General features: G+C 40.0%; 1 protein-coding gene across 1 annotated transcript; it reads left to right on the forward strand.

Moving 5' to 3' along the window:
• The first annotated feature begins 31,984 nt into the window (after positions 1-31,984).
• LOC128737071 (pupal cuticle protein 20-like) lies at positions 31,985-42,866 on the forward strand. Its single transcript, XM_053831624.1, has 4 exons — positions 31,985-32,150; positions 32,237-32,682; positions 41,905-42,117; positions 42,179-42,866. Exons 1-4 carry the CDS (start codon positions 32,136-32,138, stop codon positions 42,501-42,503), a joined length of 999 nt encoding a protein of 332 aa, XP_053687599.1. The 5' UTR covers positions 31,985-32,135; the 3' UTR covers positions 42,504-42,866.
• The last annotated feature ends 29,223 nt before the right edge of the window (positions 42,867-72,089 follow it).

A 72,089-nucleotide genomic window follows, 5' to 3' on the forward strand; every position in this document is an offset into this window, starting at 1 on the left:
TCGCTAAATCCTTGAAGGTGAGCAAAGCACCGGGGCTAGACGGAATCCCGAATATGGCCATTAAAGGGCTATTCTAGAGGCTTCCGAATTATTCGGGGCAGTAATGAGTGACAGAACCTGGTCCTATTGCCGAAGGCGGGAATACCTCCGGGTGTCCCCTCGTCATGTAAGCCGATCTGTTTGCTCGATACTGCCAGCAAGGTGCTGGAGAGAATTATCCCTAACAGACTCGTGCAGTACACTGAGGGTACAAACGGTCTGCCAAGGAACCAATTCGGCTTCCGAAAAGGCAAATCTACGGTGAATGTCATCTTCTCTGTCACTAAGACAGCCGCGCAAGAGGACAGGTATCCGCTATTGCGCAGTTGTCACGCTCGACGTGAGAAATGCTTTTAATAGCGCTAGCTGGGACTCCATAGCCAACTCGCTTCGGAACGTCCAACTGCCGGTGTCGCTGTACAGGATTCTGGAAAATTATTTCCAGAATCGTGTGCTATGCTACAACACGGAGGAGGATCAGAAGTGCTTTTCAATCACCGCAGTGATTCCGCAAGGTTCCATACTGGGCCCGGTCTTGTGGAACGTCATGTATGACGAGGTGTTGAAGCTAAGTTCGACTTTGCGGACGACATCACCTTGGAAGTGTACGGTGAAGCTATCAGAGAGAGTTGAGTTGGCGGCTTCCCACTCTATAAGCATTGTTGAAGATTGGATGCAATCCAGGAAACTGGACCTAGCGCATCATAAAACGGAGGTTATCGTGGTGAACAACCGCAAGTCGGTGCAGCAAGCAAATATCAGCGTCGGGACCGCACTATTTCATCAACGCGGCCCTTAAAACTCCTGAGAGTCATAGTCGACGAGAAGCTCAAGTTCGGGAGCCACATCGACTATGCATGCAAGAAGGCTTGCACAGCTATTTCGGCATTGTCTCGAATGATGGCTAATAGCTCTGCGGTATATGGCAGCAAGCGCAGGCTATTAGCCAACGTGGTCCAGTCCATACTCAGGTATGGCGGGCCGGTATGGTCATCAGCATTAAGAACCAAAAGCTCCCTAGGTAAGCTGGAAAGTACCTGTCGTCTCATATGCCCAAGAGTGGCGAGTACGTATCGCTCAGTTTCATATGACGCAATCTGCGTCTTAGCGGGTATGATGCCTATTGGCATCATCATCAGTGAGGACGTAGAGTGCTTCAACCAACGTGGAACTAGAGGCATACGGAGTACCACAAGATCGGCTTCGATGACCACATGGCAGCGGGCATGGTCTAATTCCACAAAAGGCCGGTGGACACATCGACTTATCCCAGACTATCCGGGTGGGTCCATAAGCACCACGGCGAAGTCAACTTTCACCTGACACAGATTCTGTCAGGGCATGGTTGTTTTAGACAGTACCTGCACAAGCTTAGGCATTCGGAGTCCCGCGCATTCCCGAATGCGTGAATGTTGCGGAAACTGCAGAACATGCTTTCTTCATATGCCCTCGTTTCGCGGGCGCGAGAAGCAACATGATGGCAGTCAGCAGACAGGACACTACTCCCGGTAACTTAGTCCAAAGGAAGTGTTCCAGCTCGGACGTCTGGGGAGCGATCAATGTGGCTGCTACCCAGATTGTACTTGAGCTACAAAACCGCTGGAGAGCCGATCAACGGCGAATAAACAGTCCAACTACCATAGTCCATTAGTTATCTAAGTGAGTGCGTTAAGCACAATAGGCCCTCCCTGAAGCAATACCGATAAGGAGGTGCCGGGGAGAATTGAGGCTGGAGACTCGAGTAGGGTTGGAGTCGGTCTGGATCCTCACGCCACATTAGGGAGGTCGGGATTAGGGATGGAAAACATATCGATACTTATCGATAATATCAATATTTCCTAGCTGTCGAAAATGTCGATAAAATTTTCGGATTAACGATAATTATCGATATTTTTAAACTCTTGGTTATATGACATACCCCCCTATTAAACACCCGCATTCACTTCTTCATTATGCGATTCATCCTTAAGGCCATCATTCGTGTACAAACTTAGATAATTTTGTCTAAGAATGTCGATGAATTTAGGCTTTGCCAACATGTTCAACATGTTCGACATGGCTGACAGAAATCGAACAAAAATTCGGCAGAAAAATCTGAACAAAACCGCGTAAGGCAAACTTTCTGCTAGAAACGGTTGTTGCCTTGCTGCTTGATTTCACGAGTAACAGCGGGAAGATATCCGACAGAAAGTCTGGGGTGACATTGCGAATCTCGTTTCGAGTGATTTTGGTTCGTTTCGCCCATTCATTTAACGTGGTCGAAACGAACCAAAATCACTCGAAACGAGATTCGCAATGTCACCCCTGGAAGCAAAAAGTGTTCGCTGCTAGACATTTGGGAGGATTTCGCATAAGCGGGATTTAGCGCTCAACTCGAATAACCTGATCAATCAAGCTCAACATATTCATGTTGGTTACTGTCACACACATAGAATATAAGGAACGCTGCCAGTGCCTTGATTGGCCTCGCCTGTCAATATATTGTTTGCTTTGAAAATTATCGATACTTATCGGTAATATAGATAAAGTGACGGAAAATATCAATTGTTATCGATAACCATTTTCAGCGATAATTGCCATCTCGGGATACCTAAAGCCCACTCCCTGAGTTGTCTTCTCAGGTGTCTGACAGTACCGTATCTTCTAAGGTGCTCAGCAGATTTCCCTACTTGTAAGAAAAAATCTAATAACTAATAACTAATTGAAAAACACAGTAGCTAATAACATCAAAACTTTTAATTAGTTAAAAAATTCACATTTAATTTGAATTGTTCTATGCTGTTTGACAGCGATTGATACTATCTTTCGTTTGAGAGGTTACCTTAATTATTGTCCAAGTGTTTTTAATCATTAAGCTATGAAAAAGTTAACTAATGCAAGTGGATTTTTTTCGTTACAGGTCACTATATATCTCTAATGGAATAAATGCTTTATATGAGTGCCTTAATTACAGGAGCCTTATATTAAATTTACACCATCATAGAAGCGCACATAATCTCTATGATAATTACTGAGCATTGAGCTAAGAAAAACAAAAACAATTTAATTAATCAAATATATACGACACTTAAATGAGTTAAGTATACTTTTAGTGAGTCATTGGCTGTCGCATTTATTACTGCCAATGCTGACGATAAACATCTCCACGGTGCCTTGCGCTGTATATTATTATTTATTTTATATATCCTCTTATATGTCCTCGAGAGGAATAAAGCTTTCGAAATGACGAATGGGAGACAGTGCCGAGTTGGTCCGTCAACTCGGAATTATCCAGTCTGGCCGGGTGTCTGTAGAAACATTTCCAGTTTCGATTACACGTTACAAACAAAAGCGGTGGATGGTAGGATACGTACCCGCAAGAATAGCTGCTAGTCGGATGGCATTTCCCGGTTTACAGGCGCGAATCAAGTGAAGCAATTTTCGCGTAAGAAACAATTCTCCCCGGTAGACAACAGAATGTAAATCCTTTTCACAGTTTATGAATTCATAACTCATACATAAATTATTACTTTCTTCATCAAGCGAAGAGAAACGCCTTCTAGACGGCACCAAGTGGCTTGGTATTAGAAAACAAAGCAGGGCTCTCGCTTTGCAACCCGCAGATGAATGCTTATTCCAAACTTGGTATGAAGAGTAGGTACATGCCGGCACTCATGCTGTGCCCAGTTCTTCTAGAGTCGCACCAACTCCGCTCGGTTATCGGCCACCAGTTGCCGTACGTAATACTTCCAAGGAACCGCGTTACAAGGATCGGCTTCAAAGTGAGAATCGCACCTTTGGCAATAAATTTTCTTGCATTACACGTAATAAACATTTTTCTTTCCTGTAAGTGGGGGAAACAACTGTCGCTGAAAATATTGGATTTGGTCATAAATTCTAAATTTCACCAGAGTATGCCAATCGGCTTTCGACGGCCAATCTTCTTGGGGTGCAAATTTTTATTCTAAGTTTGGAGCTTTGAACTTAGTAATCTCTATTTTTAGTGTTGTTGTAAGAGTGAAAAGTCCCATTGTTCCCATATTAAAAATTCCACACACCGATTGTCGACATCTCATTTTTTCTTTGCGCTGAAAAAATCGCAGATGAATAAAAATGCCGGCTGCTGTTACGATGCAATATGTAGCGCATACCTACATCCGGCTGCAGGTGTTATTTTTACCCGGATACGTGCCAATACATTCGACGGAAACTTGAAGAATCGATTTGACACGGACGGCATAACGAACAAGGAGATTTTACGAGGGTCCTTTTCTTCTTTTTCACTTGAAAATTGTTTGAAGTTGGTGGATTGCACCCACTTTACACCACTGACAGCACACTAGAAACGTTTCCACATAAATATTTATCAACAGCAGTTTGCTTTCGCGCCGTTCGGTCGGGAAATCACGTCGGGAAATTCGGTTTCTCCGGTAGGATTTTACTGGCTCTTCATTCGTAGGTTGTGCTATGTATCCATCCATTCGCAGTGCAGTGGCGAGCTGTATATGACGATGTTGCCACTCGTTAAGCGAAATCATACTTCACACATTCAATTTATTCCACCCGTACGGAATTTGTTCGCTGGTTTACGTTTTCCGCTAACTCGACCACGCGTCGAATGTTTCGGAGGATTTTCAATTTATGCAAAGTTCGGCTCAGGTGATGATTTTGATTTAATTTCACGATTATTTGTACATACAATGGGGTTTGCACCACTCTGCCCTGGGGTGTTCAATCGCTACACCGTGATTTATTGCGATTGCGAGAGAAATTTTGAAAAAAAAATATTCATGGTAAACAGTCTGGGTATGTTTTGTGCAAGCTCTGCAATCAATTGTAATGACAATAATTGTATGTTGTATTTTTACTTTTAAACACTGTCCTAAACGTTTCGTCATACACAAACATGTGCATAACTGCGATTAAAACTATTAAAACTATAGTTTTACAATAGAAAACTTTACATACAAATGGCATGAAATTAAAACAAAGAACAAACTATCAAACCAAAGTGATCGTTCTACCACTTTCCAAAGTTCATTAAACAATCATAGAATAAAGGAAAAACTTCTTCAAAGGATTTTTCCCAAACTTGCAATGCAACCAAATGAATAAACTTTTCGATTCTTTGCCGCCCTACCGTACAGTATCGACATCGACTCACTTATGACCAGTTTATTGAAACATCCCTTTTGATTATATGCAAATTTTTCAATAATTTGCGTCAAGGGTCTTTACAAGCATATTCAATTAAGTAACCTTTAAACCAGCTAGAGCGGCAACATTACCGGTCATTTAACGCCCTGCAAAAGTACGGTTCATTGAAAAGCATTGATGTTCGGTTTTACTTCCAGCGAAACCGGAACATCATGCTAATTATCATCTTCCCCCATCGGTAAGAGCTCTCGGATCGGACTTGGAGTACCCTTCAGGCTTGAAGAAGAACAACATACACGAGCGCTGAAGCATTTTCGAGCAAAAACTATCGCCGGCTTCAGCGGGGTGGAATATTCGGCAACAATTAGTTTGCGGTCATCTTTACAGTTGATTAAAGAGTGTACAGTTTTTTTCCCTCTTCTCGACCGTCGCCGGCAGAACAGTCATCGATTTTGGGCATCAATTAGAGAACGTATTGTTTTCTTCATGGAAAGAAAAGTATAATTTTGTGCCATAATAATAAGCCTTTGAGCTGAAGCCCAAGCGACGGTGTCTAATTTAGATAGATAAATATAATTTCGTTTGTGAAATTCTCAAATTATTAATCACTATTTTGTTGAACATCAAACGATTACTCTACAAATAATTCAAAAATACAAACTCACTGTTAGGAGGATTAAGATATTATATCCAATCGCACACTCCCGCGCCAGCCAGCCCACAGGCGGAGCGGCGGTGGTAAGAAAAATAAACTATTTAACAGATCTTGACCACGACGCGCGTACCTCAGGCCATAAATGAAGCGAAACGACCTTGCTTAAATCGTTAAACCAATAAACTTTAGCTTCTTGGTAACGCAACCAACGCTTCGAAATTGGGATCGGATGGCTATGCTATGCTTCCCTTATGCGCAACCAGATGACTTCAAGCCTTGCGGTGCACACCGGGGGCCTTGGCATTTGTTCATTCGCGGTACAAAAAGCCGCACGTTAGTGAATGCGTTTGGAGGCTGACCTCGAAAGTAGTGGATCAGGAGCCGATTAGAACGGATTGCAGTGGCTTAGGTTGGTGACATTCCGTGGCTACTTTTCCGTCTACCTACCACAGTTTGCTTTCCTGAGGTTTGGTGAAAGGATGTGCGACTCGCAAAACATTCCTAAATATCGGCAAACGAGATTGTTTTATCGTAATCCATCAATTCACAACAAATAACCTTAAGCACGCCATAAAACACTTTTTCGTTGGTTTCAAACAGATGTTTTGTCAGGTACGAAAATGGCTGCTAGTGGCTTGTTTAAGCTAATTAAGCATGACAATGATATCATTATATGTTCTTCCAGAAAAACTGCAAATTTCTTTTCATTCATCATTTCATATTTGACTATGCTTTGATTTTTTTCAGTTAGATTTTTTGTTACTTTTGAAACTGTAACTGACGGGGTCGTAACAGCCCAACACTTACGGGACCCTCCAAAACAGGCCCCAGAAACGGCAAACGATCGCGACTTTTTGCCAAGAAAACACCTGTAAACCTTCTGCTTTAGTTTTCCGTTTTATACATGGATTTTCCCTTCAGTAACTCCTGCCTTTCGGTTTCTGGGGTTTCACTTCCGACGCAGATGCTGACCGTGATCCGTCGCGGTCAAGCCGGTGACTATTGCCACGGGGCTGTTTGCTTAACCCCGGCGTTCCGGCTGTGGGCGCACTTAGGGCTCTGGTTAAGCGCGATGGCGACGACGCTTCGTAGCTGTTAGGGGTTCTATAGCAGGGACGCAATTTCAGCTTCAGGGTTGACTAAAGTGGTGGTAACGGTGAAACATAGCGAGTGCCAGGGCCAATTCCCGGATTCTCAGAGTAAACGCATGGTAAAGTCAGGAAATTCAGGGATCCTGTCGTTTGTTGTGGTCCTGTTTATGTACTTTTCGGTGTTTCACTACACTTTTTTGCTTGAATTATTGAGCAACTCAAACTTGTATTCCAATTTGTCTGCGTTGACACAGCTATCTTTGGCTTTTCAACCGTGCTAGTTGGCTTCTAACAAGAAAATGGCACAAGCTACCTAATTAAGCGACCAATGACCTTTTTGTGTTAAAACGCTTATCGTTTTCTTTATCGCCACCAGCAATCCACGTTTACCTTACTCCATCCACAAATCTTACTTCTTACTTCTTACTTCTTACTTCTTACTTCTTACTTCTTACTTCTTACTTCTTACTTCTTACTTCTTACTTCTTACTTCTTACTTCTTACTTCTTACTTCTTACTTCTTACTTCTTACTTCTTACTTCTTACTTCTTACTTCTTACTTCTTACTTCTTACTTCTTACTTCTTACTTCTTACTTCTTACTTCTTACTTCTTACTTCTTACTTCTTACTTCTTACTTCTTACTTCTTACTTCTTACTTCTTACTTCTTACTTCTTACTTCTTACTTCTTACTTCTTACTTCTTACTTCTTACTTCTTACTTCTTACTTCTTACTTCTTACTTCTTACTTCTTACTTCTTACTTCTTACTTCTTACTTCTTACTTCTTACTTCTTACTTCTTACTTCTTACTTCTTACTTCTTACTTCTTACTTCTTACTTCTTACTTCTTACTTCTTACTTCTTACTTCTTACTTCTTACTTCTTACTTCTTACTTCTTACTTCTTACTTCTTACTTCTTACTTCTTACTTCTTACTTCTTACTTCTTACTTCTTACTTCTTACTTCTTACTTCTTACTTCTTACTTCTCAAATCTCAGTTCTGAGTTCTGAGTTCTGAGTTCTCAATTCTCAATTCTGAGTTCTCAATTCTCAATTCTGAGTTCTCAATTGTGAGTTCTCAATTCTAAGTTCTCAATTCTGAGTTCTCAATTCTGAGTTCTCAATTCTGAGTTCTCAATTCTGAGTTCTCAATTCTGAGTTCTCAATTCTGAGTCCTCAATTCTGAGCTCTCAATTCTGAGTTCTCAATCATGAGTTCTCAATTCTGTGTTCTCAATTCTGAGTTCTCAATTCTGAGTTTTCAATGCTGAGTTCTCAATTCGCAGTTCTCAATGTTCAATTCTCACTAATCAATTCTCACTACTCAATTATAGTATTACTGCTCAATTATCACTGCTCACTTCTCACTTCTCGCTTTATAAGCTCTTGCCTCGAAAAGGCGCAGCAACCCAGAATGGGAAGCTGTCACAGCTCTGACTCCTGGTCTGGAAGCATCTTTTGTTTCCGAGTCCCTGGGTGCGGTGCTTATGAAGAAGCTTATTGTTAGTTTATTCCACGGAGATGGTGGTTATCGTTGGGTGTGGTTCAGCCGGTCGTTCGGTCTATCTGCGATGCAAATGAACCGTCTATCAGTTCATGGTCGGCGCGACCAAACTTTATGACGGTCTGACGACGTTTTGTGGGCTACAAAATGGGCCACTCGGCCCTTTGCTGAGAGTCGGTTAGGTTAGGTTTACAATGCCCCTCGTTATCCCGTTTCTACGAGATCGATGTATGTATATGATCGATGATCGATGCCTGCGGCGATTCCGTTTTAACGGACTGATTGTCCGTCATGCTGATTGGGCCCTCGAGGTGCAAAATAGGTCACTGAATTATGTCGAGTTGATACTGGAAGAACAAATGATTACTTGAGCGTGGCCAAACAAATCACTCTGTAACATCTCGCTCAAGCGAAAAACATCCGTTCGCTTTGACCTCTCGATCAGCACTCCCAACCTGCTCATAAATTCGGCCACTCGAGAGCAGCTCTTGGGGGAATATTCTCCATACAACCGACTACACTTGGGTGGACTCAAGTTCCACCCACAATTAGACAGATAAACGGAATGGCCCACAGCCGCACTCTCTGGATGTCGAAATGCCATACATCGACCGTATTCACCACCCCGTACAATCCTATTCAAAGCTCATTTATCAATTCTCGCTTATCATTTCTCACTTCTCATTTCGTACTTCTCAATTCTCACTTTTCAACTCTTACTTCTTAGTTCTCACTACACAATTCCCACTTCTCAATTCTCGCTTCTCAGTTCTCACTTCTCAGTTCTAACTTCTCATTTTTCACTTCTCAATTCTGACTTCTCAATTGTCACTTCTCACTTCTTATTTCGTACTCCGCACTTCGCACTATGTGCATCCTACTTCTCACTTCTCATTTCTCACTTCTTACTACTCACTTCCGAAAGTTCACGAAAGCTATGCGTTATCTCACGAAACCGCGCTGCCGGAACAGGGTGAGCTTGATGAAGCCCCTCTCGAGGACTGTTGAAATACCGAAAAAACAGCCATTAACAGCGTAGCGGAGAACATGAATGTTTTAACGAGGAGTGCCAGCAGATATTGGTTGAGAAGAACGCAATGCAGATACAAATGCTGCGTAGAACCACCCGTCACAACGTGGAGCGATGCAAACAGATACAGAGACAACAAACCCGACTCTTCCAGCAGAAGAAGCGCTACCAGGAGGAGAAGGAGTTCGAAGAACACGAGCAGCTGTACCACTTTCATGGATGGAAGTTCTACCAAAGACTCAACGAATCTCACAAAGGCTTTGTGCCGCGAAGCGAAATGTGCAGAGATAAAGATGGAGGTAAGTTAAATGACGATCGTGCGGTGATCGAAAGGTGGAAGCAGCACTATGATGAACACCTGAATGGCGTGCAGGCGGAAGCGTATGACAGCGGAGGAAGTGACCACATTGGTGCAACAATAGCATCGATAAGGGAAGTTAATGAAGCCATCCAGCGGCTGAAGAACAACAAACCAGCGGGAAAGGATGGTATTGGAGAGGAACTTGTTTAAAATGGGTCTGGACAAGTTGGCCGGCTGGTTGGACAAGATTTGAGATACGGAACGACTACCGGAGGAGTGGAAAGACAGCGTTATTTGCCCTTGAAAGACGATAAGCTGGATTGTGAAAACTACCGAGCGATCACTACCGTGAATGCCGCCTACAAAGTGCTGTGCCAAGTCATCTTCCATCGACTATCGCCAATAGCCAATAGATTTGTAGAAAGTTATCAGGTCGGCTTCATGGAAAGTAGGTCTACAACGGACCAAATCTTCACCCTGCGACAGATCCTCCAGAATGCTCATCGATTTCAAAGCCACATATGATAGTGTAAACCGACAAGAGCTATGGAAAATTTTGGACGAAAACTGCTTTCCGGGTGAGCTTACTAGGCTTATCATGGTTACGATGGATGGGATCTAGTGCTGTGTGGGAATCTCGGATGGACTGTCGGACCCATTCGAATCTCGCAGGGGACTTCGAAAAGGATGGTCTTTCCTGCTTGCTATTCAACATTGCGCTTGAAGGTGTTGTAAAACGAACGGCGATCGAAATACGGGGCATGATTTTTAATAAAACCTGTCAATTTATCTGCTTAACGGACGGCGTGGATGCTGTCGGCAGAATATTTGATTTGATTTGATTTGTCTTTATTGATGTGTAGGCTTTGCCCGTTATCAGATTTAAAAAAATATAAATACATACAAAAAATGACTTATCAACATTACATGGAATTGTTAAAATATTCCCTAAGACTAGATTTTAATTGAACACTAGACATATTAACAGAAATGACGGGATGAAGATTATTGTAAACACCCATTATCCGATACATGGGCTCGTTCCGGGCGTAATTCTGCGACCTGTTTGATAGGTGAAACGGCCTAACCCTTCTTAGGTTGGTTCTACCTTCGTAGTTCGTCACCTGGCTGCACAAATATGGAGCACTGTATTTTCCAGAAACAACGTCTTTGGGAAACAACACATCTATCAAAATTCTTCGATCGCTGAGACTGTTGATTCCTACTAGTAAGCATAGCGATTGGTAGTCCGGCATTTCGTCTCTCCAACCAAGATTACGCACAGCATATCGCACAAATTTTTTCTGTACCCGCTCAATTCGATTGATGTATACGTTATAAATTGGTCGCCACACCACGCTTGCGTACTCGATGGTCGTGCGAACCAAACCATTGTATATAGCGATTATCGTGTACGGATCATCTAGTTCGCGGCTGTATCGCTTCACCATGCCAAATAATGAGTTCGCTTTCGTTACAATTTTCTCGACATGTTTACTAAAGGTCAGTTCACTGTCCATTTCCACGCCTAAATCGCAATGGCACGTTTTCCTTGGGACTAAATCCGCACCGAGATGGTATTCATACTCAATTTTGTTAGAATTGCGACCGAATGAAATCACGTTACACTTGGCAACGTTCACTTTTAACCCAAACAGTTCACAAAAGTGGAGAAAACGATTTAAATTCTCTTGAAGAATCGTACAATCTTTCAAGCCGCGCACAGGTATAAATATTTTTACGTCGTCAGCATAAATTAACACGAATACATCCACTAACGTATCTGGGAGTTCATTCATGACAACCACGAATAATAGAGGTCCCAAATGACTCCCTTGAGGTACTCCTGAACTTGTTACAAACACTTTGGAATCAGTGTTGTGTAGCCTTACATACTGCAAACGGTTAGTCAAGTATGAATGCATCCATTCTAAACAGACCCCATCAACTCCATATTTTCGCAAAACCGCAATCATTGCATTTATGTTGACCAAATCAAACGCCTTGGACATATCTGTATAAATAGTGTCCACTTGGTAACCAGCCGACATCCATTGCACAGTTCTGGAAACAAATTCTGTTAAATTTGTCACTGTTGAGCGTTTTTTAACAAATCCGTGTTGACAGTTTAGGATTAGAGGCTCGATCCACGTATACACATAATCATAAACAATGCTTTCAAACATTTTTGGAATAGCCGATAAAATGGAAACACATCTATAATTTTCAACAAACGTTTTCGAACCATTTTTGTGAATTGGTACAATATATGATATTTTCCAGATGTCTGGGAACAATCCTGTCGTTAAAGATGTGTTGAAAAGTATGAACAGCGGAAGCAGCAAGCCATCCACACATTTCTTAAGCAAAGAGTTCGGTATCCCATCCGGTCCAGGTCCTTTTGATTCATCTAGCGATTTTATTTTATTACAAATTGTTTCGATATCTAAACTGATTACAGGCATGCTCATGTTGGGTGCGACAAATTCAGAGACATTGGTAACGGTTGCACGGTCGTAGATACTTTTAAAGAAATCAGCAAACAAATCGACGGTATCTTGAACATTTTCACTTTTCCTGTTATTTAGAACAACGTTTACAGGAACACCTTTGTCTTTACGTTTGCTGTTTATGAAATTCCAGAAACATTTTGGGTTAGACTGGATATTTCTTTGCAGCCCGTCTAAATACGAGCGGTGCAGTAATCGGTTTCTTTCTTTGAAGTTGTCTCTTGTCCGATTATACGCAATTTCATCAGCTACATACCGCGTCCGTCGAAATTTGTTGTAGAGCTTCTTTTTTCCCTAAGCAATTTTATCGTTTCATAATCGAACCATACCGGATATTTGCGGTTGTCTTTCACGTTTCTTACACGGCAATGGCGTGATAATATGCCGTATATAATATAATAAAACACAATCACATTGTAGTCAAGAGCTGTTTCGGTATTCCACGTATCACCGTCAATTATATTCAAAACGGAAAATTTCCGTAGAAAATCCAACATAGAAGCAACGTGAGGTTTCATATCGTCCCTATTAAAAGCATCGTTAGAAATAAATACGCCGCGCCAGTCTACATCTTGTAATTCCTCGGTAATCCGTGCACTCATAGCATCGTCGATTAGGCGAGTGTCTAAAACCTTTATCGCTTTATCGGAGTGTGCGACAAAATCATTGGATGCCATAGGCAACTCAGTAAAAGTAACGTCAATTGACATAGCATTTGAGCAATATTTGAGCAAACACGAAGCAGGAAAGATTGGGTTGAAGATAATCATTGTCTAAAACGAAGTATATGCTGGCGGGCGGGACCGAGTGCGAAAGGGCCCGCTTGGGCAGTACCGTAGTAATCGACGGGGATGAGGTTGAGGAAGTCGACGGGTTGGTATACCTTGGCTCACTGGTAACAGAAGACAGCAATACCAGCCGTGAGATTAAAATGCGTATTATCAACGGAAGTCGGGCTTACTACGGACTGCACAAACACTTGCGGTCGAACAACCTGAGCCGCGTACAAAGTGCACTTTGTACAAAACGCTAGTTAGACCGGTTGTCCTCTACGGGCATGAAACGTGGACACTGCTAGAAGAGGACCCTCGAGCACTCGGAGTTTTCGAACGGTGGGCGCTAAGAACCATCTTTGGCGGCGTGCAAGAGAACGGTGTATGGAGGCGAAGAATGAACCACGAGCTGGCGCGTCTCTATAGTAAACCCAATAATCAGAAAGTGGTTTAAGCTGGATGGATACGTTGGGCAGGACATGTTGCAAGAATGCCGGACCAGGATAGTTGTCGGTTATCGCATCGAATCCGGTAGAAACTAGACGAAAAGGGGCACAGCGAGCGAGGTTGCAAGACCAGGTGGAGCGAGAGCTGGCGAGGAGTGGGTGCCTGCGGAACTGGTGACCAGCTGCCATGGACCGAAATAGATGAAGAAATTATGCTACGCAGGCCTTGTCATAAAACGTTAGGCTAATTAAGTAAGTGAGTTGAAAAATGACCCATTAACGACGACATATCACCGATCGTAAGTTTTGTGGCCGTTACTCAGGATCAAAAAACAGCGTGACATTTTTTCCGTCGAAAGATTAAAATCGGCAAAGAAATGACACATTTTAAAAAATTTTCCATGATTTAGAATAAAATTTATCCTGCTTTTTACAGACAATATTTTTCCTGGATTACTAAGTTTGCTTACATTTTTATTTGAATTTTTACGAGAATTAATATTGTTTAAATTAAGCGATTCGAGAAAATCGAAAAATTTGTACGTTAATGGAAGTTTCTAAGTTTTTTAAATAATATTGAAATTAGGAACAAATATTATACCTAACTGTGATAGTTTTCAAATTCGATGTGCAACAAGCGTAAAGAGTGTTCACGAAAAAAATGCAACACACTCAAATTACTCTAACTTTTAAACCCCTAGATAAAATTAATTGAAATTTAAAGTACAGAAAGTTCAACGTGTATTGAACAGTAAAAGTACAATAAAAATTTGGGAGTGCCCACATCTACGGTTTGTCAAGTCATAAAACGATTCGAAGAATGTTTGACTGTCAATCATAAACAAAGATGAGGAGGAAAAAATCGTCCGTATAGTGATAAGGATCACAAGCGCGTAGTTGAAGTCGTCGACCGGAAACCAAGCTCCTCCGTTAGAGATGTGACAAAAAACTCCAACCGGATTACGTATGTTCAAAATTCAGGAAGTCTAAAAACAGTGACGAAAGACAGAACAGGTCTCAGACCTGTTCTATGATCTTCTAGCCGAATTTAACTTCATACCATTACGCAAAGGACATACCGGAGCGATATTAGGCAAATAATGTCCATTCCGTAACGAAAGCCCCCCAAATATATCAGAGCTGTGTGCAATCGAGATATAATGGGCTACTATGAAGCAAAATCTTCTAAAAAGTAATCAAAATAGTTGAAGAAATGTAGACTACATGAGTAAATATGCGAAAACATGTCGATTCCGAGGTCGTGCAAAACCTCATGGGTGGGGTTAAGGCCAACATACCGGGATTCAGATATAGAGGCGAAATAAAATAAAATAAATTATAATAAAGGTGTTTAAACTAAGTTTATTTGTTTCATAATTATTTTGTGTGTTACAATTTTATTGCTGACACCCTTTACAACCCTTTACAACCGATTGCACCGTTTTTGAAAAATACACATTCTTCGCAGTAGTATTCCTAACTTTTAAATCAATTTTCACTCCTAACCATGAACTAATAGTAAAAGTAAACTTCAAATTTTTTATCCGATTGAATAATATTTTTACGGTCAGTGAGAAAGTCGAAATAATGATAAATTCTGTGATATTTGAGAAAATTATTGAAAAAAAGTATCGCAAGGTTGAAAAAGTCAAAGAAGAATGTGTCAGGGGTTGATTCTACATTTCATAAAAAAGACATTTCTGTCGAACCCAAACCGATAATTTATAGTGGCCGTACAGAACAAAATGGGTTACAGCGTTCTAGCAGCAAAAGTTCAAAACTAATTTTTATGGCATGCCAAAGGCACTACCAATCTTCGTTGCGTCACTCTAGTAGTGCAAATTGAAAGCATAGGATAGATTTGACTTATTAGCTAGCGATCTTTCGATAAGCTCAAAGTTTATTTGCAACCTAAGGATATGTATCAAGGTCCAGTGAAACATAAAACGCCATGCATTGCTAGACTTGCGAAGAGTTCATGTGGAAGCTATCCTACTAGTATTACGTCGATGCCTCAAATCCAATTTTGCTATCGGCGAGCACTGCAATGATACTGACTTGATACTTCCATAAGCTCAGAAAACTGGTTTAATCATTTTTTCCACTAAGATATTTGTGGGTAGATTACACTTTCTAACGGCAGGCAGCATTTGGTCGAGGATGATCTCTAAGTGATCACGACAACCGAGCTGTGAAACTGTTTTAGAATGTTCGAAGCAACCTGTTCAAATTCAAATCTTAACTGGATCTTGCCTGAAGGTTCGCCGTTTACTAAATTAATGTTGTTAGAGTAAACTGCTGCATCTCACAGAGCGCACCCACTGCACCACATTTTATTTATTACAGTGACTGCTGCATCTTGATTACAGTGTACACCATTCTCCGATCGCCAACATTATGAAAAATGCCTATAATTTGACCCTCTTGAAAGATGATCTACTAAAGTGAAAATGAAAGGGAACCTCGTTGGATTGAATATAAATGTTTTTCAATAAAATTAAACTGCGAAGAAGTAAATTGAACCACATTAACTACGCCAACGACTACATTATAGGAATCATGTCGTACTTAGAACTGGTAAGTAAAAAAAAACTTCGCAAAAGCTCTTAACAGACGAGCTACTCCTAATCGAACTCGTAACACACTTTTTACGGACAAACTGACAAACAATGTGTTTGCATCACACATTATAACTTCACACTGTGCGTGCTGTGAATATCAATCAAGAATAGGGCCATGCATTAGGGCATAAAGCCTCAACAAAGCATATTTCTTCTTTGTTGGGAACTCTAATGAACCTCCTTTCCTCGCTTCCTGCACATGAGAACTCAAGCCGCAAAGGGCGAAACCGCGCACAAAACCAAGCCGGCTAATCGGTTTATGAAATAATAATTGCAAAACAATTATTCCACATCCGCGCCTCCTGCATGTTCAAAGATGCTTAACTTTCGTTGTTCCGTTGGAAAACGTATCACTGCAGTTCTTCCTTGGCTCCTGCAGATATGGAACATCCCTTTCCGGGCTACTGCTAACCGGAAGCATTTCACTTACTCCCTTCGGCTGCGACCAGTAGAAACACTGAATTCCTTCTTTCCTAGTCGTCTAGAATGAAAATCATCAGAGCGTGATAGCAAAACGGGCGAACAAACGGCAGTAGACGAAGGGGTACCTAATTATCCATTTGTCCATTTGTTGTCGGTTGGCATAATTGCAACAACCACGTGCGTCAATTTACTATGGCTACAAGCTGGGATGCGAAAAATTATCGGTTCAATTGTAATGCAAATCACTATTAAAAAGTACTGGTTCCATGCGAGCACAGAAAAAAATGTTTCGGTTGTGGCCTGGAAGTAGCTAAGATTGCACTGAAAGCGTCAACGCTTCACGTTAACAATCAGCCGACGTTCCGTAAATTTATAGATTAATAAATCATACACGCCGCAAGGCAGTTACATTGTCTACCAATCAACCCCGTACCAGGTGCTGAATGAGTGGGTCAGCTTGGTATTTTTATCGCAGCGCTGTTTGTTTTAGCAATAAATGACTGATGACGACAGCCGTTGTCATTGCTGTCCAAAGCCAGAATGATATAAAAGCAATTAAAAGTAGATAAGAATCATTAATTGATTTCCATGTAACTTCAAAGTGCTTTTGCATTTCCGTATGTCCGGAAACTGTTGTTCCGCAGACTTCAAAGTGAACATTTTTAAGATATGAAATGGCAAGAAAATGCGGAAACGTATTTATTTTCTGGTGTTCGATTTCAAATCAAAATTCAATTCACCAAAATTGATTTCCTAAACAGGTTTATTAACTATAACATAGTAGGAGATGAGTATGACTGAAATTGTCATAACTCATAACTAATATAATATTATAGGAAAAAAAATCAAAAGCGGGTTTAATCTACTCTATAGTACGACGAATTTTTCACAATTTTCAATTTTTCTGTAGATGGTAGAAGAGAAAATAACATCGTATAGACTCAAACTTACATGGTACATACCGTCTACTACGAAAATTATTTTTTTAGAAGCGCTACAAATCGCGGCATATTGGTAGTCACAACACGAATTCTCACGAATAAAGCTCAAAGTTGCTATTTGTTAGCTTATATGATGCACTAATTGTGCACAAAAACTAAATAAAAAAAATGAGTTCATGTTAATGAGCTGCACAGAACTTTGCACACCCATTTTTTCCTACTCTAAAAGTGAAATGACTTTCCGGTCGTGTAAAAAGCAAGCGATGATATAATTGATTAAACTTACCTAAACAATAGGTAAACGTCCCTTCTTTAAAATGACATTGATTACAAATGGTTATGTTGTTTGTTTACATTGCGTTATGACAGTCAAAAGCGCTGTGCGCAAAAGTGTTGCAAGTATCCCCAGGCGTTGCAAGTATCCCTGGATGACGGTACTTCCTTGTTCGGCTCACTAGGCGCGGATGCCAGTTAGGTACTTCCTTGATTATTTTTCCATGCACTGCGACGAGTTTTTGCGAGTATGTATTTATTCGCGATTGTATCCCTCACTCGTCATTGCACCAGCGATGTCAGATCTACGGATTTTTGTGTATGCTTAAATTTGGGACCCACTCTTTTACTCGAGATCAGAGAAACTGTCCAGTCTAAACATTTACATAATATAAAGATTACATGAAGTATTCTTTGTTTGAAGTCTGCTGCTCTTTTCTAAACTCACAGAAATTGAGAAAATTGAAGGGTCCCAAATTTAAGCATGCAAAAAATCCGCAGATCTGACATCGCTGCATTGCACACCAGCAAACAATACCTGTTCAATCGCGAGAGCCCGCACTCTTACCCTCGTGTGTAAGCAATGGCGCAATGCAGTGCAGAATACAGCATACACCCGGGCAACATTACAATAGATCAATAATGTTGTGGTCAAAGTAAAAGCCCATACAAAAAAAAAGCAATGGCGTAAAATCTAGAAGAAAAGAATAAGTAAAGCATAATCTGCATATATAGGGTACGGGTGGGTATTTCCAGCCCATTAAACGGTAGCCTGAACAATATTCAGGAACTACGTTGAAACTATATTTATTCGAGCCAAGATTTTTATACCAGTTAATAGAATAATATTTACTGAATATCGGCGTGTATTTTGGTCTTAATAAAACGGTACTGAATTTGAGTTATAGTCGCGAGAAATGATGAAGTCGCTGCGGCTAAATTGAGCCCATTTTCTATAGTGGTGTCTGTGTTTTTTAAATCCGACAGGCCGAAATAGCTAGCACAGCGATTAAATGCTTTTCAAAAACAGATCAAAAGAGACAAGAAAAGAGTGTAGCCAAAAAAGGTAATGTATGCCGAAATTAGTAGCGTGATGGGAATACCCTCCCGTACCCTACATCCTAGTGTGCCGCTCGCGTTCACGAGCATTTACATTGACTTGCCTCGGGAGCGAGCGTTGCAGACAGACGCTACAAGGCTGTGCGCTCGTGAGCATATAGGTTGCAGAATGTATATGCACACAGCATCTGCGGCTGTTTTTCGTACACTTTCGTACAACGTGTACCCCGTTGGATGCTATGCTTCTCACACTCAATCGAGAAAGAGTAGATCGTTTGCTCCTCGCTCGACTTGCAACAATGAAATCATCTCATCGAAACTCAGTACGAGCAGCATTCTCGTGCAAAGTATTGAACAACGTTGTCTTGTCCGACTTGTATAGTGGTCACTACTCGTATAAGGCAGGGCTGCATAGTATCACCGCTGCTGTTGAAATACGAGTTTGAACTATTGACAATAGGCTAAATCGCCGATTTTCCTAGAATGCAATGCCATGGCCATAGTGGCTAACCGTCAGCAGTGGAGAGCTCTGATTTCATCCCTTTGTTCTGCGGACCAACGCACATCTGCTATATAAGAGCCTTATTCCGTCTGTAAATTTGCTTGTGTTTAAGATAGCAAAGTACCTCTCAAAGTACCTCTTCTTTCGTTCTGTCATTGGAAGACATAGCCTTCATCTGTCGACTAATGATAACGGTCTGAGGCTCATAAATTTCGTCGCGTTCAGAGGAATGACCATCTGTTTAGCACCTACTTTCTACGTCTGAATATTCGAAAACACACCTGAAGGCATCCAAATGGCTTTCAAATCGATCATGTCTTGATTGACGATCGACACTTTTCGGACATCATCGATGTACAGTCTTTTTGGGGTCTTTTTGGGGACTCTGACCACTATATCGTCATGTGTAAGAATCGCGCAAGATTATCGAACGCGACGAAGGCTCGCACTGAAAGGACGCTTCAACATCCAGTGGTTGACAGCAGAAGGCGGGGCAGCGAAATACGCCAGATAGCTTGATGCTAGCTTAATAAGACGCAAAACAGCAGGAAGAAAGAGAAGATATAAGTGGGCTGTGGAGGAACCTCCATAGTGCCATCGAAACAACTGCGAGAGAGGTGGTAGACACTACGGGGATAGACAACGTAACTGCTGGTTCGACGCTAAATGCCAAAGTGTGACATATGAGAAGGACCGGGCCAGAAGTCGTATGCTCTTTAATGCTACACGTCAGAACAGAGAAAGGATATAAAAAAGCTAGAGCTGCGGGAAACCGAACCCACCGTCTAGAAAAACGCGAATACGAGGATCACGTGCTCGCCAGTGCAGAGGAGTTTCGCCAGTAACGACACACGGAGTTTCTATCAAATAGTAAGGTGCAGGAATTTTAGCATGCCTGTGATGTGCGTTGATAGCGCTGGCAACCAGCTTACTGACAAAATGGTGGTAGCAGCCAGGTGGCAGTAGTACTCCTAAACGCCGTTGAGATAAACGTGGAGTAGATATACACGAAGATCAGCAGAAACAGGATACGAGATGTGAGCGAAGGCGAAGCTGTGGAGCCACCAACACAGAAGGAGGTTGAGAAGGCAATCGGTGAGCTGCAAAATGGTAAGACTGCTAGGACGGACGGTATCCCGGTTGAACTTCTAAAAACGGGGAGCGAGCGACTGTACGAAGCAATCCACCGGATCATTATCAGAATCTGGAATGAAGAACTAATGCAGGAGGAGTGGTTGTATGGCCTCATTTGCCTTTGCCAAGGACATCGACTCGAATGTAAAAGCTATCGAGGCATAACCACAGAGAACAGACTACCAGGTTATTGACGAGAAGTGTTTAAAAGGCTTTTATGTAATCAACGAGTAATCCTACGATGGAGCAACCCTCGAGTTGTAAGTGGCAAACTAAAACTTGATGTCGCTGCCATCGCTACTATGTAACTCCAGCACAAAGTAATATTGGTAAAGGTGCATGCATATTTTTTATGCGTTTGGCAAACTATTTCCGTAGTGCGCCACCGGCAGATTTTACACACAAAAAATCGATTACTGTCTTCGAGCCTGTTATCTGTTCTCTGTGAAATAACATTACTCAATTCTGCCTATTCTGCTAATTTTTCTGACAAGGGGTTCTCCCGTATCCTCCTATTGCAAACTGAGACCGTTGGCGGAGTCCTTCGTCAGCGAGTACCAAGCTGGTTTTCGAGACTCACTTCACGACGGATGAAATGTTTACCCTGTTTCAGTTACTAGAGTTCAGTTGCAAGTTCCGGGAGTACACCTTGCAGGCTCATCATTTGTTAGTGGATTCAGATAATGCTAAAATATGATTTTCCGACGAAATCAGTTACGCTAATTCGTGCGCCACTAGATCAGATCTCAGCCGCTTTCTTGACGTTGGATGAATTGAAGCAAGGCGAAGCACTCTCTAACCTTCTATACAACGTTGTCTTGGAAGGTGCAATACGAAGAGCTAACATGGAAAGGAATGGAATTATCATCACGCAATCTCACATGCTACTTGGTTTTACGGATGACGTCGATATCATCGGAATCAACCGTAAAGCAGCGGAAGAGGCATTTAGAGATTGTAAATTGAAAGCAGTTAGATTGGGACTTACCATTAACTCCACCAAAACGAACTACATGGTTGCCAGCAGAACGTGGTAGGCTGAGGTGGGCTGAGCACGTGGCCAGAATGCTCGAAGAAAGAGTAGCAAGAACTATTTTCAACAGAGAACCAGGAAGAAGTCGTAGACTTCTGGGCAGACCTAGCACCCGATGGATATGCGCTGTCGAGGACGATGCACGTTCAGTTGGTGTTCGAGGAGATTGGAGGACCACAATTCGTTCGGTGCAGGATCAATAACGGACCGTCGCCGCTAATGTAAAGTAAGTAAGTACAGGATCGAAAATTTTAATGCAGCACGAGCCACCCCGGTTCTAAGCTCCTTGAAGAAGAAGAACAAGAGGAAGAAGAAGAAGTAGAAAAGAAGGACTGGACCCGAAGAACATCACTAATTCAGACATTGCTTGCACCGGAGCCTCAACAACAAGATTTATTCACGTTTTGCGAATCACCCAAGATGAAAGTTTCAAACGATATGTATTCTAAATGAAATCCGAATGTTTATACACATTATTCGGTTTGAGAATTTCGGAAGAAATTTGAATGGCAATTCCGTTCGGATGTTTTCATATTCCCTATTTCCTAAAACTGAAAAAAGTAATATGATGATATTTTTCGGCTATATTTCGTTTTTTCTTATTCGTCTTTCTCAAGTGGTGTATAGTCAAAGTCAGAATAGTTTTCTCTGAATGCCTGCCAACAAAACAAAAGAAAAGTTTGTTTCTATTGAAACAAACTTATTGATTGTTTAGTTTTCAAAACAAAACTACTTGAAAATCGTAAAAGTTGATTCTACAGTCGGTGTCAACAGCGACCAACTTCCTCTAGTTTTACAAAATGTTATTCCTTTTTATACACATTCGTGTCACATTTTTACGCGAAGAATAGATTGCATGACTTCTATATGAATCACATACAAACGCCTTTTTTGCAATCCTGATTTCTTATAAAAAATCATTTTTGTAACACATTTGATTATGTTGTTATGACATCTGAAGGCCAAACCGCAGTTTTAAAATTTTCTGTATTACACCCAAAACTTGTGAATTTTTAGGAAAATTTATATAAGATTACTTTTAATTTAAAACCAACCCATCGACATCTCTATATCGAACTGCAGTAAACGTCAGCGACAGCATGTCCGGGGCTCAAAATTTGACAGCGGGCCCAAATCAGACTGCTGGCAGTTGAGTGAAACGCAGTGCTGACATGCTATCTCATTTTCGCACACACGAGATGTTGGCGGCGAAAACATGGTTGTCTGCCGATGGGGTGTTTAAAACGGATAATGCAATAGGACACCGCGTCTAGTTTTTGATAATAAATAACAGAAGTTGGCGCTAGTGTCTCATCATGCGCCATGCGTGAGAGTATACTTGAAACTATCAATGTTTCCCTGTTGAATACAACAGATGTCGTTACTTTGTAACGCATATTGGATATATTGGTAAAAGCTCAATTTTGCGCGACAATAAATTTACTCAGCACAGTAACTACTCTCTCATGCATCTCAGTTTTTTTTTGCGTTTATCGCTAATCGCAATATAACGTTTGACACCTGAACCAATAAATAGTTGGTAAACATTGTTCTTATTTATTGCGTTCATGTTGCGAAATTTAATATTTTCGAATTGAAATGTCGCAAACATATTTAGCTCCCGGCTCTCGTACGGTATCAAATCACTTTTCCGGGCTCACGGACGAATGGTGGTAAGATCCTTTGGAGAGGTATAGGAAAATTTTGTTTTTTTTTATCAATATTAGGCAAAATTCATGAAAATTAAGTATAAAAGAGTAACTGTACCACTAATAAAATGTGATTAGTGATTGTTTTTCAGGTAGGTAAAAATAGATATTTGAGAAATTTTGATTTTACTACCACTAGAAAAGCGCCATCTCTTGAAAAGCAACAGTTCGTGTGGTGTCGTATTGGAATCAAGTCAAAAAGTTTCACCATTTTTAAATAATATGAAAAACATATCGCAAAAAGAATAAGAATAATTTTGTAAATCTGAAAAAATATTGATTGAAACCAGAAAATATAATTTCAATCAGACCCAGTAGCAAAAACACAAGCCATTCATAGTTTGAACGAAAAGCTTTTTAAAGGCGGTAACAGTAATGCAAAAATTGCAAGATGAATGGTCTGTCCAAAGCTAAACTGACTCATTAGTATTAACAGAGAGGAAAAAAATCATGCAACAAAAAACCAATCGATCAACTACAATTGCAAAGCAATTGATACACGCTACTTTTCGCCTTAACAAACATAGACTCAATCAATCAATGAACAGGAGACCCATTACGGGCCGTAGTTGGACAACCAAACATAGACCGTTAATCAAACAGCTTCAGGTGTTATTCTAACAATGCGTCATTGTAACGGAAACGGAAAATCGTAAAGTTTAACTACCCATAAACTTCGCTTTTATTTAAATAAAGCTCAAAGATCACTATCTGTCTAGAGCTAGAGAACATAAAGTCAATCCATGCTGCAGTCTACACATGCAGTTTAAGATAGCGCATACATCAGAGCGTCTTTTAACGCAAATTAAGCTTAATTATACTATTCGTCTTCCGTTGAAAGTAATCAAATGGTCTGTAATAGAGTAGCTTTTACACAGCGTGAAAAATAACTTTACAGTATACAATATAACCCTATAGACAGGACACAACACTTCTCCACTTCGCCAACCGGTTTCGGGTAGATGTTACCCATCATCGGGGTTATGTTCAACTTAACTTCTACCCGAAACCGGTTGGCGAATAAGGTAAATTATTTGCATGTTATAAGTACAATAAGTGTTGTGTCCTGTCCATAAAGATAGATTTGTTAGTTAGTTAATTTGAAGGTTTATCTGATTGCAGATTCCAGAATTATCAAACAGCTAATTTAAACTTGACTAATTACCCGAGACTAACTCAAAAACTTCATTCTTCGTCTTCATCGACTAACCGGAAACGCAGCAAACGAATGCCAATCAACTGCTAAACGAAGAGCTCTTGCGATAGCTAATCTTATTTTTTCTTAATGTAACGTAATGACGATGTCATCAATCAGTCGCTCACGCGAACCGGTGTGTAGCCTTTTCAAGAGGTTTGTTGTTCGTATTGTCACACTTCGATACAGATTGATTTAACGTAACAAAAAAATAAGGGAATGATGATTACGAACAAACGAGAGCATTATGTCTGGCCCGTTTTTCGCTACGCTCCTTTTTTGGCAATGTTGGTCCCAGTTCAAAACACTGGCTGACCCTTGCAAACAACATCTTTCAAATAGTGCTTAATGGTTTGGGCATCAGTATCAACGCAGTTAAACTGTCCAGCACAATCCGGACGATGATTCAACCGCGAAGGACGACCTGTGCCAATGGTACTGTCTGTGAACTTGGTTCGTGGTTTTGAAATGTGAACGATAGGTGAAGTAACTGGATGTCAGTTAGGATTGAAACCATTGTTCAGCTCATATAGCATTACACATTAAGTTGATGGCCAAACCTTAGATGCATGCGTCTTACTTTCAATGCAAAACAATCATCATCATCATGGAAAAGTAAAACAGCAATTGTTTACTACCTTGAATCAAATATCACATCGCTTTATTTGAGAAAATACGCAATCAAATGAGCTAATGTATCCAAGTCGCCTTTCGTCACATGCTTTTCAGCATGTCCGCACAGTCGAAACTCACTTGAAATACTAATTAGCCATATCGATTCTACAAAGTATTGAGAATAACGCATAAAATTTTAACGTCTAAATTGCAAAGGCTTTATTCTGATTCCTTTCAAACCGAGTTAACTATAAAGCAATTCAAGGTGAAATGACTTTGAACAGTTCAATCTAACCCTCTAGCGGGCAATATCATAAACACGATGAGATCAACCTAAGGATTTTTTTATAAAAATAAAACTACTCAAAAGAAGGTAATTTTTAATGTCTAACGCTAAACCAAGTTTGTAATTCTAAAATAAAACATGTAGGTAAGTTTCTCACAGAAAAATTTTGAGCTCAATCATTTTATTCAAAAGTAAAAAAGAGAATATTCACCCATTAATTTATTTCGCAATTTTCCTGAATTCTGGTTTTTGACAATTGATAACTCTTGGTGCAGGGTCAGAATGTAGTAAAATTAATATCAAAATGTCAAGTCAAAATGTTCGGAACACATTTTTCATATTGCCCATTCGAAACAAATTTCTACAAACGGCCTTACCCGTTAGAGGGTTATAGCTCTTTAACATGAATGACACTTTCAACATATTTTCAGTGAAGGAACATGTTTTACACGAATCAAATGGCCATTACGACAGAAAACTACTTTTCGAAAAGCGGCAGTGTCTGCTAATCTGCTTTCACATAAAAGGTTATCACCCTTATTCTCGTTTTCGTTCGAATTGTATTGGTTCGAAAATATGGCCGATTTGACGATTTGCATTCTTGTTTTTGTTTTCGTATGAATCAATTCGAGTGTTTGAAAGTCCTTTTCTTCTGTTCTTTCGAATATGAGTACGTCTAAGAAGAAATTTTAGACAATCGATCAAACTTTATGAAAAAATACACGACGAATTTCGCACCAACTCGACCACTAACTGCACAATGGGTCAAAATGAGCTCGTAATCCCAGTTAATTGAAGCCGCTGGTACGTAATCTTACAAGATACCTATTTCTATGTAAAGAAATGCAAGGAATCGATTGGTGATGGTCTCATCTTGTGCAGAACTTGGGAAAAGGTCCATTTTGCCTTGTTATCCTGAAATATCATGCTGAAAGCTAATTAAACAGATTAAAAACTTATTTACCGTCGGTGAAATGAACTCAAAGAGCTTTCAAATGTTGTCAAAACATCAGAAAAATTAAATCCCATTCATTCTGTATTGTGCGAAATGCAAGAATATTGCCCATTTTGCCCAATTCACACCTAAATATCATAGTAAAACCTAACTAAAGCGATTAAAACTAATTCCAAGCCCGGGGAATAAACTCGAATAGCACCAATTCATTTGCAAAACATCAGGAGGGTTGAATGTTATCGATTTCGTGCCGTGATGAATTCAAAAATGGTTCAAAAACAGACACTGAAGAAGCCTGCAAGTCGTCACGAATAAATATAGGGGAGTGTCGTCGTGGTTGGGCCACGTTTTGGAATTCGCCCATAACTTTCGTTTCAAAAGGAATTTTGGAAATCTAAATACATCGTTGTAAAGTTCTAAGAATAAGCTATACTTCCGGAAGGTTTTGAACTGATTGCTTGAAAAATAAAAAAGTTATAGCCATTTACGTGAAGTCAAAAAATGTTGTCATAGTCTGGCCATGTTGTACAGGTTGGGCCACCGCAGAAAATCTAAGACCTACGTATTTAAATTCTATGTAGAAACATAGAAAAAATGAATTCCGTGAACAACAGCTCATACAGGTACAAATACCCTGTTTTTAATTGCATTTTTGCGAAATTTTGGCGATCTTGTAAAATCCATATTGCTACAATCGCCTTTTCCGAAGTGTAGAACTACAATGAAAAAACAATAAAAATCTAAGTTTTTATCGTATTAATTTGGCATTATTTCATCACATTTTACGTGACTGACATTCTCTAGCGATTATTGCGCTTCTGCGCTTAAAATTATAGTGGCCCAACCATGACTACTCAAGTGGCCCAATCTTTACAAATAGCGCTTTTCTAGTATTTCCCCTTAGCCTTCCCAAACACCTTACTGGAGGGGATTTTGGGGATCGTGTGTAGCACAACACACTTCATACATTTGCAAAATTTATCTCGATAATTGTATTTCATGAATCATTTCTTGAAGAAAAGTTCAATGCGCCTGGAAAACTTTTTTTGTAAGATTTAGTTACTGAATTCAGTACGGGTGTTTTGAATACACTATTGAAACCTACAATATTGTAAAAAGTTAGTTATCGCAGTAAGAAGTTTTACAATGGTTATATCATAGATACCATGAGTTACGAAACTGTAAAATCGTGATGGCCCGACCATAACAGTGGCCCGACGATAACGACAATAGATAGTAGAATTTAATTGGAATAGTTTTCTTTTTATTTAAATTCAGAAATGGTCCATTTTGCCGGTTTCTTTCCTATATCCACAAAAACACGTTCATTCTCGTAAAAATGTGTAATTTTTCAACGATGGTGTCTGTAGAGAAGTTTAACATTAAAATGAAGTGTATCTTCTTACACTATAAGAGTTACAATAAGTTTTTTCTTCAGGAAAATTGTAGAACACACTAAAATGGGCAATTTTGCTGAATATGGTAACTAGATATCATTTACTAGTTGCGAGATATAATAACACTAGTTAACAGCATTTATGAACTCAGTAAGCTGAAGGTAATTTTTAATGTAAAATTGGCTCTTGAATCCGAAAATGAGGTCAGAAAAATTTAAAGCAGTACACGCACTAAAGTTGAAATTTTGCTTAAAGAAAGAAAGTGCTTGTACATAAATACAAATTTCTCTGGCTACCATGCACCAATGTAAACTCTTTTTGTCATATTAAAGATGAGAAAATTTGCTATCGATTAGTTGAACTTCACTTTTCTGTCAGAATGCAGTAGTACTGTTAATATTTGAGAATTTGTTCACAACACAACAAAACAGAATGCATTTTTTGGAATAATTTAAAGTACGTCTTAAAGAAATCAGGGGGTTAATGGTAACAATCGGTTGAAAATTGTGCAAGTTATGACCATTTTACTAAAACAGTAATGTTGGCGCATTTTAATATCATGCTCATGCATACTTCCTCTTACTTGTCCAAATGCAACAAATACCTCTCTCTCTTATACATACACACATACAATACTTGTGTATTTCATGTATTTTCTCAGCTAACTCAAAAAAAAATTGGAAGCGTGTGATTGAATTTAACAGTAACAGTAACAGTAGTTGCAAGAATTTTTCAGACAGCAGACAAGAAACCGAGATTCATCCCAAGCAACAATGTGAGTTTTATTGTAATCTACAAAAAACAGACAAAAACGAAAAAAAAAATTTTCGGCCGATTTTCGGAAATTCCGCTGTTTGAATTTCCATTTCTATTTCATGTTAGAAGCATTTACTCAACTCGTACACTCATTTTTCAAGTTTTTCAGGCTGTAGAGCCCACAGACAATTGATTTCATTAAAAAAATAACTCATATCCTACATATTACTTTTTTGCCCCCTGATTTTTCAAGCCAATTTCCAAGGGGGGGGGGGGGGGTGACAAAAACTTTTAAAATGATTTGCAATGGCCTAATTGGTTTAATAATGACACTTAAAAATCAACTCAAATAACTTTGCGTCCAAATTTTTTATTACTTTCAACTGTTCTGCAAAGTTATTCAATATGTTAAAATACACATTTTTTCTCAAGATTGGTTTTATATAATAAATAATTTGGATCGAGTATTAATCGCTTTAATTAAGGTATTTATGGATGGATTGGGCAAAATGGACTATTCTTGTATTCCGCACAATAACGAATGAATGGGATTTGATTCTTTTGATGTTTTGACTACATTTAGTAGCTATTTGAATCCATTTCACGGACGACAAACAAGTTTTTTACTGTTTAATTAGCTTTTACCATGATTTTGAGGATAATAGGGCAAAATGGACATCCTCCCAGGGTCTGCACAAGATGGTACTATCACCAATCGATTTCTTGCATTTTTTACACAGGAATAGGTATCTTGTAAGATTCCAAACTAGTGGCTTCAATTAATTGGGATTACGAGCTCCATTGTGCACTGGTTGGCTTGAACCTTTCGCAAATAACACCCATCGATTGAAAAATGTTCTACACGTTGACCCAAATGAAGAAAAATATTGATTCTTGAGGTGGCACTATTGAAAAATTAAAAATAATGAAGCATTGTTCAACTGGAAATTCTCGCTTCATGGTTCGGTGGAAAAGACAACGTTTAACGGCAGTTTTAACGTGTTTTTAGATAAAAAGTTGCAGAATTTTCTCGTCCCGACAGGTCTCTGCTAAGAAGTACGCCAGAAAAAAGTGACAAAATCTGCTCGTCCCAACAGATGGAAGACGTACGACGATTAATCCGACGAACTGCATTACAGCTGTAGTATTCGGTTGTAACATAATTCTATTTGTTAAGCACATGTTATTATTTCATTAGAAGTGTAATGAAAAGAGAAGGTATTCGCTATGACGGCACCGCACGACCTCTTTTCCACTTACAGAACTGCCCGTAGCTGAATGCGTGAAAATTATTTCCGACATATTTCTCTTTTGCACTCGCTATTCTGCTTCACGCATACTCGAAACTAATGTAGGTGTCTCCACTGCGGCACCGTCATAGCGAATTGTGCTGTGGCAATGAAGTACTGCTGATAAAATGGAATTGAATTGACAAAATGTGTTTAACGTTGGAGAAGGGTTGGTAATAAAAACAATCCTTGTAACAATCCTTCTGTAAGGCAACAGGATAGCAATGTTGTAAATCAAGCGAAAAGCAAACGATGCCTACTCTCGCGCGTGCGAGTTTGGGAAGTATACCACCCAACACCTACGCCACTGGACGCAATCATACGACAAACAGCTGCCGTTGCAGTGTGCAGGCATTCTGCTATCTGCAGACTCGTTAACGCACAGACTCGTTGCGTCTTTCTGTACAGCACACTCACGAGGCAAACAACTCATAAGCATCTAGCTGCCCATGAGGGCTAGCGGCATAGTGGAATACAGATTTTGCATTACTTTTTCTTTTTTTCTTCATCTTACACCCTCTTTTCTTGCGCGGGGTCACGAAAAGATTTTGAATACTAATAGCATTGCCAATTATGAATGGATTTTCATGGTTTGGATACCGATGGACTCATAATAGATGTAGCAATTATGTGATTGATTTCTGCTATAGCTTTTTTTTCCCGAATGAGTAAAAACTAACGAAAAGTTTCAAGGTCAAATATCTCCATACATTTTCTACGTGATCGTCTTGCTTCACAGGCAGGGACGACAGTTAAACACACCACCTGTTTACTGTGATTTCGATTACTTTATTTTTAGGAAAAAGCAACTAGATTCCCTCGTCCCAACAGGTCAAAGATTCTTTGCGACATTCAGACTTTTACTAATTTGATATCTGTGCTTGAAAAGTACGTATCGTAGTTGTACGACAATTATATTTCAAATCAATCTGTCACATTGAATATATGCTATATATCAACTAATTTTGAGGAAATTGACGAATCTGAACCAGTGGTAAATGATAATCCGGAGTATTAATTAATTTTTTTTCGATCAACCGTAAGTTGTGCGTCCAATAACAAATATTTTATGTTTTAAGCAAAATCCTTAAGCCAGCTAACATTCGTCAACAGCATACCAGTTTCAAGCAAAATGCGATAGCGTCGCCCATCACGAATATGTGCGATTGTGGCTCGATAGTTTAACTCTTAGTGGTACTACATACTCTCTCTAAGAAACCCATAAAATGACATAACGAGCACTGGCATTTAGGGAATTTAAGCTTTACTTCACCCATAAAATGTATAGAAATGCTTCAGAGGATTTATCACAATATAGTAAGTTATTAATTAATCTAACAAACATTTACAACATGTCAAGCATTGTCGAAATGTGTACCTGCATTCGTACCTCGTTCGTTCCACTAGGCGCTCGGTTTAAATGGATTGAAGTTCCTAAACGATGAAAAGCCAATTTCATGAGAATAAAAGCACTTTCAAAAATTCACTCACAACCATTATCGTTTAACACCGCACAAAATCAATTTGTCAGTGACTGCCAGCATAACAGCAAAACATTAACAGCTGTCTTTTACACTTATTCTTGGGAACGTAATCGGTCTCAACTTTGCTCCATTATTCCTACAACATAAACCCTTTTCCAACCTGCTGTTTCCACGGTGGCACCACTTTTAACGACCAAGTGTTCATAATGTTAATCATCGCCATCATCATCAATGTGTTTCCAACCGAAACAAATAATTATGAATCTGCGATCAGAGACCTGCGGGGTACGATTATTACCAATCAGCCGGCGCCGCCGCCGTCAAGTAACCAACCACCCACCCAACACTGCGGCTCGAAGCTGCTGAACCTGCACAAAAATCGCCTCCGTGGCCCGTTGGCGATCGGACGACGATCGCGATCGCACACGCGCCATCCGTGTTGATTCGTTCTATCATCTTCACCTGTTGTTGCCTGTAGGTCGCTGTCACGACGGATGCCAGCACCGCGCCGCGCTGCTGTCAATGATGATTGCAGTGCAATGATGCTGCGCGACGGCCTGCGTTGCTGCGACGATGATGATCTGCAGAATTTGATGGTTCTCCGAGCCAGTGCCTTGGAAGTTGGCGTCAACGGTGCCGCATTATGGAAGAGTGGTGAACGGTTTGTAAAATGCTCTTACCGCCGAGAGGGCTTCTTTTTGCCTATGGTGAACCGAGCGCGCAAAATCTTTGATCGGTCGTCATCCGGGTGTTAGAACCGATAGTGTGTTTGTATAAAACAGCAAACTCATCTTTTCCCAGCATTAGTCGGTTCGATCATCTCATTCTCAGCACAACCAAATAATTATCCCTATGTGTAGTGTTTGCAATTCGTGACTGATATAGTTGTGGGTTTTCGAAATTTGAGGGTTTTCGTTGTGCAAAATTGGACCGGAACTATCTTGTAGTGCAGACGGGATTGTGAAGATCGTGAGTGATGATACGTAAAACGGTTAGTGTCTTTTGGTGTTTTTTCGATAGCGGATAATTTTAACCCTGTGTTCTTTGGATTTGTTTCACTTGTGCAAACCATATTAGATCCTGTTGTGTGCCCTCGTAGGCAGTGCTCTACCAGCCCGATTAGATAACTTATATGGAGCGCCGGCGCCAGCGGGTGCTAGTCTTGGCGGTGGAGGGGACGGAAACTTTCTGAATACACCACGCCAGGATGGTCAATACGATAGGGCTCCGTCAAATCAGTATCTCCCTCCCACCGGTCAGGATAGCAATCAGGCGGGTTATCCTTCGGTGGCTCCAATAGGCGGTGGTGGTCAGACACAAAGTCAGTTTGGATACAACCCTCAACAGCAACCGCAGCAGCAGCCTCATCGTGGTTCCCAGTCTCAGCAGCCGTTCGGAGGTTTCGGTGGTGGCCAAACCAGACCAGGTGCATACCAAGGAGGATATCAAGGACCACAAACCACACCGATTCCAATTCTACGATACGAAAACGTCAACAATGGCGATGGAAGCTATCGTTTCAAGTGAGTAATAGTGAACAATTGCACGAACTAATACTGGACAATTTCAATATTTAAATGATAAAGGTCGACTAATTACTTAATCCGGCTGACTAAGCATTGCGGATGTTGGAAACTTGAATTGATAAATGCTGAGATTGTGTCAGCAGCAATTAAGGGAAGATCTGTCAGGAAAATCATTACCGCTTTGAATGACCATCGCCATCAGTACTTCGCTTCAACTTCAAAGCAAAATATTAAATCTCAATGGCAGGTTTCTTCTGTTTATGCGTTGTAGTCACTCCCGGTCATTCCAGAATTCAAAACTTTTAAATGTTTAAAATTTAAATTTTCTTTTGCAAGTGATCATGAAGGCTAGTTGTATAATTTCGGTTTTATATTTTATATTATTGGATTTACTTTTAAAAACTGCATAAAACACTAAGTATTTGGCATCAATACTTACAAGTTCGAGACCTAACTGATTTAATTTCCTTAGCAATACTTGTACCGTGTTGAATGTTCTTAGCTGCATATTAGTCGTCTTCAAATATCGCATAATTTGGTGCAGAGAGTCCCAGAATTTTACCAAAGAATACACGATTTTTCCAGAAAACTTGTTTTTAGAATTTTTAGAATTTGCCATACAAAAATTTATGGAACAGTTTTACAAGAGAATATTTTTTCTTGTTTTCTGAGAATATTTGCTTATATTTTTATTACCTAGGTACAAGCTACCTACTTGGATCAAAAGATATTAATTTTAAAAGTAGGTAGCGTAGATGTACCAGTAATAGGGTACATGATCCAATAGTTGTAGTAGCACCTATAGTTGCGCTAATATTCATTGTTAATCCATATTTTCGTCACCGTAGCATTTAAGACAACACAATTACGTTCTTCCTATAATACAAGTTCGTGGAAGTATTGGTAGTTATACTACACCATTTAAAATTAAAGCCTCATTTGCTAAAATACTAAACACTTCTATAAGCACAGCTGGAAGAAGCTCATTTCTATAGTTGAGCTACTCCTTGTTTTCACCTAGCAACCTAGCAACGTAAGCGAAATAACACAATTAAATTATTAGCCAAATCAACTAGAGAAACATTACCGCAACTATTGGTACAGTCTAATTGAATCGGTAAATTCATTTTTTTCATTTTTTTTTTTTCTTTTTTCTCAAGCTGTGTGTAGTTTACAAAGCTCAAAAGTTATAAAAGTCTTTGCCAAACTTCTACCAATAAAACAAACAAAAGTTTGTTCCAAAACGTTATGTAGTTTCTGAGAGGTACATAAAGTTTAAAAGTCGTGGTTTTACAGGAGCGGCTTTTTATTCCGGCGTGGTTGTTCCATACCGCATTGGAATGCTTATGTGTTCAATCGTTTTCCGACCACTTCCCGTGGTCGGATCATTACACAATTAGCAACAAAATAAACGGAAAAGACTGCAGAATTTAGTCGTTTATGTCCCTTTAATAGGGTGCGCGCCTTGTGCACCCAGCTAGCTCCGAGGTACGATGCTGGCCTAATAAGCCAGTCGTCGTATGTTCGAATCTCGACTGAGCGGTGCCGCTACAGAGTTAATAGGATCTTTGCCTGTACTCTAATAACCGGTTGCGAAGTCTGTCGATAAAGAAAGGGTTAAGTTCTGAAGGACGTTTATACCCAAGACTTTATTTTGCTTTTGCCTTGTGCATATATGAAAATAGATAGACCTATCAAATATGCAGATTAAAAATGAACTAATCCTAAGGCCTAATCTGAACGAGGTGTCATTTACATTAGCGGGAGTTCACGGTAGTCTAACTGGAACGTTTAACATATTAGTTATTTAATAAAATACATTTATTATACTAGACTTACCAACAGTTCTAGAAATCATGTAATGCTCTATCTGAAATCATCTAGAACACTTTCTAGAAAATATTTTATGAGCTGGTGGTCGAAAATATGGTTTTTAATCAATGTTTCAACGTTTTTTATGGTTTTTGGTACTTGCGACACTAAGAAGGGCGTAACTCAAATTTCCAGCGTATAGGAGGATTTTAAAAATTTCTCCAGAAATGCAGTACAACCTCACGAATCAACTGATGGGGTCCGATTTTATGGGGATTTTTTTATAACAACGGTCTAGGGCAGCACCGTGAGGTAGATAGTAACTACAAAAATCCTTATGATTATTATGTGCCACATATAAACACAATCCGCCCAGAAGTACACATGAAAATTATATGCATATGAATAGTAAGTGCAAATTTTAAAGGTAAATTTGAAAAACACGTAAATGGTAACTGTTTGGCACATAAAGTTCATTTACTGAGCACATGGAAAAAATCTATGTGTGAAACACATAGAAACTATACGAAAAGTTTTCTCAGTGTACTTTAACTTTGAAAATGTATACTTATCTCTTGCCAAATCGACATGATCAGCATCCTACAGGAAAGAACAAACACTAAACAGTTCACTCGCGCAAACTATATCAATAAATACTTTGATTTAACACTCAATTCGGCAACACTGTGCGGTGGCCTAAAAATACGACAATGCACGGTGATCTAAAAGAGCGAAAAGTGAAACTAGCATCTCTAGCTTTCACGTTAGCAATATAATGTCTTCGGAGCTATTGTTCATTCATACGAATCCTCATAATTCCCTATAATTTTATTTACTTATTTACTTTTTTAATAGAGCTTCCAACCGGTAGTTGGTTTTCGCCTCAATTCCCCATAATCTGAAAGTGTCAAAATTCTTTAGAAGATTTGTGAACCACCCTAAAGAATCAAAATATAAAATTTTTGAAGGTTAAGATTTGATTATTAACCTAAAATTAATTACCAAAAAGCAAAGCTGTGGGCTTAAATGTCTTTCTAAGACTTGACCCTTCTTTATCGATACACTTCGCGTCCGGCTATTAGAGTACAGGACAGTTACGGGGCTAGTGCAAAAATCCTACTGACTCTATCTAATTAATGACCAAAAATTGGTTTCAAAAATATTATTTTCAACTGATTTAATGTACGATTTGCCTTTTGACCAAGGTTTATATGGAAGTGTGCCACTATGCGCCGTCAAGGTGGATTTTTCGGTTTCAATTATTCGTGTCAAGTCGTACAGATAGGCCCACGTCTGTTAGACGCGCAAAAAACACAAAACTCGCTCCAATGTTGCTCTGATTAGCCAATTTGTTCGGAAAAGCGTGTTTGTACATCATATGCCATAGCTTTTCTCGATCGACTGTATCGTATGCCACTTTGAAATCAACAAATGTGTGGCACTTTATATTCCCGAAAATTTAGTTCAAACTCCCATGAAGCCCACTTGATAATTTCCTACGTAACTTTGTGCTACTGCCGGGGCTCTTTCAACTTTGGAGGTTATTACAGCAATCTTGCCAGTTACCCTTTTTGTAGATGGAATAAACAACGTCTTGCATCCACTCCTCCGGTACCGTCTCCTCCTCCCAGAGCTCGAAAATAACCCGTATCTGTAAAGTTCTGCTGGTAGACGATCCTTACTGGCGGCTTAGTGTTAGTGTTTAGCAACCCGATTTCTCTTGGTCCTCCCTCAAGTGTTGGAACACTACTGTCTTGCATGTGCATTCCTAGATAACTTGCATTCCGCCTCCTTGTGTAATTTCGCCATTAAAGTGTTGATAGAAAAACTGCCTCCACCTGTGGACAATCTTATGCTCGTTCGTGATCAAATTCTGTCCCTCCTTTCCACACATGCTTAATTTCGACGTATAGCCCTTACGAAATCGGTTTAGAGCTTAGATCATTTAGAAATGGGGCATTTTCGAATGCGTGAATTTATTTGACCATTCTTTCAATGGAAATACTTTCATGAAACAAAGGTAGGGTGATTTATGTATTTTGGATAAGCGTTACGCCTACTCTATTTTGGACATTTTCCATATGATTTTGCCGTAAAAGTCCTAAATAGAGTACGCGTAACGCCTGTCCAAAATATATAAATCACCCTAATTAATGTCATATTTTATGATAAAGCTGAAACATACCCTTCAACGATATTTCTATCACTTTGCTGTTGATACCGGTCATTATCAATCACATCTTTTTTAATCACGGTCTTCACCAGCAGCCGGTTCCTCGAATTCTTCATCTGACCAATATTACTGGTAACTGCTCCCTCCATCGTCAATTTTCACTTCATTTTTGCTTAATACTTCTCTATTGGACGGACCTGTGGATAATTTACTGGGCTCTACTCTTTTGCGAAGAACTGGACTCTATTGTTGTTGTACCATTGCATTCTAGCACGTTCTTGCTATAATGAGAGCTGGATAATTCTAGCTAAAACGTATCTGGACCATCATGGGGCTTAATATCGGGTAAATCCCGTTTGTTGAGACCCTCACGTTTGTATACTTCCGAATCCATAATCTTATCCATCACAAAAACACTAATTTTCTTACCACAGGAACAAATTCCTCGCCAACTCATGACTTTTTTCGCGAACATATCCATGAAAACCAATATGAATCTGCTACGAAACACTACTCTGCTACGTCATTAAATCGTAATATAAAACTGGTCACTACTAATGTACCGATTCAACCAGGATGTATGTCTGAAATTCTATAAAAAAGATTACTTTCCAATACAATTCTACTTACTTTACTTTACTTTACTTTTTCGGCGACAATCCGCTTATCGAATCAATGCCGAATTCAGGAGCCATCTCCACATTACTCGGTCTTGGGCTGCTATTCTCCAGTCGCCCATAACACCCGCTGTTCTAGCATCCTCGTCAACAGCGCTCATCCAACGGGTACGGGGTCTGCCTCGAAGTCGTCGGCCTCTGTCGGGTTCTCTGCTAAATATTGTTTTCGCTGATCTCTCATCCGGCATCCTTGCTACGTGGCCAGCCCACTGTAGCCTGCCGTATTTTAGTCGCTTCACAATATCCGCATCTTTGTACACTTGGTATATTTCATGATTCATGCGCCTGCGCCACACTCCTTCGTCTAATATGCCGCCAAGAATTGATCGCAGGATCTTACGCTCGAAAACGCCAAGAGCTCGTCGGTCGCTCTCTTTCAACGTCCACGCTTCGTGGCCGTAAAGTACCACCGGGAGAATTAGCGTCTTATAGAGCGCGAGTTTTGTACGGAGTTGTAGGCTACGGGACCTCAGCTGGCTACGTAATCCGTAGAAGGCCCTGTTGGCAGCCGCTATCCGCCTTTTTACTTCACGGCTCACATCGTTGTCACATGTCACTAACGTACCAAGGTAAACAAATTCGTCGACCACTTTAAAAGTATCTCCATCTATCACCACCGCAGTTCCAACACCCGAAGGGCTACCACGCTCTCTACCAGCCACCATATACTTTGTTTTGGTAGAATTTATGATAAGCCCTATCCTCGCAGCTTCCTCTTTAAGATGCGTGTACGCTTCTTCCACAGCTCTACGGTTAACACCGATGATATCGATGTCATCCGCGAACCCTAGGAGCATATGAGATTTCGTGATGAATAGCACCTTCCAATGCAATGTTGAACCTTGCTTCAAACCATCCAACGTCACAAACGAGTCCGAAGTCTCGCCCGCTATCCTGACGCTTGATTTTGAACCATCAAGGGTAGCACGTATCAGCCTAATCAGTTTTGTTGGAAAACCATGTTCAAGCAAACAATTCTACTATCTATATTTATTCTTGACAGATACGTATTTCGCCTACGACTTGCAGGCTGCCTCAGTGTCTGTTTTTGAACTAGTATCTGTCACGAATAAATATAAATAGTAGAATTTTGTTTTCTTTTTTATTTAATTTCAAGTCTCGTATTCTGCTAAGATGCTCCAAAAACTTCAGTCAGGATGTATGTTCAAACGTTCCGCGCAAAAATTGAGCATAATACCGGAAGAAACTGAATACGTCATTAGCGCCACCTCGCGACAGAATTTTACTTCAAAATATTCAGAATAGAATATTTTGATGTAAAATATTCAATTCTGAATAGAATATTTTACATCAAACCGGCGTAGTGGTTAGCATTCACACCTCTCACGCTGAGGACCCGCGTTCAAATCCCAACCCCACAGAAGTCTCGAATGACCCAAGCTGGTTTTTTTTTTTCATGTGTGGACTCATTACTGCGACCAGTATAGTTGATCTATTGTAATATCGCCCGGGTGTTTGCTGTATGACCTGCACTACATTTCTTTTTTGCTATAATCGCTATTGAGTGAGCGATATGCTTATTAAATTTTATGCGTGACCCAAGCTGGTTATAGTGATAATCCAAAAAAAAAGAATGGTCTCGACTATTTCTGGCCTGAATTTTGAATAGGTCATAACTGCAAATGAAAAAAATTAAAAACAAATCGAGCACCAATGCCACGTAGTGACCAAATTCTGAGCCAAACTATTAGCCATAGGTTTTATCTGTCCCAAGACCATGTTCACTGCAGATCTTGTCTGTCTGTTCAATTTTTCCGTGAGCAAGAACGATTTACACAAAGAGAATGCATAAATATAAGACAAAAAAGTTGATTATTCTCGCATTAACGCCACATTGCGAGCAAATCCTGTAAAATGTCACACGTAACCTTGAAGATCTCGTGTACGCGTATATTTTTGTAGAAGGAAGCATCATTCTAGGTAGTAAGGATTTCGTGATATAAACGTCACAAATCTGAAAAAAATACGATTTCCGACTTTTTTTTACGAAAATCCCTTCTTGTCTTCCTTCTTGTTGCCATTCGATTCTGAAACAAAAATTCGGAAATCCGTTATATTTTTGCAGATACAAGGCAGTGTGATTTTTGGAGTCAAATTATGGTCCCAATGTACAGACAACGTAAGTTTTTCAATAAAATAATTTCAAAACGTAAGTTTTAGAAATTTTTTGATCAAATAACTTTTATAATAAAAGATCTCCGGAAGACACACCTAGACGCGAAAGAAGTAGATAAATTCTTTAAAAAATAAAAAAAGTTAAAGCTTCTCAAAGTGGCCTGAGGTCAAATTGACCCCAAGGTACAGACAAAGGGTTAATGATATTCGATTAAACTACACAAATATCAGCCCTTGATGCAAAGCAAAGTATATTTCACACATTTACCGAAAACATATTGCTCTGTTCAGCTACTATGGACGTGTGGTGTGGCGATGTAGGTAAAGTTGTGTTAGTGCCATGAAGAAATTTCGAAATGGTGTTGGTGGAATTGAAAATCGGCTAACCTTCATCGTGGCGTAGATCTACGAAAATGAACCACTTTGTTGGGTGCGGTTGGTTTTGGTAATTTGTGGTCCGATACTGATTTTTTGCTACTATCGTAAAAAATGTCTTCTTCTTCCACACCTCTTTATATTTCATTGCAGAGGGTCCACTAGTGGTAACATTGTTTGCGTTGTTAACCATATAATGGTCGTCACACTTGATGAAAGTGTCGGAACCAAGGCTTTAGTAATCGAATGTAACTAAAATTTTATACACTATAATGTGGGTTGTGTTCTGTACTTCTCATATTCCGAGGAATACAAGCCAATAAACACTTAATTCGTACGAGTCGGCTGCTTTTCTTTCTTCTTGTGTGAACTCCTTACTGTGGTCAATACTGTTGTTCTATTGTGATATCGCCCGCAAATTTGTTGCATTTCTTTTTGCTATAATCGTTATTGAGTGAGCGATTATTTTTTTGCGTGCTTGTGTGTATTCAGTTTACTCTTCCTTCAAAGAGCTTGCGCTACTTGCTTCTCCAATTACAGCCATCCCTGGCTAGGAACCCATTACGTTCCTCTGACCAGTATATTCAACTAAAACAATGACTTTTGCACTGTGAAAGTAATATAGAATTCAGCATGAAGGAACGATAATTAGAGACCTGAGCATGAACCCACTCTAAAGTCACTTGACATCGAATGGCCTTGATTCTAATAAGATTCGATCCCACTACCACTCGCTTGTCGAAGCTTTGACTTGAGACTTCAGATCGTTTCTAGTTTTCCTCGGTCACTACGAGGAATAATCCACATATTGAAACCAAAAATTGCATTGAACTCTTCTTAGCAAAAGAACAAAAGAGGTATTCAATCTTTAGTAAAATATCCTTGACATATTTCATTTTAAACGGTAGTTTTTTACAATCGACAAAGGGAACGATAGAAGAAAGTAATGAAACAAAGGCCAGGGAGGAAAGCTGGGTTCTAATCGGTTATATTTGGTTCCGGTTCCAAAAGTTTTCTTAATGCCTGACCTCATTATAAAGATCAAGACAAGAAAAACACAAGGCTGTTCTATCATAAAAATCAAGAAATATTCCAATGAATCTTTTGTTTTCCTTATTAAAAAATACATCTTTCTGTCTTAGTTTCGTCTAGTTTTTTTTTCAGCTTGATTTTTATCAAAAAGCAATATAAGAAAATTTTATATAGCGAAGGTTTACTTAGCTGATTATCTCAATGTTTATTTCATTTTTCAAACAAAAATAGCCACATTCTTTATTATAAACCTCATCTACCAACTAGTTTATGCGTGATGTATTTTGATGCGGCAATCCATTTTCACTGCTGTCTCCATTCATATGCACTATTCTAAAAATGAAAATTACAAACGGCCAGTACGATTGAAAAACTGCTAACATCATTATTTTAATCGACGTATCCTAGCCATTACGAGCCATTATATTGGCGCTCAAACAGCTTGCTGCTTCACTCTAGCTAATTTATTCATTTAATTTGCTACACAATCGAAACTCATAATAACCAGAAATTCAATCAGACACATATTAGAAAATACAGCATAAGAATATACTTTGCACGCCTCCAAGTTTTCCTTTGCAGTATGCATTAAGAGTTTTATTACATATAGGTACAAGCAATTATTATTCTCAACACGTGAATCCATCGATCTCGGCTGTAATGAATCATAATCCTCGCTTGGAGCAAGCAGCAATATCGTACAACCAGAAAATCTGCATTCATGTGCAGCAGCAAGGCAACAATTGTGCCCGAGCTCGACCTCGACCTAGACCAGCAGTGCATCACTTTGCGCCGTCGTATTCAATCAAGATGATTGTACCACTGCTAATCATTTATTTCTATTTTAAAATGATTTGTTAATAGTCACTTAGTGGGCACTACCTTCAAGCAAGCTGTTTACTTAATTCCCTACCCCACCCACAGGATGAATGACTTGAAACTGCACGACTGAGGAATCACAATATCATTAAAGTACTAAATCTTCTTATTTCTTTACGTCAATCTTCTCCTCAGCTACGCAACCGGTAATGGAATCCAACACCAGGAAGAAGGCTACAACCGTAAGATTGGCCCCGAGCTGGGTGAACAGATTGTTAACGGTGGCTACTCGTACCCTGGTCCCGATGGTAAACTGTACAGCATACAGTACAAAGCTGATGCGGGCGGATTTCAACCTGTAGGAGATCATCTACCAACACCACCACCGCTACCGCGGGAGCTACAGGAGTAAGTTTCTGACATTTTCTTCTCTTTATAATACTTCTTTTTTTCCTTCGTGCATTCATAGAGCATACGACCTGCATGCAAAACTGTACGCCGAAGCTGCGGCCCGTCCGAAAAATCCTGCTTATCAGGGACCTCAAGGCTACGACCAGCAACAACCCGGTCAGCAGTATGGTGCTCCTCAGCCACAGTATCAAAGCCCAAGCTCGCAGTATGGAGCTCCACAGCAACAACAACCACAGCCGCAGTATCAGGCCCCTCAGCAGCCGCAAACCTCCCAAAACACTGCCAGTTCTGGTCAAGGTTACCCATCGGCACCATCCAACCAGTACCTGCCTCCATCAAATCGACAACAAGGCTTTAGCCCCAGCTCTGGATACCAGTATTGAGCTCACCGACCCCCAACAAACCCCCCACGAAAAACCAAACTAGGAAGAATACGATACAAAAGAATACCAAACTGCAAAACTGGAACATACGGCACACAATGGAGTAATTTGCAACGCGATGATGCGTTATCGGCGCAATAAATTACTGATGACCTACAGCAGCAAGCAAAAAAACCGCCTTGCTTCTGACCACATCGAAGGAGGAGAGGAGAATGCAAAGAACAATGGGACAAAGAATGCCAGCCCTACTGCTACCCACGTACGAACTGATGGACCTCTGTTCCGGCACATAAGAATGTAACAAGTGTAACATAAATTCTTCTCTTACCGACAATAAAGCGTTTGCGCCATGCAAACTCATGTGTAAGCTAATATAGTCGTTTGCTAATGAAAATGATGTTTGTTTGCAACCGAAATCTGTGTTTCGTTGTTTCGTCAACCGCAACTGCAGTGTGAATTTGAAATTAACGGCAAGGTCGTCAGAGTACATTTGTGGCAGTCAGTATGGCACCCAATATGTACTTTGTCTTTCCTTTTTCTCCTTAGGTACCACCGTACTGCCATAGGTTGAAGAAACCATCACAAAAAATGAAAATTGGGTTCACTAACCTGCTAGACGCATGAAGATTTTACAACTCAAAGCGCTAAAAATTGCATTCGATAGGTTGATTCGATAGGAATTAAATTTCACTAAATACTGAGATCAACCATCCGTCCTGAAATGCCTTTAAATCATAGCCCAGTATCTTTCAAAGGGTCGCTGTTCTGGACAGTTCGGAGAGTTTTGACATTATTGGAAAAAATCAACTTTTACAGTTCTGAGCAGTGTTAAAGTTGCAGCAGAGGGTAGTGAGCAGATGCTAGATCCGACCATAACAATGGATGAATTGTGTGCTTTCAGTAGACGGGCAGAAGTCGTTTTTAATGCACTCCTTTCTGAAGTCATCGCCGTTGATCGTACCCGTTGTGAAATACGACGAACTCTTCAATCCACATGAGCAGATACCAAGACCATACCAAGATACCATGCCATACCAAGACTTCCTGAGACTGAGACTTTCTTTCCAAATTTTTTGTTCTGATTTACGTACAGAACACTTCGGCAACAACTTTTCAAAAAGGTCAATCTGCAAAATGTAAACAAACCGAGTGAGGGTTTCTTTCCCTATGCAGAAAATACCCTCACTCGGTTTGTTTTTATTTTGCAGATTGGCCCTTTTGAAAAGTTGGTGCCGACTTGTCCTTTGTATAGCGTTAAAAAATTACGGACCCGGATATGTACTTGTGTCCAATTTCTCTCTGATTTCGCCAGCCTTTGGACTCAAATTACGCCTTGGATTTATGTAGACTTTAATGTGAAAATGATGAATGAATTCTCTATATTTTTAATAAATCTAGCTGTTAAATGGACTTTACTTCGTTTTCAAGTGATTGTTTATGAAACATTTTTGAAAACCAAAAAAGATATTCACTCAATAACCGGTGCTACCGAAAACGCACCATATTGGAGAAATGTTTTAAATAGATACATTCAAGCCCCCTAACCATACTAACGTTTACTTTTATGTCAAGGTTTAAGGCTTTTATGCTCAAAATGAAAGTTATGTTCACGAAAATATATTGATTGTGAGCTGATAAATAGACAGAAAGAATGAGCAGAGAGCGGTTTCATAGACATAACTATTTTTGAATAAAAAAGCTGCATTTGAGATCTTTGTCCTTGTGAAAGTCAATGACGTGTGTTTCAACATTAATCCGAATCAACCCAATATTAACCTATAAAAGCAGTCTAATTTTCATCTTTGAGATGCTATTGCATCCATGTACAAAGGTCAAATATGTAATAGGCTATTTTCTGTCAAATTGTATTGATTTGCCTTCGAAAAAAAGCCTTCGAAATAAATATACACAAAATTACGTCTTCTTCTTTTTGTTACATGCCAAATTTCGGACATTTATTTATTTATTTATTTATTTCGTCAAGCAAAATTAGACTACATACAATATCAGCAAAATCTGTAAAATTGGATTCATCAAACCGGCGAAACACGGATCCTCTGCCGTATACACTCTGAAATAGTTTCCATTATTTTTCGTTAAGAAATAACCTTGAACCATTGAAAAACAAGTGTTTACTTTAAAAATTAAACATTCCTTAAAACGCAAACTTACCGCCCATGTTGTTATTTAGAAAGAAATAATGATGAGAGGATTCACTGGAATTTATAGAAAAACTTCAATTTATTTCAATTGCAATTTTTTTAATAAATTAACCACCTTTGAATATCGAAAATATGCTAATATTAATTTTTATCGAAGCCTGATATTTTTAAGTAAAAAAAAACTTTAATATAACAAGTTCCACAGAAAAATATTCTCTATTTCTCTCTCCCTATCTTTCTTTCTCTCTCCTTATCTCTCGTTCTCTCTCCTTATCTCTCTTTCTCTCCCCTTATCTCTCTTTCTCTCACATTATCTCTCTTTTTCTCACCTTATCTCTCTTTCTTTTACCTTACCTCTTTCTCCTTTCTTGTAAAAGTCATTTAGCATAATGCTGCCTGGCATAACGTCGTTTGCCATAAAAACATCGGCATAAACATAAGAGTCAATTTGGCAGAAAAACATTTGATATGACCTTTTGGTATAATTCCGTTAAAAATGTGTTATCTTTTTATGATCTACCGAGGTTTGTTAGTTTTCCCTAGCCTTCGCATCGACTTACCGGGTTGCTACCGAATAGCCGAAATTCAAATGGCCGAATTTCTGTTGAAATTATATTTGGCCGAAACCAGGAATGGTTCGATCACTTTGGCTCAATTTTGGTTCATTTCACAGTACCGTCTCAGCCGAGCAAAATTTGACTAAGTCAAGTATAGGACATTTGTAGAACTAGTTATTATCTACAATTTTGCTGAAAAAAGTTTTGCTGTATCTTTCGTAGTTATGGTGCTACAATGCTAGTAACTCATTAGTGATTAAGTGAACGTTCACTTAGTTACTAAAGAGGGTGTGTTCAAGTGATTCAACCGGCGCACAGAGGAGTAACTAGGGCAAAAAGCTGGCCAAAATTATTTTCTTATGTATTAAGTAATATTTCGCTCGAATATGAAATGAAACGTAAAAATAGTTAATTTTGTAACAAACTGGTACCATTACAAGTCATTTCAATTCACTTAATAGTGCAAATTATGCTTTTCTTCTATTCACTATTCACTATTTAGCCTTCTCCAAAACCTACAAATGCATGAGTAAATCAATGAGTATCTTGTTTGTCTCTGATTCATATAAAAAAATGACATTGGTTAATACCAAATTGTTGATACTGGAGTAGACTGATTCTTCGACACTAAATCAACGCAGATGTCTTCTCTGTGATATATAACCTCTGTTATGCAATTTATCAAATAACAATCGCGCCACACATACTATTACATACTTTACCGTCAGCCAACTAACATTTTTCCTACTATTTTTGTCAGCGAATTTTGTTGAATGGGAATGTAGATTCAAATAGTGACATATTTGGAGAACAGACCTCATAATCCCTAGACATGTAATATTGCTAGTGTGCCCATTGTATTGAAGGTGAATTATCTTGCACAGAAGATAGTATGCAACTAGATGCGAATGGTCGATATTTCCTTCAAAACAATGTGAAACACACAATTTTCAAAAGGGTCGCAAATGCCAGTCCGGACGTTTCCGGATGAGCTTTAGGTACCGATTTGTTCAGAATACCACAAAGATTCATTCCTTCATAGAATGTATGACCAGATTCTGCAAGATTAGATAACTTTTTTACCGTTGAAAAAGCACAAAATTGCAAAAAAATAGTTGTTTGACAAAACTATTTAGAACAAGTCATATTTTCAAAATTTTAAATTTTCTTCCTACAAACCAGTTAGAATTACTTATGATGAACCTATGTTTTGATAAATATCCTTTGTTAATCTTTTTGTTTACTTCTGATGGAATCCGATTCCTGATGCTTGATGATTTTTCAAAAAAATGTTTCAAATATTGTCAATGTTTGTACACCTGCCAAAACTTACAGGTATGTTTCCACGTATTTTGACTAAGAGTACTTTGTGCAGCATCTATTTAAGCATACAAATATATATATATTATATTAGAAGACCGAAAAAAAATGTTTTTCTTATTTTGGCCAGTTTTTTGCCCTAGTTACTCCTCTGTGCGGCGTTGGAATGATACGGAGACTGTCGGCTGGCCCATGTTTGAAATTATTGAATGTTTTCAATTGATGGGGAGTCACTATTGCAAATGTTCTAAAAGTTCTGCTATTTTACGTTTGAAAGCACCACTGGTATAACTTTTCTTATTTCTCTTTTTTGGGCATCCATCTTTATTTCAGTGATAAAAAAAATGCTTTGCTTTAAAATACACTTTGTTTGGTCCAAAAAGCAACAGCATATGCTTTTCACTCTCTACTAAGACCAAAGGGCGTAATGATGGCTTTTGTAATTATAAAACACGATTATAAAATACTTTACTGTGACCATGATAAACGAACGTCAGTGTAATTTATTATTGTTTTATCAGACGGTTTTATTAAAAAATTTGATTTTATAACTTATACTTTACTTTACCATTTGACTTTATAAGGTATTAAAAACAACTTAAAGCAAAAATATGAACTACCTATGCTTTGCTTTATAAAAATTAGTTTATTAACTAAGAAGCATGCCGATTGCCACTACAAAACCGTTATAAATTATCATGAATGCTAAAAATCTGTTGTATTGTTACATGGGAGGCTATTAATGTATGTGTTTTGTGTAGATGGTCTCTGTAGTAGATCTTTAACCTGACCCAAAGGCACAGATTTTCCCAATTATTTTGGTACAGATTCTGTACGGTACAGATTACAGATTTTAGTAATAAAGTACAAATTGGTACAAACTTTTATGAGTGTCAAAATCTCTTTTTTTATAGGGTCCCGTTCAAATATTACGTAACTCCAAAAATCCCAGTTTCACGAACACGGACAATGTACCCGCATAAATGGAAACAATTGTTATAATCACCATAAGATCAAAGGTTACAGCAGTGGCGACTCGTCCGCATGTTCAACCTGTTCATAGGACAGGCAACAAAATTCAACCCGACAAATTTTTTTTCATCACTAGTTCATGATTTCGTTTGAACCGACGCATATGCAATACGAATAATTCGGTAAATTATTAGTTTAGTTTACGAAGCTGCTGAGCAAACCGCTCAACACGACGTTTGAACGTTGCTTTGATCTCAATGCACAAGCATATACCAACACATTATTCCTGGTGTTGATTCTGGGTACGAAGGAGATAAAAAGAGAATGTGAAACAGCTTTTACTCGAAAGCGCGGGCGCATTGTTGTCTCATTACTCGTTCATCTTCAGCATTGAACAACTTACTACCACATATCCCTATGGCCTGCGCTTTGATTCCATTTTATCTAGTCACGCAGCTAATGAGCAAAACGTTCAATACGACGCTTGAACGTTACTTTAGAGATTAGCACCAGGAACAATGTATTGGTACGAAGGGAATGGCATGCATTATTCGCCAAATTTTCTCATTAACTCGTTCATCTTTAACATTGAACAACTTACGCATATTGCTTGTGGTGCGTGTGGTGGTTGTTCTTGAATTTGGTTCAATAGGTAAATTGAACGGAAAGTCTTAGGTTCGTAGTTAAAATTCAGGGACGAGTTTGCTGGTAAAGTAAACCGCCGTATTCCGTTGTTATTTAAATAATAGGGCTATTCACGTAGCGCTTGTTATGTTGCGTATACGGAGTATTGCGTATTTATACTGCCGCTACTCTGCCGCTTCCATAGAAACCGGAACTGCTATACGAATTGCGGCAGCATATACACGAAATACACCGTTTACGCAACATAGCAAGCGCTACGTGAATACCCCTAATGTTTGTTTTATGAATAAAATATAGAATTTCGATAATAAAAAAGCTGCTTATTAATTTGTATTTTTCGCTGGTTGAACAGGTAAGCTAAACCACCACGAGTCGCCACTGGGTTACAGTACATTCCAAAATTGTCTATTTATATTATGGTTCAACCATTGTCATTATTTTAATATCCTACGCTTCAAAATTATGTATGGAAAATCACTCGTTTTCGTATGGTGAACATTCTTAACGACATATTGTTTTTATGGCTACTTCACGAATAACCATAACTAATATACTTGATATTATACCAGGCAGATATTATACAGTTCCATTTCACAAATGGTTCTAGATTGGAAGATAGGTGATAGATGCGGGAAGACTTGTTTGGGGTCTCCCAACACTGCAGTATTACCAGACTTAGTCTCTGTCGCCAATTTAGAATCTCAATTAGTTTTTTTCTCCTTTTGATGTATTGTGTATTTGTCCTGTAACAAGAAAGTACAGACAAAACAATAATTAATATTGAATTCTTTCATTCAGTCATTTCATAGTTTCTGAAGGCTTACAATATTCTTACCTATGAAGAGGGGCAAGCTATGCTTCGCCATTCGCCAAAGACCCAAAGCCTAACTTTTAAATGCTCGTGAAGCATCTCGTCTAAACCCGTACTACGCCATGTTAATTCTGGTGGCACAACATAATACAATGACTTAAAAAAAGAGTGCTATAATTGTTCTCGTTACAATGCTTTTCTCCAAATTATTTCCCATAACCAGCCGGATTGTTTGACTCGCTTTCCGTGAACAGCTAGTCCTATATAAGTATAGCGTGAATTTCGTTTATTTGCTTTGTCAACGAGAACAGAGAAAATGCTCACGTTCCTTTTATAGCCACTCGCATTAAATGGCGAGAACATGACCGTGTTTACACATTGCCTTTGCAGTTCTCCGCCAATTTTCTGTCATGCCTTCTGAAAATACTCGTATATGGCGATTTTATGCAATAAGGCTATAGTCAAAAGGGCGGGCAATGTAGTTGAAAATGCATGCTTGAAGTAGTCCCATCAAAGTGAAGGGTTGTGTGGATAAAAGAATTAAACTTAAATAAACTTGAATAAAAATATTTAAATCATCAACCGAAAAATGCGAAATGGAATAAATGGTTTGTTTATAAGTTGCAAAATGCTCAGTATTAGACTCATTCAACATGCATATACTGATACTGACCATCGATTGTTTTGTAAATATTCTAGAATTGCAAACAATAATCATTGCATTCTAAACATCATGTTGTCCAACCTCCAACTAGCTAAAATTATTAACTGATACATGATTCAAACTAAAAGCATTGCCCATTTAGTATTTTATGATTGCAGTTTTGGCGAACAGCCATCTTCTATTCCATATTCATAGAGTGTCCGAGTGAAAAACTATCTCCACAACACACAAACGAGCCCAACCGACGACGACGATGAGATCCTCATTTCGAATGGATGGCGTGACACTGTTTTTCCAGCTCACCTCACCACATTAGTTGTACGCCACGGAACATAATTTCAGCTGCATTTAGATTGCGGCCACTTTCCTATCAGACGACGACGGTACGAAGGTTGGTTGACTTCTCTATTCTCGATTCTTGGAGCCTTCGGTAGGTGCGGAGTTCGGTTGCAAGGTGCAGTGTAGGAGGATATATGTTGGCTAGGTTCGGACCAAATTCTGCTATCATAGATTGTTCTAGGTAACGATAAAGCGCTACTGCCGATGGAGCCTGCCTATTAATAGTCTAAACAGAAAGTTAACTTTTTCTCTACTGTTGACCATCTATTCGCCTCTGCAGCTTCTAGTCTGAAGTCAAAAGAAAGCAATTGGCGGAAATTGTCCCGAGCAGCGAACAGACGATGAAGCAGATGACAGGCGAGCAGGAAAAACTTCCGAGAAATGATTTATTGTGAAGCGCTCATTTGAATGAAGCAGATCAATTTAATTAGGAGTTGGGAAGAATTTGAATTGCAGTCACGTGAAAGGATTCGTTAAAATAAATTATATTCTGGCGGATATCGTTCTTTTTCACTGAATTTTTTACGCTTCTTGCTTAAAAGGGTCCTCGTCTGGTCGTTTCACTATAAGAAATGTGAAATGCTATAATCATAAATAAAATAAAGGCTAATGAATCGGAAACGTACGGACTGTAAGAAATGGGTAATTGGCTGGCTTTGCAACTGATGGATGTTATGAAAGTACACATTTTGATAACATTGTTGCTGTTTGTCGAGTACAAATGGAAAAAATATATTTATAATTGAAAAATAGCTAATCAAATCATGCAACCCATGTGGTTTTAAATAAGTTAAATAGTTGGTGAACGGTTAGATAATGCGTAACATCAGTGTCTCGCGTACCAGAAGGTATAAAAATAAAATAGACCCCATAGTGGTCCATAGACTGGCCAAGTAACTCCTATCTCTATCTCTTCATGATACCAGCGGAATCGGAATCTTAGCGGAGATCGGGTAACCAGCCTTGGCCGTCTATACCCATGTCAAGGACGTCTCCTGATGACTTGACAATTCCTCAACCAAGAGAGCGGTTGTACGCCAATAGCTGCTTACGACAACGTTTGATCCGAAGCGGGCGGCTGAGTTAAGAAATGTGTTATCTCGGCACTAAAGCTAAGATGCCAGCCCCATCACGAGACTTGGTAGCGTGGCCCTAGTAAGGTAGCCTACCTAAATTTATTGCCAGATATCCGTTGAAAAGATGTGAAAAATGTAAAATTAAAATTTCCAGTGTTCAACAGTTGTTGTCGACCATCGGAGAGGTAGGTGAAAAGCCCCGGAGTATACGGAATGTTTGGTTTGATGAGGAATGCCAACAAGCGTTGGAGAGGCTTGAAAAATTATCTGAGCATTGCCACAGAGAAGTATTTGGTAAAATATCGACGAGCAACGAACCTGGTAATTACGATTCAGAGGAGTTAAAAGCGCCAGAAGGAAGACAGAGATCGCGAAGAAATATAACAACTATTCCAAGCTAATAGCATGCCCAAGATGAACTAAAGAGAAAGGAAATCTAACCAAAAAGGAGTGCGAGGTGATCGACAGGTGGAAGCAGTTCTTCGATGAACACCTCAATGGTGAAGTTGCGGTAGATAGTGAAATGGAAATTAACCTAGAAGTGCCCATGGAAAACAGTAATATCAAACAAAAATTCGGTAGCTGAAGGCCAACAAAGTTGCCGGTCAAACAAAGGACAAAGTAAAACAAAGAACCGCCTACCGGCAGAGCTCTAATAAACATGGCCGAGACATGCTGACAACAGCACTACACAAGGTTTTCTCCACGATCTGAGAGAAGGAGAAACTACCAGAGGAATAGACGGAAGAAGTAGTTTGACCCATCTACAAAAATAGTAATCGGTTCGATAGCTGCAACTACCGCGCAATAACACTGGTAAACACCGCCTTTTCCCTATGGGTATTCTCCCAGATCCCGCAGTCCCCGATAGCGCAAGATTTCGTTGGAAATTATCATGTGGACTCGCCTCGTTACAGACCAAATTGTTACCATCCGTCGGAAATGCACGTTGCCCGCGCGTCACAACTTTCTTGACTTCAAAGCAGCATGCGATACCTTCGAACGAGACTAGCTATGGCAGATAATGCACGATCACGGTTTTTCGGACAAACCGACGCGACTGATCAGAACTACATTGGATCAAGTGATGTGTTTCGTGCGTATTTTTGGGACACTCCCGAGTCACTTTAAGACGCGGCGTAGGTTGAGACAAGGCGACAGCTAATCCTGCATTCTGTTCAACGTCGCTCTTGAAGGGGTGATCCGACGAGCAGGCATCGAAACGAGAAGCATGATTTTTAGCAAAGGTAATGCATCGGAGAACAAATACATGAAAGGAAGAGGCTAAAAGGAGACAAACGTACCTCCCACAAACGATAACCGTTGAAGGCGACGGACTAACAGTGGTAGATGTACGTGTCTTTGGGATCGCTGTTGACTGCAGGCAATAACACTTGTGAGAAGATCCAGCTGCGCAAAACGCTAGGGTCAAGAAGCATACGCCGCCGTACAAAACAGACAATGTACAAAACTCTTATTAAACCGGTCATTCTTTATGGACTTGAAGCGTGACGCTGCTCACGAAGAACCTACGCGCCCTTACCGTGTTCGAGCGGAAGTTACTGTGGACGATATTTGACGAAGTACAACCTGAATGCGGAGAGTGGTGGAGGCTTATGAATCACACCACTATTTCGAGAGATTCCCATAGTTCATCTGACGAATGTCGGTAGACTACGAACAAATCATAAGCATGCCGGACGGCAGAGCGACGAAAACGGTTCTCTTCTATAACCCTACCGGCACCAAAAAAAGAGGGGCAAAACGACGCCCGAAAATTATTTGCGACTTCTGAGATGTTTGGGAAATTGGTTGCGAGTGACCCAAGTTCGAGTAGAATGAAAACGACTGCTTGAAACAGCACGAGCGACTGTTATCACTGACTGTTAGGATGATATCGTCGGCGAAGCCTGTGTTGTCGAGTCCAGCGAGCAGCTTGAGTCCCAGCACCTCGTCACAGATGACGTTCCAGAGCGTAGGACCGAGAATCGAGCCCTGTGGAACACCCACGATCACTTTGTACTTCTTCACACGATCAGCCGTGTCGCCCACTAGCGTCCGGTGCTCGAAGTAGCTTTTAAGCAATCTGCATAACAGCAGGCCGCTTCAAGTAGGGCAACAATTTGACACGTCCGATCTGTGCATTTGTATCTCCGACGAAGACCATTTCCTTGGCATCTATCATACCTCTTTTCGCATTTCGCGGCATTTGCCAAACTTTACGCAGTTTTTAAGCATGCCGCCTTACTACGATGTGTAGTCTCATGACGTGGCTGTTCTTCGGTTTAGTTGGCAAGACACTGCATTTTTAGACCAACCTTTCACTTCGGATCAGTCGCTGATAAGAAGAACGAGTCATTTAAAATGGACGCACTGTTCGTTTTACTGCAGCGCTCCTAGTGGTCGGACCTAGATTGTTTTGAAAGCAGTTTGTTTTTAAAATGTTTCCTCTTTCAGTACTGAAAACTTCGTGACGATTAATTTTGTTTAAAAGAAGTCATACTAGATGGAAGCCGCGAACCGAAATTAATTTTGAACACCCGCTGCGAAAATCCGACTTGGGTCAGGATCAAAAATCAAGAAGTCGTTGAAATTGGCCAGTTCGACTGTGTACAGCATTCTCAAATGATTCCGTGAGCGGCAGTAGGATCATAGCAAGCATCGTAGTGGAACTAAAGCTGTTTCAAGAGCCGATTCGGATGTTTACTGGCACTATAAGACCCTTAGCCTTCTCTAACATGGATATTCCGCGTGATTTGATAGTCGGCATCGTAGCTTCGAGCCATGATGAAGATGCCAGAATTGGACTCAACGTATCTGAATATCTTCCTCCTCAGCTCTCGGTACCTAGTTCCTGTGAGGTACATACATGTGCGGTGCATACAGGACTCTATATTTTAGCATTCCTTCCCCCTTGACAACGAAAGTGTTGGCAACGCTGTCATGTGAAGCTGGTACAGTGCGCAATCTTCTCCGCGTTGAGTGATTTCTACAGTGTGACAAATATGTCTTCGAAGTCATACTTTTTTAAATAAAGGTTGAATTTCAAATTTTACTTTTAGTAGTTGTTTATAGATACAGAACATAACAAACAATCATTACTCTATTGAATCGCCTTTTGCCTGGGTAACACGCTTCAAACCCTTTTTGAAGTCGTTACATGCGGCACGCACTACTTCCATCGGAATATCATCCCACATCTTGTTGAAAACTAACTTAAATTCATTCAAATTATGATACTTATAAACCTTGAGCTTCTGCTACATGCACCGCGATATACAAAAATCCAGTGGTTTCAAATCAGGAGAACTTGGAGGCCATTCCTTTTTCGATACGAAATCCGTCGGATTGGCTTTGTACCACGTTAGCACAAGGTTTCCAGTGTGGGCTGGAGTTTCATCCTGTTGAAAGCCGTAATCTTCTTCACCATACATCGGTATCGTATTTTGTTCTAAGACCATTTCTAGATAGTATTTTGCATTAACTTTCACACCCTTGTCAATAAATACAAGATGAAGTTTGCCTTCCTTTAAAATGCCTCCCCACACCATGACCACTGATGAATTTTGGTATCGTGGTACATCCCGTTTGTGCTTTGGAACGTCCATAATCGAAACCGACCATAACCGATCATTTTGAGCATGATACGGTTTTTGAAGAACAAACAACTTTTCATTTTAGAATAGATCACTTCTGAAACACCGTACCGACAGTGCAGCAGTTTGCATCTTTCCTGCCGTTTTTGTTTTGTTACTTCCGTTCATTCATGGATTTTACATTTTTCGAATGCTTTCATATCCAAATCCATTTTCAAAATTTGACGAAGAGATTTCCTTTTGATATTCAGCTGAACTGCTACTCGCAACTGCAACGAATTCGTTCTCGAACAACCTTTTTGACCTCTGCAGTTCTAACGTTTCGTTTTCGTCCGGTTTTTAACAGATCCTCTTTTTATGCCGTAATGTTTGAGATCACAAAAAATAGTGCCGCATGCAGCACCGTTTCACAATTTATTTATTATCAACGACCGTAACTCAAACTTAGGTACGTGCACGCCGAACGAGACAGAATACGAAAATGAAACTACGTTAAGCAAGACTTAAGTCATGATGCTATACACACATGGTCTTAGTTTGATTGTATTAATTGTTTATGCCGCTGCAAGCACAAAATGATTTTTGTTCGAATATTTATGTGTCACACTGTATAATGGTATCTGTAATGAAACCGACGATGTCATCGGCTATTCACAGTTCCGGTTTTCTTGAAAGTTCTTTGCCGCCTTTCCACACCTAGTTTCTCCTTATACACCTTCAGAACATTGCACACAATTATTTTAGCATTTTTAACACTTTAGCCGACTTTGATCCAGATTACTCAGCGTTTTCCAAGTGTTTGTGTAAGACTTTTTTACGTTGTTCGAGTTCCATTCTGTACCTACTGCTCCGCACCGTGGTGCAATATTTTGACAAAACTTGCACCAGTTGTTCTTCATACACATGTAAATAAAGTTATGTCAAATGGTTCCAATTCCTTCCACAAGAGGCGTACCGGTGACGCACGAGAGGCGTCCAGATTTTCTTTTAGTCTGACTTTATATACATTGCGTAAATTTAGAAAATTTGGTAATAGAAATAGTGGTTTTTCAAAGCAGCAAAATAACTTCAAAACTACAACTGTCTCATTTAGCTAAAACCCATGAAATCTATCAATAAGCTATCTCCAAGCATTTGCACAATTTATTGTTATTGTTAATCATTGCTTCAATTAAATTTCATATTTGCGAAACAGCTGCTGTTTCTAGCAGTTCTTTCGGTTCCTCTAAAAAAAACAAATACAATTTGCTACGACGACACATCGTCTTTCCTGTCCTATCGTACAGCGCGCCTGTAACTTTCATTTGTCTGGAGAGAAAATTGTGCTGGTGATTAGTTTCTGGTGAAAAATTTATTACCTTCGTGAAGCCAGCTCTTCGGTCGGCTTCCTTCGCCCCGGTCGATTGGGGATGCATTGCATGAGTGCTTGTGCAATGCCGAAAGTAAGAAGTAAAAAGGAATCCACTGCTCGAATGTCTCGAAATCTGTTGTTGGATGGCGGCATCTGGCCGGGTTGTTGGTGTATTTTCGCTGACTAGCGAAATAAAAAAACATAAAATCACGCCAGCCAAATAGTGTTATAAGTTATTGTCACATCAAATTGGATTAAATGGGAAGTTCGATATTGGAAGATGGATTGAATGGTAGCTTGAACAAATTCAGTGCAAAACTACTTTGGGTTGATATTTCAGTTGTCCTTTGTATTTTTGCTCTAACGTGTCAAATGAAGAAACTAAAATCTAAAATAATCGCGATAAATTTACCATTTTTAGAATACCGATCCGCTCTCACAAGTTCATTTCATCTATCGGGTAAATCTATCTTTATGCCATGTTTTTTATTACCGTCTTACAGCAATTATCATCTTACAGCAAGATGTTGGTATAATTAGGATGAAAGATCTAAGAAATCTAAATACCGATGAATTGAGTAACGGAAACATACACCAGCACGATACCATATGATCAAATCGGCGAAAAACTCATCAAGAAATAAAAGATTTATAACTGCTGTCTAAGTTTAATGTAATTTTCATCGCGTGTTTGCATGATATCAATAGCCATGGATTAAAGTCCAGGTAGTTAAAGCAACACGCCATAAAAAACTGCTTAGAACAAAAAGCGCACCTTGCTAGCCACAGCAGCATTAAACCGGAATGGTTCTAGTTAAGAAATTAGAAATTGCTCCACACAACATGTACTGTTCCGCAATCTAATACAGTATTTATGCGACCACAAGTGGTAACATAGGTACTAAACGAGAAAAAAACTTCCACTTGATGGATTTATTATGGACAACGGAAGCACGCCATACCACGTAAAGTGAATAATCACAGACAAAAGGACTAGTCCTTTGCTATTTATACCAATGTTGAATTAGCAAAGAGAATAGGTATTTTTTGTTTGAAGCATTCAAATCTTAATCTCCTTAGTAATATCTAAACTTGAGCAAAAACTTTTGTAAATTAGGCCGGCAATTCTTTGTGATCTCAACTTAATAGTTAAACAATTATGACACCTTCGTACCACTCAGAACTGAAGCTCCCTTATTTCGATTGTTCCGGTGTCTGTGTCGATCTCAATCAAGCTCGCTTGGGTAATTTATATGAAAGTGAAAACATTTGTTCCTTTGGGCATGCAACAAGCACAAGCCGGCTGAAGAAGATCAACTGCTGTGGAATAGCAAAACTCGATGGAAGCGCTTGGTGATTAACCAGCTGCGAAAAGGGGAACTTTTTTCTCCTGCAATTTTAGCGCTCTGCAAATGGAAAAACTTGGCATGATTTATGTTATCTCGCTTGTTTCTCGATCTACTATCGAATCCCAATGGAAGCGCTTGCTTTCTTCTCCATTAACCGTTATTACAGTGGCCAAGTCGCTTGGCAAATAGAAAAAAAACATGAGCACCTCCTGTCAGAGTTCCTGGTGCTCTGAACCGCCATTTGATTCCTGGATTCAGAGTCAGCCAATGCGAAAAACTTCACTCCTTCAGACGATTATGACCAGTACAGAAACATGTAATGAAATAAAAATAATGCGATAGGATATATGAAGGAGAATACAAGTCCTGTGGCAGGCAGTACTCTAGGGACCAAACAAAGGTGAACTTAGGAAATCGAGCTTGTGAAAAAGCACTTCTATTACCATGAGATAAAAATGTACAAAGTGTAATGTTGAAGTTGTGCAAATGACGTAAATCGTCATTTGTGCTAATCGACAGATTCGTTTTATTGCACCTACGATTATGCCATTAAACCTGAATAGCAAATCGGCAATAAAAACGAATTTAATCGGATGCTAATCAACTTCCTTCAACAAATTAAATCTCGTCATTATTTTACATCACCTTTAAGGAACACATTACATCTTTCCACTGCTGTCTGGCTGCATCTGACGCAACTCAATTTCACGAATTGGCCCGAAGGTAAATTAAATTTTTCGATTTTTCATTGAGCCTTTTATTTACCCAATTTAGTATTCCAATTTGCACCAAATCCGATGAATAACCAGTCGGTAATCCTATTTCGAACTTTTTTCCCCTATTCCACTACTGTCTGCACTTCGTTATGAGATTAATCAAACCACAACCATTCGCTTCAAATGAATATCTCTCCATCTGGTCCCTTTTCCATATCATATCCAAAATCAACAATGACCCACGTTAGTCGCGACAAGAAAATCTGTAGATTCAAACCTGGTCGTCAAATCAAACACCAAGCACAATTGTCCTTACCACCGATCCAAATTGAAACAAGTTCGCATCACTAAGCTTGATTCGAAAAGGAAGAAAAACCTCATAAAAATGTAAATTTTCAATAAAAAAAATTCACCCGCTTGTAAATATTTATCATAGCTGATTACGGAACAGAGAAATCTTGCAGCGAAGATTGTCGCATCATCAATACGTACGCCCTTCATCTATGCTATGTACAGACAGCATCCGAGAGCCGTTTTCCAGTGCGGTTCTCCCTTCGTAAGGAGGCAGAAACTTACGGCCGCAAAATATCGGAAGTAACCATTTCTACCGTTTCTAGCGAAATAAAAAAACGGTGCACAAGCTGCAACGGAGAGATTACACGATTGTAGAAGAAAAGCAGGTAACGTTTTACCCCTTGGGGCGTTCATTACAGAATGATAGGTACTTCGTTTTATGGTTTGAAGAAAAGATAAGACTTAAAGATTTAAAATCAGTTGTTTAAAAGTCATATCATTCTTCTATAGTGGCATTTGACATATTACTTTATGCTTATATTTATAAAAGTGACCAGATTATTTTTTCCAGATAAATTTGGCATAGTTAAATGGTACCAAAAAGAATATGCATGACAGATTTTTTTAAATGCTACTTTTCAGAAAAGTTTTGTGTCACTAGTAGCATTTTCCTGATAGTTTCAATAGTCATCTGGCACGAAAAAAAATTAACCAATGCGGGACACTTGGTCAGTCGGGACAAGTCATCCAAATCTGCAAAATATAATACATCTGGTCTTGCTTCTAAAGGCACAGAGGCGGGGTGGAACTTGTCGTATCAAGAATTTCTCTCCACTGTTCTCGGTTCTGGGCTATTTGTCATCAATTCGTTGAGCTTCTCGACACGCGCAAGTTGGCTTCAACCTGACCGAACCATCTAGCACATTCGGCCCTTCTATTCCTGGTGCCGGTGTGGTTCTTGAAGAGAACGAATTTCACTGCACAGTCTTCCGGCATCCTCGTGACGTAGCCGACCCAATGTTTCTCCCAACTTTTGCCAGATGTACGATGGGCATCTTTCTAGTAGTTCGTCATACGCCGCTTTCCGTTTGTACTCCACCAAAAATGGTCCACAACACTGTTTCAAGCCTCTAGAGCAGCGGTTCCCAACCTTTTTTCGGTTCGCGTACCCCCTGACGGATTTCCCTATACTGTTCTGCAGCGAACTAAAGTTTTGGCGAACCCCTGGGGGTTCGCGAACCCCCATTTGGGAACCGCTGCTCTAGAGGATCAATCTAATTAGCGTGTGCGGCGGCGTCTACTCCTAGATCGAAGCATCTTGCGGTGGGCAAAGTAGGCACGACTTCCAATTTGAATACGTCGTTGAATCTCCTTACTCGTATGACGCGCTGACTATAGATTCGATATATATGACCTCATCAACCACTTCGAGTTCATCGCCGTCAATTCCGTTCGTTTCCGTGGGAAGCGAAAGTTTCCATCATCACCTTGCCGCAACCTTCTTTGCATTTGCTCCGTAGTAGCACGGGCTCCCGTAAAGCCCGGCTGGAGAATTCGTAGAGCAGGAATACTCTTACTATTGAGGATAGACGACATAACAAAATCCGGAAGAGCACCTTGAGGCGTCGTTAACCAGCTTAATGCCGCGATAATTAATCTGCCGATCACCCTTTATGTAGATGGGACAAACTACTCCTTCGGTAGTTATTTATTCTCCCAAAACTTTGAAATTATCCAGTAAAGTACCGCTGCTAGCGGTACCTGACCATTTTTGTAGAGTTCTGTCGGGAGTCGATCCTTTCCGACGGCTCTATTATTCTTCAGTTGACCGAATCTTTGCCGGATCTCTTAGAGAATCGGGAGCCGGCCGGGATTCCTAGGTTAACTTGCGTTCCTTCTCATTCTGTTATATCGTCATTGAGATGCATTTCGAAGAATTACTTCCAGCTGTAGATCACCTCGCGTTTGGGACGTTTGGGACCAGGTTTCCCTCCTCGTCCATACACATATCAGGTTTCTGTGTGTATCCTTTACGAGATTGGTTTACCTTCTTGTAGAACTTGCGGAATAGTTGATCTAGCTCTTCATGGTCTCTGTCCTCATTCTGGCGCTTTTTTCTCTTCTGGATTGTGGCCAACTCATTCCGTGCTCACCGATATTTGGCTAAATTTTCCCTTGTGGCAATGTTTAGATAGTTTTTCCAATCTCTTTTTTCCTCTCCATCAATCGCGTTCCTTATCAAACCTGTCATTTCGTGCGCACGAAGTTTCTTCATCTAGCACCGCGATTGCGGACCACCTGTCTTCGAATGTCGAAGCCCCTCGCTCCACAGAGGAACGTAGCGCTCCATCCAGTAGGCACGCGTAGTTCTCAGCAGCTCGCGGGTTGTCTGAAAGTTTAACTGAGGAGGGTTGCTTTATCAGGAGGAATAAAAGCGTCGATAGTTTTGAACGACCTTTCATCCTCAATATACTTATCCTCACGTTGATCGCTTTGTAGTTCATTACGTAATCCGATATTCTGCCCATCACTACGAAGCCCATTCCTATAGCTCGTCGCTTCACCACTCTGGAAAAATTGGGCTATTTACCGCCACGGATCCTCTACACATTCTCGCCTTTCCGACAGATCTCCTGCAATACCACCTTGTCGTACTTTCGGGATTATAAATGATCGAGCAGCACCCTGTCGCCACTCATGACCGATCTGCAGTTCCATGAACCAAGCATCCACTCCATGTCCTTGTTTCCTTACCAAATGTTCTGTGTCGAATTTGCTTCTAGGTTCATGATAGCTTAAGGTTTAGGTAGGTTGCTTTACTAGGACCACGCTACCGAACCTAGTTTCCATCGGGGTTGGTCACCCAATCTCCGCTAAGGTTACTCGTACTCCGACTAGTACCACGAGGAGATAGGGATAGGAGTTGCTATCGAGGCGCTAACGTTGACCCGAAGACGATGATGGTTAAGGTGCACCACCAACTATCCGTTGTGAACAATATTCGGTATCGATGCTTGCCTCGCTTAAATCTCGCACGGCTGAAGCAGCCTAATGTCCCTGAAAATTACGCGCATTCACTCGAAGCTGCGCTGCCAGAAGTGGACAAACTGTTCTGTTATGTTGATGATGTTTCAACAGTTCCTCTCAAGAACTGTTCGAACGTCACCAAAACACCCATTAACACCGTAACAGAGAACATCGTCAGGTACGTGAAACGAATTCAGCGAAACGACAAGTAAGATAATGAATGCAAAAAGATTTAAGATGGGTGAGAAAAACGCTGCACGGGCGGCAAATATATGTAGTGCCGCTCGTCTGAATGTAGAAACCGCAGAAAGAAGAAAGTGCAGCGAAAACGAATCTTCCGCTTCTCAGGGAAGGAAAAGGAGAAAAGCAGTAACCAAAGTTGAAGCAGCTGCATTATTCTCAGGAAACGCGAAAGTACAACTAGAAAATCAACGCAACCCATCAAAGTCCTGTATAATGATAGTTTGTAGAGTTTATAAGAGTGCTAGTATCGAGACATGAAAGCAGCACTTCAATGAACACATGAACGGTGTACAGGGAGAGCATCACGGCGGCGAGGAAAGCAATTTCGGTGGTGAAGAGATACCAGCCGCAACGTTAGATGAAATTAAGGATGACATCGTAGCGGAGCTTATTAAGATGGGCCCGAAGAAGCAGGCCATTTGTCTACACGGGCTGGTACCGAATGGCCGAAACACAAATGGCCGAATCACGAATGGCCGAATCACGAAAGGCCGAATCATGAAAGGCCGAATCACGAATGGCCGAATCACGAAAGGCCGAAATTTTTCGGAATGCCTAAATAACTACTCAATAAAAAACCATGAATTGGCAAGTAGTTAACAAATAACTTTAATCAAACAAAAAACAAACTACTACTATTAAACAAACAAAACATGCTTTACGAACGCCTTTGTTTAGCGCTTAATAAAACCGCAACTGCGTCAACAAAATTTTTGCTGCTCATTTTGTGAGCATTAACACATTTAGAGTAGATTTTTTCGTCTATTTCTCGGCGCGAATTCGGAACATCCCCTTGAAGAATTCTAAGGATGTTCCTCTTTATCGCCTTTTGCTCCACCCGCAGCTCTGTGATGATCCTGGTCATTGACAGGTGATGGGAACCAACAATAGTTGCGTACATTACCTGCTTGTTTTTATTGAATAGTACCCCATCAATGGAAAGCATCGGTTTTCCTCTCTGCGACAACACAATTTTGACGACAGGTGCACTTTCTTCATCGTTGAAACCAGCAACATCGGATGAATTGCCGGATGCACTCATTTTTCACAGGACAACTACCAACTACCATGCGGAAAGCAAACCGTGTTCAACAACAATGGACACAACTGTTGGCTTTGCTATGTGCGGTCAACAAAGATGGACACAGCGGGATATTGAATGAAATATTTCGGCCGCTTTAGTGATAGGGTAATAAACTTGTTTTTACCTGGTTTTTATCTCATATTTCTTAATTATAAATACATCTTCATTATAAGGTGCGAGACGTATTTACCGTGTTAGTAGCAAATGTTTCCTAGATGATTCAGGGCGAGACGGCCGTGGCCGCGAGTGTGCGCCGGTGACCCGCCGTCGGAAGCGCCGGCCACTGCGGGGGGGGCGGCCCCCCTGCAGAAACCACTACTATTTAGGTGCATGCATTTTCCTAGGTTTACTATCTATTAGGGATTATCCCTTAGTTAAGCATGTAGCCAACGTTTGCGCAGGTTGAAGGCTATGAATATTTTCGGTCGAATATGACATTCGGCCATTCGTGTTTCGATCATTTGTGATTCGGCCATTCGTGATTCGGCCTTTTGTGATTCGGCCTTTTGTGATTCGGCCATTCGTGATTCGGCCATTTGGTATATTATGCCATTCGTTATTTCGGCCATTTGTGTTTCGGCCATTCGTGATTCGGCCATTTGTGTTTCGGCCATTCGTAGGTAATCCGTCTACACTACCGAAAATGACAACTATCGAGTAATCACCGTTTTCAGTACCGGCCACCAGGGATGGTTCCTCCTCAGAAGAAAAAAAGAGAAGAGAAAAATTCAAACTGTGCTCAGTCTTCAACGCGATTTATTCTGCTCCGTTTCATTTTAACTTTTCTCTTTCTTGCTGAACGCAGTTGTATGAGCAACCGCACACTGTGCTACTCATTGAGGAGAATGTTAATACACTTTGAATACGTTGATGCGATGCGCTGACGTATGACAAATACGGGTAGTTTTAACATGGGTAGTGCGTTGAGAAAAAACGACGATTGTCAGTAGCGGTCATTGCCATTAGAAAAATATTAATCCATTAATGCAGTTGAATCATGATTCTTACATTTAGTACAGTGGACCCCCGTTCGTTTGAACGATTCCTCATGCAAACTAACGGGGTTACTTTTTAATTTGAACAACTGGTAACCCGAAATATGCTGAAACCTGTGTGAACTGGCCGCCCTGCTCTTTGTTATTGTTTTGGTGGTTTGTTTTAGTTGGCAGTTGCAAGTGCGAATATTGCATTTTCCGATCGGATTTCTCTCTTAATCGTTAGGAAAACGAAATGTGAAACCGATTAAACACGCTAGGTCAGTACAAACGAATCGGACAAATGATGTCATGTTGAGTATGACATTTGAACCATTTTTAATTTGCACGTCGTGCAAACCAACGGGGTTCAAATTAAAAAGTGTTCAGATTAAAAATGGTCAAACGAACGGGGGTCCACGGTATATTCAGTTGAGTTTGGCTGCCCGTGAACGCAACCGCATCATATGGTTAGGCATGTCACAACGGCAACAGTGCGAAAAATGTTATTTAGATATGACAACATTTGAATTCCCATGCATTTGCTTCTTGATACGCACCAACAGGAAAGTCCCATTATAAACAAAGGTAATTCTCCGCTAAGATTCAAAATTTAACGACTTTTGATTGTCTTGACCCCTCTGAGTCTATAGTTGCTGTACGCTTCGATTGTTTTGTTTTCACGTTTACTGCTGTAGCTGCCGAGAGGACCGGGAGCAAAACCGAAAGTTGCTTATTTAACGAGCGCATTAAGAAGTTTTTCTGCGCGTCAGTTTTTCTCATTATGTTTAGTCTGTTTCTCATTGTGTGGATTTATTTCTCATTTCTGAAAGCAGTTCTGCTCATTGTGTTGAACAAAAAAAGTTGCACTTTTTGCACAGTGATTGAGGAAATAACAAGCCTGCCGGCCACAAAGTGATTATTTAAATCATCTTCCACTGACTCACGGTCAACAACGGATCATATCTTTACACTGCACTGCGGCAGATTCTCTGAATAGGCCGCGAATGCAGAATCTATTAATCAACTTTAAAGCTCCATATGATACCGTCAATCGCAAAGAGCAAAGGAATATGTCAATGTGATTTGTCGAAGACATGGACATTTTCGGCAGAATACCTGTGACTGTGCGTGGCTATACAGTACATCAGACCAAAGCAAGAAACAGAGAACATTGCGTTGAAGATAAATACGTCCAAACTCCAAACAAAGTACATACTGGTCGGCGAAACCTAGGGCGACTGATGCCTGTTGGCAGTAGTGTAACGATCGACGGCCATGAGCTCAAGGTAGTTATCGAATTTGTATCTGTTAATTCACTGGTGACAACGGATAATGATAGCAGCCGGGAGATTCGAAGACATATTATCAGCGAAAATTATGCTTAAGAACTTAAGAAATAATTGCGGTCGAACAAATTGAACTCCTGTGCAAAGTGTTCCCTATATACAAGACGCTCAATAGACCGGTTGTTCTCCGGTGGGCATAAAACGTAGACCATGCTCGAGGTGGACCAGTGAGTGCTCAGAGTTTTCCACAAAAAAGATTGACTGAAGTTCGAAAACAGACACTGAGGAAGCCTGCAAGCCGTAGGCGAAATACGTATCTGTCATTGAATAAAATACACATAGTAGAATTAAATTGGATAAGTTTTCTTATTTTTTATTTTTAGGTAAAAAAAAGATTGTTCACAATGATCTTTGGCGGTCTATAGGAGAACGGAGTATACAACCGGGGGATGAGCCATAAGCTCGTGCAACTCTCCAGTGAGCTACGTGTGCGTCTCGGGGATACTCTCTAGTTCTGTAGCTTACGAATCGCGCAGAGGGTTGTGGCAAGAGGATGGACTGTTCTGGGACTGGGACAGCGAAGGCAATCTACGCAAGACTAAAAACAGAGGCTAGGAGGATTGGGTTACAAATCTATGCGTGGAAAACCAAATATTTGGTAAGAAGAGGCTCCGGAGAAAACAGCGTGTGCCTGCCACGGACTGTGACTATTGACGGCGATGAACTGGAAGTGGTTGATGAGTTCGTATATTTGGGATCTCTGCTCACCACTGATAATAATACGAATAAGGAGATTAAACGACGCATTCAAGCTGGAAGTCGAGCATACTTTTCCCTTCGCAAGACGCTTCGATCAAGGAGCGTACGCCGCCACACAAAGCGGACGATGTACAAAACGCTAAACATCCCGGTAGTCCTCTACGGACTTGAGACAGTAACTTTGCTTACGGACATTTAGGCGAAGTATAAACGGATAGCGGAGATTGACATAGGTGTGTGAAGCACGAGTTGCAGACACTACTTGAAGAGATCAGGGCTTGAAAAGGGATCGCAAGTTGAATGTGACTGCCGTGAATGCGTACACTTTCCGCATTCATCCTCCGCTTTTTGAACTATCATTTGACTGCTTTTTGAATCCAGTCAATCTGCCGCTTGCGCTGCTGCCGTCTTACAATTCATGGGGCCCCTCTGCAAAAGCAAACAGTCGTACTCTCGCTTTGCCCCGCTTTGCGCGTTCCCGTTTCTCTTTTTATCTCCAAATCGGCTGCTCACAGAAATAGTTTGTCAACCGGACGTCGGTCCGGCGCAAGCAACATGTTCGTTTGTAATGGACGGCGTCCTACCTACTTCTGCCATGCACATGTAGTGATTTTTTCTGTAGTATTGAATATGCGATAGTACGGTTGCTTGTCGTTAGCGTGGTGACTGCCAGTCATTTGACTGTTTTGCAGTCATTCGCTGCTCCAAACGGTAAAGGCAACTTGATCGAAACGAAAATGTCAAAAACGTATAGAACGCATTCGTTCTACTGCGTTCAATCGGCGTTTGACTGAGCAAAGGGCCAGTTGTGTAATGCATAGCGTTCGTATTCCACCACCAAACGGACGGTGGGAACTTGATTGTACGTTGATGTGGCTGCGGTAGCAAAAGAGGATCGGTCGAAGCCCTGGAAGAGATTCCCAACGCACAACTGGACGAAAGTTGGGAGACTACGGTGGGCCGGCCATGTCGCAAGGGTGCCGAACGAGTGTGAATTGAAATCCGTTCTTTTCAAGAACCCCACCAGCACCTGAAATAGAGGTGCCCAACGTGCTAGTTTTCTTGACCAGGTTGAAGCCGATTTGCGTGTGTCGAGAAGCGTAATGAATTGGCAACAAGTAACCCAGAACCGGGTACAGTGGAGAGGAATTCTTGATATGGCGAAAGCCGCCCGGGTTTCGGCTGGTAGGAGTAAATAAGCTATAATGTGCATTTTAAAATTAAATTCCGTTTATGGTCGTAAAAATACCATCAAATGTCACAATAACAAAATCTAACGAGTTCCAAACATTTTAAAAAAATTTTCCATAAGAAACCAGGAGTGCAGAAAAGTTGCTTTTTATTCGATTTTATAGAAAATCTATCCCTCCCTGAATCCTATCCCGCGCGTTAAAAGCGTCTCGATTATGCACAATGAGTGGCTGCTATAAAAATGTAAATAAACGAATGTAAATACAACCAGCACGCGACCAAAGTTCGTACAACGAAAGTGATAATTCAAAATGAACAATTTAACGATTATGCCAATTATTTCGAAATTTAACAATTCAGTTTTTTTAGTATTGATAGTTTATTATTGCCGAAGGTTGAATTCATCGATTTTGGAATGAATACTTTTAAATTTATTTCCCAATCAATAACCCAACCCAAAGGAAATCCCTCTGCTAGAATACTACGTAATGTTGCTTTAATATGCATTAAAATTCAAAACCTTGCATCATTTCTTCCATTTTTCATCCTCAGCTTTCTGAAAGAAGCATCAAATGTTCTCCGCATAATAATTTTATTTATTTCATTTATTCCCTGCCAACCAACCTCGCGTTAATCCCAATGCATACGTTTTGTGCTGCTTATTTTATGTAAAGGCATCCTCATTTCTGCATAATACTTTATTCTGCACTGTTCTTGATCCATACTGAGTCTTTGTATGCGAAATCCTCCATTTCCGAATCAACCATCGAATAAACCCTCTTGTCATCTTTGTACACACTACAAAAAATGGCTGCACGGCCAGCGAACGACGCTAGATCATTACCATGCGTTTAGCATTTTCGATGCTTCTGTATGAGGATGCCCTCCACCCCACGAGCGACTGCTATTGTTCTGCAGTATTCACGAGCCGTTCAGAGTCCAGTCGGCAGAGAGGATGTTTACAACTTGGGATGTTAGTTGGAATGGTTAAAGCGCTCCCCTTTAGCGTAAAATGTCCACTTTTCGACCAGCAAATAACACTTCACTGTGACCACATGTGTCAACTGCTGCTTCGCCTATCCGGCCTGGATAAAAAAACTAATACATACCGTCCACGTTATGTTGCTACGACCGAAACCATATGGCCTCCGTTCCACAAGCTGCCACAGCCGGCCGTAATTCGAGACAAAAATGAAGCAACAGAAGCAAATCATTCCCGGGACGCTTTCGAATATTTGTGGGTTTGGTTCCGTCCCGGCTGCAAAGCATACATTCAACTTCATCGTGAATTCAGCCAGCGCAACAGATCGGCAAACCGATGTCCCCACAGGAATTATACATCAAACTGATAGTGAACCTAATTGGGCTAGGTTTGTTTTTCATTTTTGAAAAATAATTGCTGAACGTCCAACTAGTTCCTCAGGCTAAAAATAGGTTGGGTCTGGGCGTAATAAGTCAGATAAGGTTATAACAATTTTTAAAAAAAAACTCGTTCTTAAGTTTTCACCCTACCGAAGATTTCAACCAAAGTCAAGGCAAAACTACAAACACAATTTCATTTTGGCAAACACTTGAAAGGTATGCATTCATTCACCCAAAAAGCTCAATAGAATGGAGTGATTCCGCAGCACCCTGACCACCCATATCAAAGCTATATTTCCAGAACATGCATTGTCCCTCTGGATGTTTCCTTTCAAAGCAACCTTCGAAATTGATTTCAAAAGACATCCGTTCCCTGCAGCCAAGGATACTGCACCTTGTCAAATATTAGAAAATCGAACAGAAAGGACATAGGGTATGGGACCAGTTTCTTCGGCCTACATAGTTCTATTTTGGGCTTACCCTCTGGCTTTTATATTGTGGCAATTCGTACGAAAAACCGGAAAAATGATCAATACTTCAATACTTCACATCCGTTTCATGGAGATAAATTAATTTTTCAGGTTTGTGAAACACAAAAGCAGAAAGTATCGTATAATTATAAACCAGTCGAATATATCATCGGCTGTAATATTTAGAAAGTAAGCGGCCGGCAATAAGTGATGCATCCACACGAGCTGTTCTAATATTTCAAATGCTGAATTGATTAGCAACAAAATGTTTTAGAAAGAACGGAATTATTATGTGTTTTAATTAAATTTATTTATACATTAACTATTATTAATTAAACAAATCACCTAAAATAAAAAAAGATATTTTCATTGTTTCTTTTTCTCTTTAATTTAAATGCAGAGTGCAAAGTTTCATGAAAAATCGATGAAATTAGGACTCGCTGCTTTGGAATGGATCGTTACATACGACTCAGCTCTGCTTGCAAGTCGATTGTTCATGGAGGCTTCGCTTCGATCAAATGGCCACTTAGCACTTTTCAACCAATGAAATCTCCAGGTTCAGATGGTATTCGACTCAGTCCTTTTTTACAAAAAATAGACGACGTTATAATGCCCGAACTCTTCAACTTTTTCAGCGGAAAAAAGAGGTGGTGGTCATATCTAAGAGAGATAAAAAAGAGAAAACCATGCATAAGGCTTTCAGAGCAATAAATCTAATATCAAAACTTCTTATGTTGATGGAGAAAATTACAGATAACTATATCCGCGATGAGTTTTTAAAGAACTTTCCGTTGAATGGAAATCAACATGCATACCAACACAGTAAATCTACAGAAACCGCACTGCACTATGTAGTGACGTTCATTGAGAAATCGATCAAATATCAAGAGACGACACTTTGTGCTTTCCTTGATATTGAGGGAGCTTTCGGTTACACGTCCTTCATTTCACGACTCTCTTTTAAAACGGAGCCAACCACACTCACTGAATGCCGAAAATGCTTTCGAGCAGAAAAATCATAGCATCATTGGACTGAAGTATAGCACACCTGCTTTGTAAGCGCGGGGCTCTTGCTTTGCATAACTTCTTCGGAAGTTTCCTTCTTACTCCATACCAAGTTAAAAAGCAAAGCCTAGGTGCTACATTCCGTCATCGAAACTTGACCTTCTGTTTTTATACGACAGACTTAAGCTATTAGAGTACAGGACAATTGCTGGGCCAGTTGCTACGATCCTATTTACTCTAACAACCTCTCCCAGCCGAGATTCAAAGATACGACGACTGGCCTATTAGACCAGCATCATATCTCGAGGCTTACTGGGAGGCTCCATACCAACTATTGAGCCCAAATCTCAGAAGGTAATTGATTTCATTAACCATGTTTAGTTCCGAATTTAGGCACAGGATTAAAATTATCTAGATGAACTCCAACAATGGGTAAACTGTGTTGAATAATCGGAGCCTACTCCAAAAGACGATCATTACGACCATCGCAATGACCTTTTTATTCAATGCTCTCTGGCATACAACAGCTTAGTCTGCATAGGGCCTCTCTCCTTGTAACGCCGGCTCTGCGTTTCGATATCTGTTTGTCGGATCGCCTTAGGGGCGATGTTGAAAATCATGCAGTATAAGTTGGCAGCAGCACCCTCGACGCGTCTCGAAGACTCGATTCTATGGACTCCAGCAGCCTCTCCCAGCAGAGATTCGAACATACAACCTACCTCAATATCAACTGAGAGGCCAAAATTTTCTATGATTTTAATTTGATTTTTTTGCCAGATAAGGAACACTCATTGTGAACCAAAATAGCTTAAATAATTTCCAATTTCCTGTATAAACTACTTACGATTCCTTACGAGCTTTGTCAGTTTTTTTTCTTGTAAATGGAGTAGGGTAAGACTGTCCAGAACGCACCGGGGGGTAGAATGGCCCATGCTATTAATTGCTTAAAAACGCGGAAACTATTTGGTAAAATTATGAATGCGCATTTTATTTTGGTGTAAAACACGCTAATTCATAATTGTGTAGAATGTAAAAGCATCAAACATAGCCACATCCAATAAAATCAAGCGATTATCGGCGATCTCATTCTACAGGTAGGAAATCACGGTTTTCTCTTAAGCTTTTACCACTAGTCGGTATGCAAATTTCATAATAAATACAGTCTATCTAATTGATATACTGTCATACTCGATGATTCATCACAAAAACGGCATTAACTATGAATATTTTTCACATATATTGCAAAAAACTTCAAAATACAAAACAGGGGTAGAATGCATTACAGCGGGATCGAACAGTTATAAAATATTTTTAATTTGCAGTACATCTTTTGTTTCGGATTATTTATTAAAAATGTAGCAATATTATGTATTGTAGAAGACTTAGAATTTGCCTTAAACCTAATTGTACATTGTTTAACTTACAATATTTCATCACACATCAGTTGGAGAAAAGTAGATGATTAAATTTTATTGCCAATTATGTTGAGATATGAACCCATTGTATCCCAGCAGACAAGCGTTTGTAACAAACGCTATAACGAACGCTTCCGCCATTACGGCAGGCTAGTTTTTGGAGTTTATACAACACGTGATTGAATGGTAAATTCTTTGGTTGCGTTTAACGCCTAGCTGGGCAAACTTGGTGCGTTTTATCCACGGGCTTTGGCGTTCTGCCTCACATAATGATTTTGACTCTTGCCAAAAATCGTCAAAAATAACAAAAAATACTGGTTTTTGTTAGGAAATTTCACTAGGAGTAAGTGTAAAAAAGATCCCAAAGTCTTCTAGAAGGTGAAAAACGTGGAACAAACACGCCGTTGCTCTGCAAAATGATGTTTTGCTTAAGCGGTGCATTCTGCACCACCTTACCCTAAGTAGAGAAACCACTCGCCGCAAATGGTGATACCCGTTTGTAGCACGATATCTCTCGCCACCTTAGTGGTACCAGGATGAACACTAAGATGCCGCTAAAGTACAGAGCTGGTCAGCTACTGACTGACCATACAGCTATTCTGTGCAGCTAAACGATGGACTGAGCTGGATGAAATGAGGCAGCAATCAAAAGTGTGAAATCCAACAAAGTGCCAGAGATAGACTGCATTTTAGCCGCTACGCTCAAAGCTGATCCATATTTATCAACCAAGATGATGCATCAGCTATTTAGCAATATATGGGAAACCGCAACTTTTCCAATAGACTGGATGCAGTTGGGAAACCCCAACTGAATGCGGTAGCTGGAATTCCGTAGCTCTGTATTAGTTTTATAGCTTTCGATAAAAACCGGAATCAAAAAAGATCGACGCTCCCCCTGGCGGCAGCAAGCTGAAC

This window comes from Sabethes cyaneus, chromosome 2, assembly GCF_943734655.1.
Source record: "Sabethes cyaneus chromosome 2, idSabCyanKW18_F2, whole genome shotgun sequence".
Taxonomy (NCBI): domain Eukaryota; kingdom Metazoa; phylum Arthropoda; class Insecta; order Diptera; family Culicidae; genus Sabethes; species Sabethes cyaneus.

Coding starts and splice junctions, on each gene's coding strand:
- LOC128737071 (XM_053831624.1), top strand. Junction 32,683..41,904: donor GATGGAAGCTATCGTTTCAA/GTGAGTAATAGT, acceptor TCTTCTCCTCAG/CTACGCAACCGGTAATGGAA. Junction 42,118..42,178: donor CTACCGCGGGAGCTACAGGA/GTAAGTTTCTGA, acceptor GTGCATTCATAG/AGCATACGACCTGCATGCAA.